At 38.6% G+C, this 72,089-nt stretch overlaps 3 protein-coding genes, 1 non-coding gene and 1 pseudogene across 4 annotated transcripts; 4 read left to right on the top strand and 1 right to left on the bottom strand.

The window, feature by feature from the left end:
* Positions 1-12,447: 12,447 nt before the first annotated feature.
* Positions 12,448-13,297, top strand: LOC148212844 (uncharacterized). Its single transcript, XM_088120393.1, has 2 exons — positions 12,448-12,976; positions 13,197-13,297. The coding sequence occupies exons 1-2, from the start codon at positions 12,448-12,450 to the stop codon at positions 13,295-13,297; spliced, it is 630 nt and encodes a 209-aa protein (XP_087976519.1).
* Positions 13,298-33,604: 20,307 nt separating this feature from the next.
* LOC111018888 (chitinase 1 pseudogene) lies at positions 33,605-35,885 on the top strand (annotated as a pseudogene).
* A 10,562-nt stretch (positions 35,886-46,447) lies between these two features.
* Positions 46,448-49,209, bottom strand: LOC111018901 (uncharacterized). Its single transcript, XM_088120392.1, has 8 exons — positions 48,616-49,209; positions 48,270-48,385; positions 48,077-48,171; positions 47,599-47,978; positions 47,438-47,481; positions 47,236-47,312; positions 46,876-47,133; positions 46,448-46,539 (listed from the first exon to the last, which is right to left on the bottom strand). The coding sequence occupies exons 1-8, from the start codon at positions 49,207-49,209 to the stop codon at positions 46,448-46,450; spliced, it is 1,656 nt and encodes a 551-aa protein (XP_087976518.1).
* Positions 49,210-50,347: 1,138 nt separating this feature from the next.
* Positions 50,348-50,454, top strand: LOC148212843 (small nucleolar RNA R71). Its single transcript, XR_015789573.1, has one exon. It is a non-coding gene; the product is annotated as a small nucleolar RNA R71 (small nucleolar RNA).
* A 7,333-nt stretch (positions 50,455-57,787) lies between these two features.
* Positions 57,788-58,664, top strand: LOC111018902 (uncharacterized). Its single transcript, XM_022295166.1, has 2 exons — positions 57,788-58,019; positions 58,096-58,664. Exons 1-2 carry the CDS (start codon positions 57,788-57,790, stop codon positions 58,662-58,664), a joined length of 801 nt encoding a protein of 266 aa, XP_022150858.1.
* The last annotated feature ends 13,425 nt before the right edge of the window (positions 58,665-72,089 follow it).

Here is a 72,089-nt window from a genome sequence, read left to right as displayed (position 1 = left end):
CAGCATAAGCAATTTCTTTACAGAATTTTTCTAAACTAACTTAACTAAATAGGAGGATGACTTTCAAACTCATGCCAGTATGCTAAACTTCACCTTCTACCAGAACGATCATTCAATCCTTCATCTGAAAAACATTTAGGAAAACAAAGATGAGTATAAAAATACTCAATAAGCAATTTCCATATCGAATTTCAAAATTCATTTTCCTTTCAAAACATTCGTAAAAAAAAGAAAAATACGAACAGATCAAAACTTTTAAAGTTCTTTAAATTATTTAATATAATTTTCATAACTTTCAAAACAAACAAAATTTTCAGAAACAAAGTCTTCAAATAAGGTAAAATTTTCAGTCAATCAAAACAAAGTTTCATTCTTTCAAAACAAACTTTCATTCATTCAAAACGAACTTTCATTTGATCAAACTCAAAATCCTTCAAAACAAACTTTCTTCCAATCAAAACTTTCAAAATTCCTTCTAAAACATTTGGTACAACTTTCAAACTTTCAAATAACTAAATCATTCAAACATTCAAAACAATCTTACATTCATTCATACTTTCAAAATCAGAGTGGAAGGTTGCATTATTTGGGTAGCCTACAGAACATATGTGGTTACCCGTCTGTAACACCAATCAATCAGAAGCTTCTATCAGAGTTGTCAAGTTAATATCGACCAGAATACAGTTGTCGAAATAATATCGACCAGAACAGAGTTACTTAAGTGTGAGGCCATGTGAGTGAATAACACACACATATGAATCTTCATTCCAAGGAATGCCAAACCACAAAAGTGCCTACCCACAAATAAGCCAGAAAAGAAATCCATCAATTCCAAATTATGCTACTACCCCAAATAAGCAAAACATTCCTCAAAACAAAATCATGGCATATCCGGATATCCGTATCAAATCAATCAAAATATCTTTCAAATAAAATGCAAAACAAATACTTACTTTAAATATTAAATTAATTCAAAACATTGAAATAATTTAAAACAAACTTTATCAATCCTCCAAAACATGATTTCAAATATTTCACAAATAAACAAAATATCAATTTCAAACCTTTAAATAAATTTAAACAAAACTTTATCAAATCATATAAGAATACTTCAAATACTTTGCAAATAAACATAATTTCAATTGTCAAATTAGTTTTCAAATCCATAATAAAACTTGAATTTCATATGCAAGATATCAATTTCAAATCGTAGTATCAAATCCAAAATACATTTTAGTTTTGGAAAAGATATGGTAAATCATTTACAATACTTTCCAAAAGATATGGAAAATTACTTACAACACTTTTCGAAGGGATATGACAAATTACTTACTATACTTTTTTTTCGAAGGGATATGACAAATTACTTACCTCTTTCAGAAATCCTACGAATCTAATTTACTTCTTCCTTGGTAGTTATCAACTTAGACGCCTAGAAACAACCAATATCCAAAATCAATTCTTAAATCGTATCCAAGGATTTAAAATTCAACCAATTACTAACTCAAATCTTATCTACCTAATTTTCCCATTCAAAACACTTTTTTATGTAAAATAATTAGGAAAGTATGGATTTGGGGATACAAAACCAGATCTGAAAACTAGGTTAAAAAGCCTCTAAATTCAACAATAACAAATTTTAAAATTAGAAGAATCGATATAAATCAATACGAACTAAAAATTTACAAAAAGTTTCTCAATAAAACAAGCTTAAAAACCTTCTAAACAATTGAAAATTTGGGGATTTTAAATTTGAAAAATTTTCCGTTTTATAAAATAAAACTTCCAAGAATTTTCCATAAAACAATTAACAATTTAATAATTTTTATAGAAAAATCAGATCTGAAAACCGTATATAAAACCTTTAAAACTTGGTAAAAACATATAATTTTTTTTATGTAAAAATCATAACAACAAACTATAATTTATAGGATACAAATAGGTAAACTTTTTATGCAAAAAGAGTCTCAAAATAGCCCAAAAACAATCTCATAAACAAAAAGATTCAAACCAAAAATTTTGAAAAATTTTTAGGGCAAAAGTCCTTAAAATCTTTTATTCTAAAAAACAAAGACCTCAAAACTTTTCCCAATAAACTGAATTAAAGAACTACAAATCAAGAAAAATAAAACTAAAACAATGAGAAGAAAATCTTACCGATCTTTGAGAGAAAATACCAAACTCTTATTCCTTTCTTTTCTTTTTCTCTTTTAGAGAAAACTAGGTCTAACAGTTTAAGAAAATAAAACCTAGGGTTTAAGGGCTTTTATAACAAACCCTAATGAATTCTTATTTTAAAAGGATAATAAAAAGATAAAGATTTAATAAAACTTTTTCTTTTTATTTTTTAAATTCTAAGAACAAATTATCTTTTAAACATAATTTCTAAAACTAAAAAGGTTTATCTTTGAGAAAATAAAAGAAAACAACTAAAAAAATAATAATTTAAATATATGTATATTTATATATTATTATTTTTTTTTTGGTTGTTACACAAGCATAATCAAACCAAAGAAGAATCGGTAACTTTTCATCCTCAATTACAAGTCAGCAGTGCAAAATCTTCTTATCAAAATCGATCGTACTCGAAGCAGAGGCAGCCCTGGCAGTTGCAGAAGCACTTGCAGACAACGTTACCGATGGCGTCCTTACGCAATTGGGACAATGTTGGCCTTTGCCCAACAAATGTCTTTAGCTTTGGTATCGAAAAATGTCAGACGTTAGTCACCATTGCCGGAGCCACTGTGTCTGCGATCCAGTACGCATGTATGGCTACTACGACCTGTTTTTTTTTCCATCTCATTGCTCTAGTTGCTTTCAGATTGTAGGAAATAAAATGAAAATTTAGATGAAGAACGATTATCTTGTTGTATCGTGGACGAAGCCACTACCCTGAAAGCAATTACGGCACGACCATGGTGCTACATCGTATATTTGCCGATCGCTCCCCAAGGTTAATACAACTTCGAATCCGTGCACTCGCCGGGTTCGAATGAAATCGATAAACATGCTTAGAAGAATTTTCTCTGTGTCTTTTGAAACAAAAACAAGTATTTATTTATATAGAAACAATATGCTATTTTTTGTGGTTTTTAAAAAATAGTAAAGTTAAAAATAGCATATTCTAATTTTATCAATATTAAAAATAGCTAGAAGACTAAGTTTTGTAAGGACATATTAGTCATTCCCAACACTTAAGAGCTCCATCTACCCCTATTCACTCACGTATAGAACAATCTCTTTCTATTATTCAAGAATTTCAACACCCAAATGAAAGTTGGTATATGGATTCTGGAGCTACTCATCATAGGACTCCAGACTTTTCAATTATTTGCAACCTTATACCATACTTAGGTGTTGAACAAGTCATGGTTGTAAATGGTAAGTAAATATTAGTTTTAAATGTTGGTACTTCTTTTCTTTCCACTTTTGATAGACCTCTTTTACTTCAAATTGTTCTTCATACTCCTTCTATATCAAATAAACTTGTTAATACATCTCGTCTCTGCAAGGATAATAAGGCTTTTGTTGAATTTCACTCTTCTTTTTTTCTTGTCAAGGATCTTCTATCCAAGAAGGTACTTCTTAAGGCAAGCTTGAAGTGATGGGATGTGAATCCCGGAGCATAATCGGATCTTTGTTCATGAGTTTTTGAGAAACAAAATCAAAGTTGTGCAAAAATGAAATATAGGAGAAACTTGTTTCTTTACCTTTGAAGAATCGTTCTTCAAGTTAACCACCACCCGAACACCACCACTAAATCTTCCGTGCTATCTTCTTGGATCTGAAGAATGCGCTTGTGGGAGCGTTTGTTTGGAACGAGATGAAGTATTGAGAGAGATTGAGCTGGTGAGATAATCGTGATCAATCGAAGTTCTGTTCTTGGCTTAGCAGTTTTCTGCAAAAAGCAAACCAAAAACCAATGACGTGGGGAGTTACCCCACGTCACTTAACTCCCCACTCCCCTGCATTTTTTCAGGGAAGTTATATATATTAATTATAATATTATTTATTAATATTATTAATAAATAATAATAAATAATATATATATATATATATATTTAATTAATTAATCATATTAATTAATAAATAACAATTAATTATTAATCTAATTAACAATTAATATATGCATATATAAATCAAATAAATAATTAACACTTAATTATTTCTTACAAAAATAGAATCATATTCTATAGCATTTCTCAATAACCTATAGTTGTAATGTACATCTTATGCATATTATTTTTAACCTATAGTTTTAATATGAATCATATTCATATTAATTTTATTTGAATCTCATTCAAATAATTTCTCTCATAATATATGGTTTTAATTTAGAATTAACTATATATTATAATGTATCAATATACATATATTCCCTTGTGCAATTTGAACAGTTCAAATTCTTCCAAAAACTTGATCCTTGTTTTACCTGTTATGAGCTAGCAAGGGGACTTAATGGACCTACAGATCAGAACCTCCAACGATACAAGATTAATCGATCAAACTCATTGACCAAGTTAATCAACATTCTTTAACTATGGGTCACTCCACTAAAGACCCGCAGTTGCACTCTTCTCACTACAGAATGTTTTCATGTCCATGGATATACGACCAATAATGACAAGTCAATCCTTCACGATTGTTTGTAACTCAAGCTGGGTCAAATTACCGTTTTACCCCTGGGTTACATCTTGCTCCTTAAATAGCACTGCTCCTCTAATGAACAACCCGGTTATGGTTCGACCAATAACCGGAAGTCCCTCTCAGGCTAGTGAGAGGGTGGGGCCCCTTGTTCAAGTCCTGGAGTCAGTAATTAAGAGAACACTCATCTACTTCCCTAAAGTCGGGAGGAGTGAATTCCATCTTGTGAAGTTATGTTCCCAGCTCCCCACTCGGTCTCGTCCCTAAAATGGTAGGAATATTGAGTCGGCAACTCGGGCCACTCTCACCCGTATAGATAAAAGGACGAGCCCTCACGGGCAGGAGTCCATAACTCACTCAGGATTGAGAATGAGTTGTCTGGTCATCGTATGAAATAGCAATCTGTTAGTCAACAGCGGTACATCTAAAGATTGGCTATTTCGCTGTCCGATCTTATACAAACTCATTATATAGGATACCCACACTCGCATATCTCCACACGAATGACCTGCATCTAGTCATTTGTAACATTTACAGAGTGCGTCGTATCCGTAGTGTTGCTAGGATAAGGTACCCAGTCTTATCCATATACTATAGACCCTTTAGGTTATTCACGAGACATTATCCACTTGTATATCAAGGGTATATCAAATATATACCTCGTATATCAGGGGTATATCAATTATATACCCAGTATATCAAATATATACCCAATATATACACTGTCCCGATTACATGATAATAACCTTGGATGTTTAGTTTATTGGATTTTAGACAATGTAATGCTATGAATTCAACAACAAATTTATTAAATAAAACTTTATTGAATATACATTTGTTTCTACATAAATACAAAGTACGAGTTTAGGACAACACACCCAACATGAAGATGGTCTACATAGTTTATTCTAGCTTGGACAAGACCCCTTCACATTCCATTTTGTCTTTTGCTACTGTTTTGCTTTCATGAGTTCGTGGTGCTCCCTTTTGGCATCTTCGTTTAGGTCATCCTGCTGCAGGTGTTGTGCAGCAAATTTTGAAAAATTATGTTGGGTCTAGTTTGTCTGTTCAAGTTACTGTTTTTTGTAAATCATGTCAATTGACTAAGAGCCATCGTTTACCTTTTCCTTTGTTTGTAACTAAAACTCGTGAACCTTTCCAATTAGTTCATTCGGGTGTATGGGGACCTTCTCCTCAAGTTTAAATAAATGGGGTAAGTTATTTTATTATGTTTATAGATGACTTTACTCATTTATCTTGGATCTATTTACTACAATATAAGGATGAGACATTCTCGTGCTTTCTCAATTTCAAAATTATTGTTGAAACTCAATTTGATAGAAAAGATTAAGAGTTTACAAACAGATTGGGGTGGTGAATTTTGTCGTGTTTCTTCCTGTTTAGCGTCTCATTGGATTACACATAACATTTCTTGTCCTTATACTCCTCCAAAAAATGGAAGAGTTGAAAGGAAAAATAGGCATGTGGTAGAAATGGGTATTTCTCGTCTTGCTCACTCCAACTTACCTTTGTCTTTTGGAGCTTTGCCTTTCAAATGACCATTTATTTAATCAATCGTCTTCTTACACCTATTCCTACCTCTAAATCGCCTTACCAAATGTTAGATAATAATCTTCTTGATTATCAATTGTTAAAGGTATTTGGTTGTGTTTGTTTTCCGTGTCGTAGGTCCTATAATTCTCATAAACTTCTGTTTCGCCAATCAAAATGTATCTTCATTGGTTATAGTTCTAATCACAAAGGTTATTTGTGTCTTGATCCCTTGTATGGTCTAGTCTATGTTTCTCGTCATGTAGTCTTCAATGAAGCTGAATTTCCTTGTTCAAAATCGAATTTTAGTTTTGGTACCATTAAAAACGTCGTCCAGATCTTCAGTTATTCTCTCCATCTTCGTTTCCCATTTTTATAAATAGTCCTATTGGTTGTCCGGCTCTATTTCCCACCTTTTCAAGTAGTCCAGCTGGCTTTCTAATAGTTGTTTATTCTTCTTCTTTCACTTCTTTACGCCAACGGTACCTCCTGGTTTCACTCCTCTTCCTCCTTCTGCTCCAATTTCTCTCCTTGACATTGTTCACCGCTCTCCTTTACAACCAAATAATGTGACAATATGCCCTTCAAATTCCTCCACTTCCCCATCTCCTTCTCCTTATGTTTCCCCATCTACTTCTCCTCTCTTTTTACCTCAATAGCAACCTTCCCATATGCCCATTACAAATGTTCATCCCATGATAACCCGTGCTAAAGCTAGTATTACAAAGTCCAAAATATAGTTATCAACTACCCCTTTTTCGTCTGGCACACTTGTTGAACCTACCACTTTTAAGGATGTTGTTAATTATGTTGAATGGAGAGATGTTATGGATAAAGAGTATTAGGCTTTAGTACAAAATGGTACTTGGTTATTAGTTCCACCTTCTCCCAAATACAAAGTTATTGGTTGTAAATGGGTCTATAAAATTAAGTTGAAACTGAGTGGTGAAATAGAACATTACAGAGCAAGGCTCGTAGCTCCTGGTTATGATCAAGCTCATGGTGTTGACTATTTTGAGAATTTTAGTCCAGTCATAAAACCAGCTACCATTCGTATTATTCTTTCTCTTGCTGTACAGTTTCAATGGTCCATAAAACAGTTTAATGTTCATAATGCATTTCTTAATGGTGAGCTTCATGAGGACGTTTTTATGTCTCAACCACCCAGTTTCATTGATAGAGATACACCCTCACATGTTTGTAAGTTGAAAAATGCTTTGTATGACTTAAAACAATGCCCTCGAGAGTGGTTCTTGAAACTTAGTTCTTGCCTTTTAAGTTGGCATTTTCATGCTGCAAAATCAGATGCTTCGATGTTTATTTACAACAAGAATTCAATTTTGGTGATTATTTTGATTTATGTTGATGATACTTTGGTTACTGGCAATAGTTTGTCATTCATTCAGCAATTTATTGGACCTTTGAACTCATTATTTGCTTTGAAAGATCTAGGAGACTTACCATACTTCTTGGGTATTCATGTAACTAGAGATACGAAACATCCATTCACCTATCCCAGCACAAGTATTTTTACGATCTTCTCAAGCATGCTGAAATGTTATGTTGTAAATCTATTTCTACTCCAATGGTTGCTGGAACATCACTATCCATTCATGATGGTGACCCATTGACTGATTCGACTATGTATGGGAGTATTGTTGGCTCTCTTCAATACTATACTCTACTTGACCGAATTTGAGTTTTTCAGTTAATAAAGTTTGTCAATTTCTTCATGCGCCTACTTCTACTCACTGTACAGTAGTGAAGCGTATTTTACGATACCTTAAATCTACATGTTCGTCTGGTATTACGTTGACTCGATCCTCTTCTTAGTCTTTGATGTATTATACTGATGCCGATTGGGCAAATTGTCTGGATGATCGAAGAAGTACCAGTGGTTTCTGTGTGTTTCTTGTAAATAATTTAATTTCTTCGTCTTCCTCAAAACATAAGGTTGTTTCATGTTCGAGTGCCAAATCAGAGTACAGGGGAATGTCCAATGCAACTGTCGAACTTATATGGGTACACTCTGTCCTCTCTGAAATTGGCATATTTCCTTCTTCCATTCCCTTATTATTATGCAATAATGTTGTTAGTGCTATTTACATGGCTGTCAATCTAAGTTTACATAATCGTTTAAACCACATTGAAATTGATCATCATTTTATTGGTGAGCGTGTTCATCGTAAGCAACTGCTGGTTCAGTTTGTTCCATTAAAGACCGGTTTGTAGATATAATGACTAAACCACTCCCGTCTCAATGTTTCTCCCATTTACGTACCAAGCTTACTGTCCATTGTAGTCCAGCTTCGCTTGCGGGGATGATAGAATGTTATTTCTCAAGTTTATTTTCTCGTATATTACTCTGTATATAATAGTTAGTTATCTTTGAACAAATAAGATGTTTACACGTGTTCTATTATGGGATTAGTAAATTGATGGGCTATTTAGAAATCATAATTACATAAAAAAGATTTAGAGGTATAGAATTTACACTTTTGTCATGAAACAATCCTATTTTGGTACCCATCATACAAATTACTATTATATCCTTTTGTAATATTAAATAATTTTTAAAATTCAAAATTGGTAAATTGGGAGGTTACAATTTAAATCCCTTAAAATTTGCTTAATTATACTTTCCAAAAGTAAAAAAATACCAAAATCCCAAAAATCCCAAAATCATTCATTTTTGAAAAATTCGAAACCCTTTCCTCTGACTTTTCTTCTTCCTCCGTTTTCCGTCTCTGGCCGATCGTCTCTACATTTCTTCGTCTCCGACCGCTGTCTAGTTGCCTTCTTCTCCAGCCGCCGTGTCTGTTCTTCTTATCCTATCGTGGTATCTATTCTTCTTATCCTGCCACCAACTCCGTTTTTCTTTATCGCCGAGCAGCCCGTAAACGATTATTCTTCCTCAGTCGTTCCATTTCCGTCCTTCGTTTGTCTCCGGTCCCGCCTCCGTTTTTCTCCATCGCTGGAGCAGTTCGTCTCCGTTTATCCCGATTGAAAGGTTTGTATTCCAATATATCCTAATAGTTTTCTCTTTCAGATTTGTACAATTTTCAAAACCTTTATTTTTTATTTTTTTATAATGTTAAACCCTTTCAATGTTCCTTCTATGCTCAAGTAGTCTCTAACAGTTGTTTTCGTTTTCTAATTTCGTGTGAACTATTGTATATATGGGGATATATTGAAGTTTATATGGAATGTAGTTTATATCCATCTGAGGGTTGACATTTATACCAAATTATTTTCTATAACTTTGAATAATACATAGTATTAGTATGTAAGTTATAATATTAATAGGTAAGAAATATATATATATATAAACTGTAATTTTTATATTCATTATAACCATGTTCCCTTTGATGTATAGATAAACTGTGTTTTCTTCTCCTTTCAATATTGGTGTCAATCAATACATGTTGCTCGTTACTTATCTTCTGTTAAAGGATAAATAACACAAAAAATATATATAAATCACCCATTTGAAAACCTACGGGGGCCATAAATGACCTCAAAAATGGTAGAAAGAATATCTTGCCAAATTTATACCTTGCAAAACGGTAGAAAGAAGATACTGCCAAACCAACTTAATCAACAGCTAAACCTCCAAAAATTGATTTCACTGAAACAAAACTTGCAGGCCAATGAAATAAGAAAGGGGAACAAGCACTCAAATAAGCCACAAAAACATCCACTCAAATAACAGTAAGGTTAGGGAACAAGTAGAGGTTAGTGAAGAGATGAACAAGGGGAAATCTGGCGGTGGAAAATTATAAAAGGGGAGACAATGATTTTGATATTTCTGTAATTAATAATATTCGTAAATCAAGAGAATAAATCTTTTTGAAGGAGTGAATTGAGGGATTAGAGTTGAAAATTTGTATGGGACCCACAATAATTAAACGATTACGATAACAATTTATGAAATTAAATCTTTTATATTTAGGGTAAAATCGATATTAAAATAAAATCCAACCTGCACAAATCTAAAAGTGTAAAATTGAAAAACTTTAGACATTTGTGTAAATCAGCTTCTAAAACAACCCTTGACATTATCTCTTCTATTATTCTTATTTATATTCAGTACTCAACCCCCTTTATTATTGAGCAAAGAATATAATTTTAGTGATACAGATTATCTCCTTTATTTTCTCTTCTTTACGTTTAGTTACCATTGATTTATTAGAGAAGTATATTACATTAATTAAAATATTACAAATTTAAAATTTAATCATTAATAAATATATTAGCATGAAATGAAAATCACAGCCATAATAGAAACTATATTTCAAATTGTTTTCAAATTTTACATATTTGGATCTTGAGATTTGAAATTTTTCATTAATTCCAAGATTGTGTTTAATTATTACTTTTGAAACAAATTTTACACATTTGGATTTTGAGATTTGAAATTAATTCCAAGATTATCTTTAATTATTACTTTTATTTGGATGAGATTTGTGAGTTTTTTTGAATATTTAGATTTGATTTTTATTCAATTTTTTTCCATATTTAGATGGTTTGTAATTAATATAATATGTTCAAAATTTTAAAAATCTCTCTCCTACCCAACCAAAAATGTCTCATATTTTTCTCTTAAAAAAATAAACATTTAAATCCTTCAATTTCTAGAGAACAAATTGTCCAATTTGAAATTATCACCCCTCGTTGGAAAATTGAACAAACCGTCATTCTCCTGTTTTTTTTCATTCTTCTTAAGCATATTATTTTTTCTGGCATCTTTTCTTTTTCCGGCGTCGTCTTATTTTTAATAGTATCATAAAAATATATTCCTGCAAAATATTCTTTCCATATTTTAATTATATTCTTCCCCTTATTTTTTTTTTCCAATTTCTTTTCTTTCAGGTGAATAGTATGATAAATATATCTTCATCCAAGAAGTTATATAATATATATTTTTTATTGGTATATATTAAACTATTGGAGTATATAATATATTCCAACAATAATTATATAATATATTATATATTTTTCTATCGAACTTACAATATGATAATAATATAACCCCAATGGGTTACATATACCCAACATATACTCTATAAGATATTCAACATATGCTTCATATACATGATTTAATTAAAAGAAACATATATCCAACATATACTGTATATACCTAAATATATACCCAACATATACTTTCTCTTAAAAAAAAAAAAAATTCTAGGGCTATCGTAGATCTGGACAGAAGGAAGAAATCGTCATGGGTTCGACAAGGCCATTGCAAATCTGATAGTCGTCGCTGGCTTGAGGTCGTCGGTCGCAGCTACTCGTGGAGATTGAAGGTCGTGTAGATATAACATTGTTACCGAATTTGGTTCACACACTATTGGTCGCTGGAGTTTGTGGAGAAGAAGGTTTGCATTCATGCATTGTCGGGCCGTCAGAAATCTATTGCGACACCGTTGGATCAGTTGACGCTTGATTTCGTGTGGTTGCCGTTGGGTTTTACCTTGCCGCCACTAATCTCGTGGACACCGAAGTTCATGAGAGATCGATCACATGAGTGGATGTCGCGTCACTGCCGTTCACTACCCTCGGGTCGCCAATCTAGGTTTCGTGGGCGAGTTTGAGAGAGAAAGATTTAGAATGAGAAGAAGATGTTAGGAATGTCAAAAGGAAAAATAATAATAACAATAATTTTTGTTACAAAATTATGTTTGATGGTCCATTGTTTGATCAACCCCACGGTCCAAAAACCATTTAGCATATCAGTGGCATTTCGGCCACTTTGATCCACCCACAGCAGGCCCATTAAAAATAAAAGATAGATTTGACTTAGTAAAACGGGTTGGATTTCGTGAACACTTTGATTTTGTAAACGTTTTTTCTCATTATGGCCGGTCATTTCGTGAATGCTTTTTAATGTTATTGGTGCGTTTTCACGTTTTATTATTATTTAAAATTAATGTGACGAAAAATTGTTTCCAACCAAGGCCTATATATACCCTCCTTGTTTTCATTTACATGACATGATTTTCTACAACATTCTTCTCTCTTTCTACTTCTCTCTCGATTTATCTTTCATTTTCTATTTTCAAGTTTGTTCTGAGCTATTTTTTTGGCGTGTGCACGCCTGAGTTCGAGTATTGTGTTAACTTTGGGAAGCAACCGACAATTAACGATTTAACATCATGGTCGTGTCTAATTTTGCTTTAAGACAGCGGGTTCCACGACACAACAACGTCTTCTTCCTCATATTTCTCAATAATTTAAAAGCAAAATTCTATGGCTTCAGTAAGATCCGACAAGGTACTTCCAGATCTGTCCAAACTCGAATCATTGGATGGATCTAATTACCATCACTGGTCTCTAAAGCTACTCATCTTCTTCGAGCAATTGGAGGTAGACTATGTCCTGACCACCGTAGCCACCGATGTCGTTGCCACCGTCGTAACTATAGCTGGAGTCGCCGGAAATGTTGTCGGAGCTGTCACCGAAGCTGCCGTCGGAGCCACTACCACCACCGCCGCTGCCGCTATCGCCAATAAATTCGAGAAGGATAACAAGACTATCCGTGGGCATCTCCTCAACCATATGAATGACTCGCTATTTGATCTTTTTGTTGCTAAAACATTTGCAAAGATTATTTGGGACACTCTGGAGTCAAGACATGGTGGAGATGATGATGAGAGAAATAAGTATGTGGTTGGCAAATGGCTGCAGTTTCAAATGGCAGATGACAAATTAATTATGGATCAAGTTCACGAGTACAAGAATTTGGTGGCTAATGTTTTATCCAAGGGCATGAAGATGTGTAAAATCCCCCAGACAAATGTACTGCTTAAAAAATTTTCGTCTTCCTAGAGAGATTATCGCAATCATCTGAAACACAAGAAGAAAGATCTTACCTCATAAGAATTGATTCGTCATATGGGGAGAGAAGAGGCTAATAAGCAAGAGGATAAGCTCTCTTCTCAACTTGTCAATTTAGTTAATGCTAACTTAATTGAATATTCTGGTGTGAATAAATACAGGTTCAAAAGTAAAGAAAAACAGGTTGCCGAGGAAAGAGTCTCAAAGAAGAAAGGGTTTCAATTCAAGAGTTCTGGTGGAAGAATTGAAATATCAAAGATAGTATGTTTCGTGTGCGGAAAACCTGGACACAGTCCTACCAGTGCAACCAAAGGAAATGAAAGCCATAAAAAAGCATGCTCCACAAGGCAACATTGCTGAGATGGACAACATCATTACTACTGTAGTTGAGGAAGCAAACTTAGTTGAAAACAAGTCCGGTTGGGTTCTAGACACTGGAGCTTCCCGACACTTCTGCTTAAACCGAAACCTCTTTCACGAGTTTTATGTTTTCGCTAACGGTGAATGTGTTTGCATGGGTAACTCAGCTACGCCTGGAGTCCTCGGAAAAGTGAAGATTCTTCTAAAACTTAGATCTGACAAAACTTTATCTTTAAGTGATGTTTTATATGTTTCTTCTCTACGTAGGAACTTCGTATCTGGAAGTTTACTGAACAGGGTGGGATTGTTTTTTAGGCCGACAAGGTTATCATCACAAAGAATGGTGATTTTGTTGGTAAGGGGTATCTGGTTGATGGCTTATTTGTCTTTTAACACTATGACATCTTCTGGTACAATGATTGAAAGTTTTTTACAGCAAATTCTGTGGGAGCCACGTGGCGTCTGGACGAGCAGTCCGGCGGTGGATCCACTGGACTTGAACCAAGGAACTCGACACTTGTACGGTGTCCCGCCTAATACACTCCCACACTCAAATTAGTGATCCGAGTAAGAGTAGGAATAAGACACTAGTGATTTCAGTGACAGGTTTTTCACTTATAGCCCTAAAGGGCCGTCAAGAAGGACGACCATTTGAGGTGGCAGGGACGTCGCGCACTGTACGGTTGGACAGAGAGGGGCACATTCCCGACAGTGCAGGGTAGTCTCGCTACCTGGGTCGCTTGGATATGTCGTCCAGGGCCGTTGGATGCGCCCCTCGTGCTGAGAACACGCGCTGCCAGCTGTGGCCATGTAAGAGGCGTAACCGTTCGTGGTACTTTGTCCCGTTGTGAGCAGATACGTCTTCTACTCGGTGACGTCTTCTCTGCGCAATTATTCTTAGTGTGCCCACGCTCGCAGAGGGGCGAACACATGTCCTATTCGAAAGCTACCCATAACAGTTAGCCCTCTTTTAGGGCCAGGCCATCGTGTCGTTTGGTGGGCTAGGCCCAAAAGCGTTAGAGGTCGAATAAGGCACGTGGGCGTCCCGCTTGTATCCCTACGAGTCGATCTATAGGGCCCACGAGTTAACGTGACTGTGCAGATTAGTCGTCAGTGCGTACCGCCGCTGTGTAGGGGGGAGGGACATGTGCCTGTGTTGTTTCACAGGCGATCGTGTCCCTGTCATGGTTTTTGAAGCGGCAGGATCGGCAGCCGCGATATCCAATGCCGTTGGGATCCGAAACGACGCTAAGAGATCTTTTTAAATCCATCTGCAGGTGGGGGGCCGATCACACCCTTTTTACGCCTATGCTTTTTTGCCTTCTCTCTTAATCGACGGTTTCCATGGCTCGCCACCCATTTGTCCACCACGTCCCATCGTTGGCTATCGAATAAGATGTTGGGACTTTCTCTACCTTCAAAAAGATTAGAGACTCATGCAAGCGCACACGATTACATGTAATACTCGGAAGTAATCCAAGGTTGAATCCTCAAAGACTTGTTGCTTTTCAAAACAGTTTTTAAGAAGTGAATGGTTCAAATATGCAATTGTATTTTATGAGGAAAATAGTGATCAAATGTTGTTGTTTCGGGTTTTAAATATCAAAAAATTTTATAAAATTCAACCTCTTTAGTTCCTACCTTAGTTTTGATGCAAAATATGGAAAACACACTTTGTTGGGAAAATGAACCAAGGGCAATTCTAGCTTTTCATGGGAATCTGAGTTTTACTCTTTCACTACCGCTTTTGGTTGATGCAGAGGCTAGGAGAACCTACAATTATATGTCTATGTGTGATTACAATCCTAGGGAATATTTATCAACTTATTCGCTTTATAAGTCAGAGGGCGTATGTCTAAGACCATATTTTATGCGCTTATGTCTAAGTCACATCTCATATTGGTTTCCTAATATTTTACCTAACTCACCCTTCGCAGGGTTGGGTTTTAGTGTATAAATCAAGTTCCTACTGGCCAAATGGAAAAAAGACGTAAAGAGAAGTTTTTAGAAATCAACCCAACAAAGTGCCAGATGCAATTCTGGGCAAATCCCGAGCATGTTGAAAATCAAATATGAGATGCACGAAAACAACCCAACAAAGTGCCACAAAGAGGTTGACAACTAATTTAGAACATTTTTAAAGGAAAGAAAATGCACGAAAACATAAAGAAACTATTTTTCATTGAATTAAAACGAATAAATGAGTCGTACAATGAGTTCTAGCTTGACCCTATTCTCTCTCGAGTGTGAGGGGAGTGTAAACAACTCTCTAAAGAACTTAAGAATAACAGAATAAACGAAGAACAAATGATAGAACATGAATTAAAAGCAATAAAGTACGAAAATACAAGCAACTAACAATTAAAACTTTTCTAGGATGAAGAACGAGTTATACAAATAAGAATATATGGTTCTTTTTGGCAAATAATGATGGCAAAGGGTCAAAAACGTGGTCAAACGGCCTACCGATACATGTTTCTGCAATAAAAAAATCAACTCTAACACAAGACCTTTCAGATCTCTGCAACAATTATCACATATCCGACTTCATCCTCATGCGCCTTCCGTCTGTGGATGAAAGGATATATTCCCCTCCTCGGGTCTGGGTGAGCTTATACCCCAGATGTTTTGGAACGTGGTCAGAGTTCCTCTTTCCCTTTTCGCCCAAGCGTTCTTGATTTTTACCGACGTGGCTCCAGCTCAACTTGCTCCCAACGCATGTGGCGCTCTGATGGTGCTGTCCAACCTGTGACCATAACTGGGAGGGGGCGAGGCGATGACCCTCTCACTGCTATCTACTATAACTATGATGAAGTCGATAAGAGGCTTCTCTGGGTTCTTTAGCCTGAATTCTCCCCGAGGGATGCTCTTCAATGCTCCAACTTCAAACAAGAACTAGAAGGATCACTAGTTCTTCGTCGACGGACAGTGGTTAGTTGGTGACAGTCTAGTGGTCGGACGTGTATTTAATTGCTTCAGGGAGCACGGTATGTTTTTTCCAAAAGTTTCTTCTTCCTCTCTGCTTTCTTTTCCGGCCGTGATGGCATTCTGAGTTTTCGATTTTCCTTGGTAGTATTCCCGGGTGGGATCCCTCTTGTCGCATCTCAGACGAATAACGTTATGAAGACAATCCTTGCAATCCCGTAGGCTGAAAGGGTCCCTACTCTTATTATAACGAATGAGAGGCTGGCCGAACACCGTCTGGTCAGAAATCCTGACGGCCCCACTAGAGGCAATGATGAGTGTCCCGCCTCTAAAGTGGCTTCAACGGGTAGGACATTGATCCTTCTCCTTTTAATGTTCAGCTATCGTTGTTTACTGGTTTCTTTTGTACATATCCTACGAAGCCACTATTTGTCTCGCCCACAAGACGTGGCCTCGTAATTCGACCTCTCTTTTAGATTGGCCAAGTTTCTCGAAACGGTATGGCCAGCATTAGAAGCGCGACTTCGACCAATTCCACGGCTCTTGTCTCTTCGGGCCCATCTATCAGGGCCGATTGAGGGAGCCCTTCTGTGGAAATAATCTGTTGACATGAGGATCAGGTCCCCCCACTCAGGCGACGTCGTCCGGTGAGGTTGGGTGACGCTTCTCCTTCATTTGACCCTCCTCCTACGGGGGAGCCAGTCTTTCAGATTTTGGAGATTGTCGAGCATAGTTCGAGTGACACAAATTCTCAAGAGCCTTCTACTGACAAGGAGTTGCCATTGGCGGTGAGGGATGTTCCAGGTTTGAGTAGAAGAGTGATGGATTCCGATGATGCAGTTCCGGACGGAGGCGGAACCTTTGATGATCTTACTTCTGAGAACCCTCGATTGGTGGTTCCTTCTCCTCGTCGTAAGGAGGACGTCACATGGGCTTGCTTCAATGCCCTGAATGAGGCCACCTCCTTGAATCCCTACCGGCTTGTGGGTGATATCAGAGTATCCGTTGAGGATATGGCTCGACGTTGCTTTAATGAAGGTCTCGTTCATGGTCCCTTCCACATTATGTGGGAGTGCTGAGATGGGGCTTTTGACGCAGACAAAGTGAGATATTCTTCTCTTCCTATTTTTTTTCTAAATATTCCTGTTCCTCAACTGATGCCTTCTCTGGGTTATTCTGCCAGTTGGTCAGTCGTTTTCACGCCCTATCCCTGGCACTGTGGGATGATTTAGTTGCTATGGGGGTCCAGGAGTAGGAGCACCAAGCGGAGGTGCAGTGCCTCCAAGCTTTATTGAGTGTGGCTGATTGGTCCACCTTTACTCCTATAGAGGCTGAAAAGATCTAGGAAGAAAAACGCATTGCTCGAGAGGATGCATCGCGGGCAAAGGAGAGAGCTACTCGTTAACGTATCGAGTTAGACCACGTCCAACACCGAGCAGCTTCTACTAAGGCTCGTATTGGTGAGTTGGAGGAGGATGTTTGGTCCCGCGTCGCCGAAACGATAGAGGTAAAGTCTCGTGCTCAGAAGGCTAAAGCAGCGGCAAGAAGATCGAGGAGGACCTTGAAATAGCACGTGCGGAAGCAGACCCTCGAGATAGTCGGATTCTGGACTTAGAGGGGCATCTTAGGGAGAATGAGGAAAAATTACTTAAAGCCAAAGAGGGGCAGGCACTGGTGGCGGCCGACTCGTCTTTGAGTAAAAAGGCCGAGAAGACTGCTCTAGATTCCTTGCATCGAGAATCTGCCAAGGTTGCTAGTCTCGAGGTCGCTCTAGCTGAAGCTAAGGCCATTCTAGACGATCCAAAGCTCCTAGAGTCCCATTTTTGTGGTACGGATGATTTCCGTGCTTTCGAGTAGGAAGTTCAGCATGTAGGGTTCGACTTTGCTTGACTTCGCTTACAAGGTCGATGACTTCGCTTCAAGCGGTTCTGGTTGATGCTTGGTAGTCACGAGTCCAAGGAGAATATTCAGCACCTTCTCTCTCTAGTGTACAGCTACCATTATGCTCTAGACGTAGCGACTCTCCAATTGCAGCTCCTCCTTTACCCTCTTAAGATTTCTTGTTTTCCTTGTGCTACTTTCATTTTCCTATTTTACACGGGGCCTTATGTTTGTTGCCATCTTTCGTTTCTAGCTTTTGCTTATTATTAGTGAAAGACGAGACCCTTTAATATTACTGTTATGATGTCTTCGACGGTTCCCTCTCCCCAGTGACTTTCCTATCACCTGTGAGAGGGGAGTCACTGTTTCCACTTGGAGACATGCTTAGCACGTCTGTTAGATTTTGACAAATATGTCCGAGTGGGGTCCTATTCAGCTTCTCCATTCGGGGACGTGCCTTGGAATATCAGTTCTCCAAAGGTCTGCTCTCAGCCGGATGGTGCCACGTGGGCTATCTAGATTCAGGGGTAGCCTTGGAACTTAGATTGATCTTGGAAAGGCAGGAATGTGTTCGAGCGGCAGCCCTGTTCGGTTGCTCCACTCGAGAAAATACCCTGGAACATCGATTCTTCAAAGCATTGCTCGTGGCTAAGTGGTGTCACGTGGGCTATCCGGACTCAGGGGCAGCCTTGAAACTTAGAATGTTCTTCAAAGGCAGGAATGCATCCGAGTATGAGCCTCATTCGACTGCTCCACTTGGGAAAATGCCTTGGAACATCTGTTCTCCAGAAGCTTGCTTGTGGCCGAGTGGTGCCACGTGGGCTATCCGAACTCGAGTGTAGCCTTGGAACTTAGAGTGTTCCTGGAACAGGAATCTGTCCGATGGAAGTCTTGTTCGGTTGCTCCACTAGAGAAAATGCCTTGGAACATCTATTCTCTAAAAGCTTGCTCGCAGCCGAGTAGTGTCACGTGGGGTATCCAGACTCGGAGGCAGCCTTGGAACTTAATGTGTTCCTGAAAAGGCATGAATGTGTCTGAGTGGGAGCCCTGTTCGACTGCTCGACTCGAGAAAGTGTCTTGGAACATCTGTTCTCTAGAGGCTTGCTCGTGACCGAGTGGTACCACGTAGGTTATCCGGACTCGGGGGTAGCTTTGGAACTTAGAATGTTCCTGAAAATGAAGGAATGCGTCCGAGTGGGTCCCCTGTTGGACTGCTCCACTCGAGTAAGTGCCTTGGAACATTTGTTCTCCAGAGGCTTGCTCGCGGTCGAGTGGTACCACGTGGGTTATCCGGACTCGGAGGTAGCTTTGGAAATCAGAGTATTCAAGGAAAGGAAGAAATGCGTCCGAGTGGGAGCCCTGCTCGGCTGCTCCACTTGAAAAAGTACCTTGGAACATCTGTTCTCCAAAGGTTTGCTCGTAGCCGAGTGGTGCCACGTGGGCTATTCAGACTCGGGGTAGCCTTGGAACTTAGAATGTTCCTAGAAAGGCAGAAATGCATCCGAGTGGGAGCCCTGTTCGGTTCCTCCACTTGAGAAAGTGCCTTGGAACATCTGTTCTCCAAAGGTTTGCTCGCGGCTGAGTGGTGCCACATGGGCTATCCGGACTCGGGGGTAGCCATGGAACTTAGAGTGTTCCTGGAAAGGCAGAAATGCATCCGAATGGGAGTCCTGTTCGGCTGCTCCACTTGGAAAAATGTCTTGGAACATCTGTTCTCTAGAGGCTTGCTCACGGCCGAGTGGTGCCACGTGGGCTATCTTGACTCGGGGGCAGCCTTGGAAGTTAGAGTGTTCATAGAAAGACAGGAATGCGTCCTAGTGGGAGCCCTACGGGGCGAACATCTTGGCCACCATCCTTTGGTAGGTCGTTCCGATGTTCTTAAACCCGAAAGGGCATGACCTTGTAGCAGAACAACCCTTGATCTGTGATGAAGGAGGTGTGCTTCTGATCCACCACATGCATCTTGATCTGCATGCATAGGCGTCCATAAACGTCAATAGCTCGTGCCACTGTGGCATCCACCAGCTGGTTGATCCGCAGCATGGGAAAGTTATCCTTCAGGCAAGCCTTTTTCAGATTGATGAAGTCTACACACATCCACCACTTCCCATTAGCCTTCTTGACCAAGACTACATTGGACAGCCAATTCAGATAGTGGACATCACGGATAAAGTCGGTCTTCAATAGTTTAGCTACCTCTTCTCCTGTGGCGGCATGTCGCGCAAGATCCATGGTTCGCTTTTTTTTGTCTCATCGACTTTGTGCTAGGGTCCACGTTGAGCCTATGCACGGCGATCGAAGGGTTTATGTCGGTCATGTCCTCATGGAACTAGGCGAATATGTTGGCGTTCTTTTTTAGAAAATCGACCAGGTGCTCCTTATCGCCACCCAATGGTACAGCTCCCACGTTGGTGGTCTTTCCTAGCCATAGGATAGTAATTACCTCCAACTTCTTAGCCGACAGGATGCCTTTTACTTGTTCTATGATCGAATCAGGGGCATCCGCTTTCGGGGCTTCCTTGGGAGCTGTCTTGGCTCCGGAGGGGGTGCATTTGAGTTCAGCTACCAAAGCGTGGATGACACCCACCATTTTTGGTTCCTTCAAAGTAGTGGCATAGCACTCTCGCGAGGCTCGCTGCTGTTCGTCCAGTGTCCCCAACCCATTGAGGCGGGATACTTCGTAGTTTGGTGATAAATGGATGGAACAGCCCTGAAATGGTATATCGTTGGTCTCCCAATGATGCTGTTGTAGGCTAGGGGACCATCAATCACCACTAACTCCTCGATTCTAATGACCGTCTCTTTTCCTTCCCTCAGGGTTAGAGGCAGCTCAATACTTCCTTCGAGGTGGATTCGTTCACTAGAGAAACCAACCAGCGGCGACGCGCACCTTTTGAGCTTAGTGGTATCCCACCCGAGCGTGCGCAGCACTGTTAGGGGTAGGACATTTGCCAAGATCCCTCTGCCTACGAGCACCCAATGTGTGGGTACGTGGTCGATCCCAACGACAATGATGAGGGCGTCGTTGTGCGGTTGGAGCTGGGAGCTCGCTTCCTCGTTAGTGAAGGTTACTGCTGGTCTCGAATCGGCTGGTTGCACAGTTAGGACTTCTGGTGCTCCAATTTTCCCCCGGGCCTGTCGAGTTAGGGTGTTCCGCTTATTGCTGGATTCTCCCCACACTGGTCCCCCCACAAACGGCGCCAACAGTTGAAGACGAATTCTGGCGAAGGGCCCCGTGGGGTCTGGACGAGCAGTCTGGCGGTGGATCCACTGAACTTGAAACCAAAGAACTCGACGCCGGTGTGGTGTCCCGCCTAATACACTCTGACGTTCTAGTCAGTGATCAGAGTAAGAGTAGGAATAAGACACTGGAGATTTCAGTGACATGTTTTTCACTTACTTGGTGTGGAGGATCGTCTTTCCTTTTATAGCCCTAGAAGACCAATTAAGAAGGACGACAGTTGGAGGTGGCAGGGGCGTCGCGCACTGTACGGTTGGACAAAGGGCGCGTTCCAGACAATGCAGGATAGTCCCGCTGCCTGCTTCGCCTGGACATGTCGCCCAGGGCCGTTGGATGCGCCCGTCGTGCCGATAACACGTACTGCCAGCTGTGCCATGTATGGGGCGTAACCGTTCATGGTGCTTCGTCCTGTCGTGAGCAGAAACGTCTTCTGCTCGGTGACATCTTCTCTGAGAAATTATTCTTAGTGGGCCCGCTCTCGCGAAAGGGCTAACGTTGTCCTATTGGGAAGCTACCTATAACAAAAGTAATTCTCGTTCGGCTTATATCATTGAATCCATTGATCTGTGGCATGGTAGACTAGGTCATGTGAATGTTACATCAATTCAAAGACTTAAAAGTTTAAATTTAATCAATGTTTATGAACCGCATGAAACTGGAAAATGTCCTATATGTGTAGAGGAAAAATTTGCTAAAAAACCGTTTAAGCCGGTCACTACTAGGAGTACTGAACTGTTATAATTAATCCATTTAGATTAGCTGACTTCAAGAGCATCACTGGTAGAGGCGATAAAAATACTACATTTCATTTGCTGATGATTTTTTTAGATGAACTAAAATTTATCTTCTAAAATCAAAAGATGAAGCAAGCAACATGTTTTTTAATTCAAAGCTGAGGTATAAAACCAAATGGATAGAAAGATAAAAAGGTTAAGATCTAATAGCGGTGGTGAATACAGTGACAACTCTTTTAAAGAATTTTGTGAATTGCATGGTATTGTATATGAAGTTACTCCTCCGTATTCATCTCAACATAATGGAATAGCTGAACGTAAGAATAGAACTCTAATAGAAATGATGAATGCTATGCTTTTGAGCTTTGGTTTATCTGATAATATGTGGGGGGAGCTGCTCTTTCTGCTTGTTTCATTCTTAACAGAGTTCCTCCCAAAAGGTTAGATAAGACACCATACGAGCTTTGGAAAGGATATCCATCTAACCTAAGCTACTTGAGAGTTGGGGGCGTCTGGCAAAAGTAGCATATCTAGAGTTCAAAAAACCCACGATAGGATCTAAAACCTTTGATTATTCATTGGTTATGCTCAAAATAGTTCTGCTTACAAATTCATGAACTTAAATGACTATTCAATTTATGAATATAGAGATGTTGTGTTCATTGAAAATATATTTTCCATGATAAAATCTGTTAGTGAATCTAATGGAGACTTAGAACTAGTGCCTATGTCTGTTCCTTATACCTGTGATTCTATGATAGAACCTAGGACTAATGTTGAGAATCCTTAACCTAGGAAAAGTAAAAGGCAGAGAACTAGCAAAAGTTTTGGACCTGATTTCTTAACTACCTTTTTGATTGAAAATTGTAGTAGGATAGATGATCATTTTGCTTGCATGTATCTAATAGATGAAGATCCTAAAACCTACCAAGAAGCAATCAATTCATTAGATTCTAGCTTATGGAAAGATACAATTAAAAAGGGAGTTAGATTCCATAGTTTTGAATCAAACTTGGGAATTGGTAGATCTACCGGTAGGAAATAAACCTATTAAAAGCAAATGGAACTTAAAAAATAAAATGAGACCAGATCGTTCAATAGACAAATACAAGGCTAGATTAGTGGTTGTAGGTTACACACAGAAATTTGGTATTGATTAGCCACTATTAGATCTCTAACTGTTTTTGCTGCTATTCCTGGCATGTTAATACACTAGATGGATGTAAAAAAAAACATTTCTTAAGGGAGATTTAAAAGAAGAGATCTATATGACTCAACTTGAAGGTCTTGTAGTGATTGGTCAAGAAAATAAAGTATGCAAGCTTAGAAAATCACTATATGGTATAAAACAAGCTCTAAAACAGTGGTATGAAAAATTTAATGATACTTTAGCAAACAATGGAGATAGTAAATGTTGGGTGTGTTGCCCTAAACTCGTAGTTTGTATTTTGTAAAAACAAATGTCTATTTAATAAAGTTTTATTCAATAAATTTGTTGTTGAATCATAGCTTTGCATTGTCCAAAATCCAATAAACTAAACATCCAAGGTTATTTTTGATGTAATCGGGACAGTATATATACTGGGTATATAGTTGATATACGGGGTATATATTTGATATACCCCTGATATATGAATGGATAATGTCCCATGAATAACCTAAAGGGTCTATAGTATATGGATAAGGCTGGGTACCTTGTCCTGGCAACACTATGGATACGACCCACTATGTAAAGGTTACAGACGACTCGATCCAGGTCGTTCGTGTGGAGACATGTGAGTGGGGGTATCCTATACAATGAGTTTGTATAAGACCGGACCACGAAATAGGCAATCTTTAGATGTAACACGATTAACTAATAGGTTGCCATTTCTTAGGATGACCAGGCAACTCTTTCTCAATCCTGAGTGAGTTATGGACTCCTGCCCGTGAGGGCTCGTTCTTTGATCTGTATGGGTGAGAGTGGCTCGAGTCGCCGACTCAACATTCCTACCATTTTGGGGACGAGACCGAGTGGGGAGCTGGGAACATAACTTCACAAGATGGAATTCACTCCTCCCCGACTTTAGGGGAGTAGATGAGTGTTCCCTTAAATGCTTACTCCGGGACTTGAACAAGGGGCCCCACCCTTTCATTGGCCGAGAGGGACTTCTGGTTATTGGTTGGACCATAACCGGGTTGTTCATTAGAGGAGCAGTGGTGTTTAAGAAGAAAGATGTAACTCAGGGGTAAAACGGTAATTTGACCCAACTTGAGTTACGAACACTCGTGAAGGATTGACTCGTCATTAATGGTCGTATATCCACGGACACGAAAAAATTCTGTAGTGAGAAGAGTGCAACTGCGGGTCTTTAGTGGAATGACCCGTAGTTAACGAATCTAGATTAACTCGGTCAATGAGTTTGACCGATTAATCTTGCATCGTTGGAGCTTCGGATCTGTAGGTCCATTAGGTCCCCTTGCTAGCTCATAACGGGTAAAACGAGGATTAAATTTTTGGAAGAATTTGAACTGTTCAAATTTCTTAATGGATTATATGTATATTGATACATTATAATATATAGTTAATTCTAAATTAAAACTATATATTATGAGAGAAATTATTTGAATGAGATTCAAATAAAATTAATGTGAATATGATTCATATTAAAACTATAGGTTAAAAATAATGTGCATAAGATGTACATTACAACTATAGGTTATGCGAGAGAAATGTTTTAGAATATGATTCTAATTTTATAATAAATAATTAAGTGTTAATTATTTATTTAATTTATATATATATATATATTTATTAATTGGATTAATAATTAATTATATTTATTAATTAATATGATTAATTAATAAATTAATATATATAATATTAAATATTATATATTAATTAATATATAATTAACTCCCCTGCAAAATTGCAGGGGAGTGGGCAGTTAAGTGACGTGGGGTAACTCCCCACGTCACTGCTTCTTCCTTTGCAGTTCTGCAAAACAAAAACTAGAACAGAACAGAAAAGAAGAGACTGCCAATTTCTCTCTCAAGCACACTCTCTCAAACTCTCCCTCTCATTCCAAACTAGGTGCTCCCACAAGCACGGTTCTCGAAGATATTTTGGTGGTGTTCGTTGGGAAAAGTTGAAAAAACATTCTTCAAAGGTAATGGTTTCCCGTGTATTTTTCCTTCTTTCTATTTCGATTTTGTGTCCCAAAAATCAGCAACGAAAATCCGCTTTCGCTCCGGGATTCACATCCCTTCAGTAAATTGTCTTGATACATGTGTTTATTCAAAGAGTTTTGGAGCTGAATGTATGATTATATGCTTATATGTTGATGACATGCTTCTTTTTTATACAAACTTAGATATCATTAATAATATCAAGTTATTGCTGTCTTCACATTTTGAAAAGAAAGACTTAGGAGAGGCTGATGTAATACTTGGTGTTAAAATAAAGAAAAATGATAAAGGTTTCTCCTTATGTTAATCACATTATATTGAGAAAATGCTAAAGAAATTTGACTGCTTTAATAAACCACGTATTAGAACACCCTATGATGCGAGCATAAGTCTTAAGAATAATAGAGATGAAAGTGTATCTCAATCTGAATACGAAAAGATCATAGGTAGTGTTATGTTTTTAATGAACTACTCTAAACCTGATATTGCATATGTTGTTAGTAGATTGAGTTGATATACACACAATCCTAGTAAGGAACATTGGAATGCTCTTCATCATTTATTAAGGTATTTAAGAGGGAAAATGGATTATAGTTTGCATTTTAACAAATTTCATGTTGTGTTAGAAGGATATTGTGATGCAAACTAGGTTACAGATAATGATGAGATAAGCTCCACTAGTGGATATGTGTTCATTTTGGGGGAAGGAGCTATAACGTGGAGGTCAGCAAAAAAGACCTGCATAGCACGTTCCACCATGGAGTCTAAGTTCATAACACTCGAACTAGCAGGGTAAGAGGCTGAATGGCTTAGAAGTCTTCTTGGAGACGTGCCATTATGGGGGGCATCTATGCCAGTGTCCCTACACTGTGACTCCCAAGCTGCCATAGGGATTGTTAAAAACAGTGTGTACAATCTGAGACATGGAGCTGTGAAACAATAGCTAAAGGGCGGGGTAATATCCTTGAAGTATGCAAGGTTCGAGAAGAACTTGGCAGATCCTCTTACGAAAGGCCTAACAAGCAGAGTAATTCTTGAGTCTTCAGCATGTATGGGACTGAAACCCCTGATACATCAATTGTGAATCTATGTCCTTTGTTGGATGGTTTATGTGTAGACTTGATGGATTATTGATGAGTAATGTAAATCCATAGTTCAGTCCTTGGGTGGTCTATTCATAGACTTGATGGATTAGTTACAAAGTCTTCATAGCTCAGTTTTGAGTGGTTTATCTTTGTGAAGATGAGGCCGCCTTCTATGAAAGAGTTTAGGGTCTCTTTCTAGAGCTTTCACGTGATCCAAGGTTCTATGTGCATGACCATTAAAAACACTTGTTGTATATCGTGGAATCGTAATGAAGGACTAAAATGTGTTGTGGGGGTCTCAATCATAATTATTGAAAGTTCAAAATTCAAATCGTAAAATATTAATGTTTAACTTTTATTCCTATATTTGCTCAGAATTTTATTTTATTATTTTATTATTATATTATATTTTCTCTTTCTGTCATGTGGGGGACTGTTAGGGATGTAAAAATGAATAATAATAATAATAATAATAATAATAATAATAATAATAATAATTTTTGTTACAAAATTATGTTTGATGATCCAATGTTTGATCCACCCCACGGCTCGGAAACCCTTTAGCATAGCAGTGGCATTTCGGCCACTTTGATCTACCCACAGCAGGCCCATTAAAAATCAAAGTCATATTCGACTTTGTAAAACGGGTTGGATTTCGTGAATGCTTTGATTTTATAAACGTTTTTTTACTCACTATGGTTGGTCATTTCGTGAACGGTTTTAACGTTATTGGTGCGTTTTTACGTTTTATTATTATTTAAAATTAATGTGAGGAAAAATGGTTTCCAACCAAATCTTCCCTCCTTTCATTTACAAGACACACAATTTTCTACAAAATTGTTCTCTCTTTTTGTAACGCCCCAAAACTTCCCACACACTTCTAGGTCACGTTAACTACCCACCTGTCTAAACTTAACTCCAAACACGAGATGACAACTCCCTGTGAAATAATTATATAAAATAAAGCTTCAACTCTCATCAATTTACCAATGAATCAACTCTATAGAATATCAATCAAACATCATCCGTGACAACCCCATGAGGCAACTTCATTATTCCAACTAGGCAAACTCAATGAATGGAAGAAAACTAAAATAAACACCTATTCCGCAATAAAGTAGACAACGAGTGGGAACCTCCCAATTATTCAAATAAGAACAAGTAGTTTATTGACCAAACCATAAAGTCTTAACCATCTAAACCTAAGCTAAGCAAAAGTAACTACGCAGCCTATGGTCCTCGCTCGTCATGTCTCCTCCGTTTCATCACCATGGTCGCCAACGAATCCTCCGCCTGAAACAATAATTGTAGAGGGGGTGAGTATATAAAATATACTCCGTAAGTAGCCCTCACTAACAACACACAAACATCATGCTCAAACAAAAATCATGAAACATTCATAGTTATGCTCTTCATCACATTATGCAATCAAAACATAGACACGGTCTATAAGATCCGGCGATAACCACAACCATGGACAATTTAGTTACCAACCTCGAGTCTCCCTAACATCTCAAGCACCTCTACGCTTATCACAGCTATCCTAGCTTTCCAAAACTAACTTTTTCGAGTAGAGTCGGCCCCTGAGCATTTTTACTCAGAGCCCCGACATTACTGCATCGACCCTCGACCATGTTTACCCAAGGCCCCGATGACTTCACCATCTATCGGCCCTTGACCATTTTTACCCAAGGCCCCAATAGTTTTTCTTCCAAAGGACTCCTCGCATCGACCCTCGACCATTTTTACCCGAGGCCTCGATACTCAATTAGTGACGTATCAGCCCCCGACCATTTATACCCGAGGCCCTGACACTCACCCATTCACTTTCCCCAAGAATCCAACGTTCCTTATCATAACCAACTCCACATCAGCCCCTAGCCTGCGAACAGGGTCCGAACATATGCTTCAATTACCCCCACATCTCATAAGAAAATAATATGACTCAGACCAGCACGCTCGCATCATAAATGAACATTTATATAAACTGTACAAGCACGTTCACATCATAAGAAAACATAATCACAACAATTCTATTATAACGTGCATCTTTTGTAAACACACATCATCCCACAACAATTCTCAGCAATTTAGCAAGGCAAAATTCCACCATTATCACCGACGAATATTCAACACTACACCAAGTACACAGATTAACACAAACGAGAGTTACCTAGCACAATAGCGTATCAAAATCAATATTAAACATCACAAAACAGCACATTAGAAACCAACTAGCACACATTAACGCACGCACACGCCCCTTGTCTACTTACACACAACCGCACCCCTAAGTTTTTGCGTCGATCTCACACCTAGGCACTAAAACAGAAAAAACAGCAAGTTACATATACGATTCAGCCTTCGAAATCAATTATAAGAGGGTTCAAATGACTCATTACAACAAAATCGACTTCGTAAAGGTGTGGGTAACTTAGATGTAGCTCGCCAAGGTGTGGGTAGCCTAAATCGGTCTTCGAACGGATGTGGGTAAGCCCGAATGCCACTGAAACGCTGCTGTCCACGAGTTGCAGCAGAGGAAAAATACTCCTGTTGAACGCTAAAACAACGTCTGGGTCATCCAAACCACGCTTCCACGGGTTGTGGGTTATCACTGAAACTCCGAGACGCCGCCAAAAACACCCAAACATAGCCGCCACACTCCAGTCCGCCGCTGCACCTGCTACGAATTTCGCAGCCGCTAGAACGTCGTGGGTCGCCGGCCGCCGCTGCTATGGGATCGTCGGGGATAGACGAACGCCGCCGACGATCGTCGGAGGGCTGCTGCAACACGGCGTTCACGGGTTTGCTCGAAGCCGCCGGAACGAGAAGACCTGCCGTCGAGCCTGCCGTCGCGTGTGGTCGAGTTGCCGCTGGTACCGCCGATCGCCGGAGGAAGAGAGGAAGATAAGGTGGTTAGCGGCTAGGGCAAGGGAAGGAAGAAAGAGATGGAAACCTAGTGTGTAACGACCCAGAATTTCCCACACACTTCTAGGTCACGTTAACTACCCAACTAATTAAACTTAACCCCAAATACGTCATGCCAACTGCCTATGCAAACAAATATATAAAATCAAGTTCCACTTCTCATCAATTCAACAATAAATCAATTTCATAGAATATCAATCAACAACATTCGTGGACCACCTCACGAGGCAATTTTTATTATTCAAACTAGGCAAAACTCAAGGAATGGAAGAAAACTAAAATAGGCATCTATCCCGAAATAAAATTAGCAACAAGTGGGAACCCCCCAATTATTCAAATACGAACAAATAGTTTATTGACCATAACATAAGGTCTTAACTAATAACTTAAGCTAAGCAAGAGTGACTAAGCAGCCTATGGTCCTCGCTCATCATGTCTCCTCCGTCTCATCACCATGGTCGCCAACGAGTCCTTCACCTGAAACAATAATTGTAGAGGGGGGTGAGTATATAAAATATACTCCGTAAGTAGCCCTCACCAACAACACATACACATCATGCTCAACAAAAATCATGAAACATTCATAGTTATGCTGTTCAACACATTAAGCATTCAAACGTAGGCACATTCTATAAAATCCGGTGACAACCACAACCAGAAACACATTAACTACCAACCTCTAGTCTCCCTAACATTTCAAGTACCTCTACGCTTATCACGGCTATCCTAGCCTTCCACAGTTAACTCATTCGTGTAGAGTTGGCCCCTGACCATTTTTACCCAGTGCCCCGACACTGCTGCATCGGCCCTCGACCATTTTTACCCGAGGCCCCGATGACTTCATCATCTATTGGCCCTTGACCATTTTTACCCAAGGCCCCAATAGCCTTCCTTCCAAAGGACTCCTCGTATCGACCCTCGACCGTTTTTACCCGAGGCCTCGATACTCAATTAGTGACGTATCAGCCCCCGACCATTTATACCCGAGGCCCTGACACTCACTCATTCATTCCCTCCAAGAATCCAACTCTCACCAGAGTCTTACTATATACTTTCTTAAGCCACTACCCCTGCATCTTTCAACTCACAAATACAATTCAGCATGCTTCCACAACATAAACAACTTTCTAATAATGAGTTAATAACCCAATCATGCTTAATATCCAACATCATTATTTAACAAGCATTACTAAGTATAATAACTCACAAAACACACCGAACAATTCATGCATATCCAGGCAACAAACATTACCACAGCAGTACTCAACAGTTTAGCAAAGCAGAAATCTCACCATTTTCACCGACAAATATCCCATACTAATCCAAGTATATCAACTAACACGACGAGAGTTATTTAGCGCAATGACGTATCAAAATTAATATTAAACGCCACAAAACCAGCACATTAGAGACCATTTAACACACATTAACACACGCGCACGCCCCATGTCTACTTACTCACAACCGCACCCTTAAGTTTTGCGTCGACCTCACACCTAAGCACTAAAACAGAAAAATACAGCAAGTTACGTACACCATTTAGCCTTCGAAATCAATTCTAAAAGGGTTCAAATGACTCATTACCACCAAAACCGACTTCGTATAGGTGTGGGTCACCTAGATCTAGCTCGCCAAGGTGTGGGTAGCCTAAATCGAGCTTCGAACGGATGTGGATCACCTCCAAACGTCCTAAACGCTGCTGTAATGCACAAATCCCGCCGCTGGAGTTGCTGTTCGTCGGATCGTAGCAGCAGGTCGTCGAGGTTCGCCGCGGATCTGGCCCGTCGCCGTGTGCCGCCGCGAGGAGGAGCGGTGCTGGTTCGTTGTAGGCCGTCGGGGGACGCGCCGCCGCTGCTGCAGATCGTCGGGACGTCGGGGAAGTCGCTCCGCCGCTGCGACTGCTACAGATGCCGCCCCCACTCGTGGTTGTCGTCGGCCGCCGCTGCTACGGGCTACTCACCGGATTTGTCGTCGTTCCGTTCGGAGTGGACTAGCAACACCGGTGCTGCGTGAAGGCGCCGGATGAGCTGCCGGAAACGAGAGGAGGGGGCGGCGGGGTTGGGAATGAAGAAGAAGTCGGGGGCGGCTAGGGTAAGAAGAAAGAAGGAGAAGAAAGAAAGAGAACTTGGGCTAGGGTTTCTTTTTGTTTTCTTTCTTTTTCCCTTTTCTTTTACTTTTCCTTTGTTCTAAAAAAAACCCAAACCAAACCAAAAAACCCAGCATAACCAAGCCCAAGAGCAAAAAAAGCCCATCCCAACTTAAGACAAAACCAACCACAAGGAGCCGATAAATATAAGTTTAATTAGAGTTTAGAGCCCGATAAATATAAATTTAATTAAGGTTTAAATTTAAAAAAAAAACATAAAAATCTCCTGATTCGAGATTAACTAACCTGAAGGACTCGGGGCGTTACAGTGTGTTTTTTTTTCTCTTTATTAATTTTCTTTTCCTTTGTTTTAAAACCAAACCAACCCAATAAAAGCCCAACATAACCAAGCCCAAGAGAAAAAGAAACCCATCCCAACTTAAGATAAAACCAATCACGCGGAACCCGATATATATATAAATTTAATTAAAGTTTAATTTAAAATTAAATGAAAATCTACTGATTCGAGACTAACTAACCTGAGGGACTCGGGCCATTACACTTCCTCTCAAAAAAAGAGAATAGAATGAGAAGATATCCTTTCCTGTAATCGAGGGATTTAAAATATTGAGTTTATTTAGTAATATTTGCGGTAAATGTCCCAAGATTTTGGTTTTGTAAATTTGATTTTTGATTCTTTATGTTTACTAAATATATATTTAAGAAGACAAATTTGTAAAGTTCTCAAACGACTCCATCCTATAGGTACTAATGTACCTATTTTATTTTTTGAATACAACATGAGGAGTGGGAGATCGAACTCACAACTACATTATTTTTTTAGTACAACATGAGGGGTGAGATATCGAACTCACAACTTCTGAAAATATATGTCAATTATCGCTAAGCTATGCTCGTTTTGGCTATCAGTGTATTTATTTTAAATTAAAATCTCATGATAAATGTATAGTAGGAGATGTATTTTGGGAACAAAAACACTTCTTCGAAATCTCTAAATCTATAATTGTAGATATTCCAAACAATAACATTTATGAAATATTGGTTGTGGAAGGATCTGGTAGAGAATTTATGTCATAATAATCAAATAAACTGACACTATTATGTCACCGTTTATTTCTTTAACCTTTTTTTTAACAAGCTCTAGATATACTTATGGAAAACATTTGGATTTCTTTTATCTCTTTTTTTTTCCGCATATAATGGATTTGCCTGGAAACTATCACTACAAAAAACAACTCGTACAACAATTCAACGCTTAGTCCACTCATCCACTAACTCATTCATCCTAACCCAATCGTCCAATATATCTCTCAACCATGTTGACGACTCATCGTATATGTATTTTACTAATGTACGACTGTAAGATAGAGTTAGCACTCCGACTCTCTAGTCAGTATACAATCCGATTAATATTCAGGAGAGACTATTGTTTTGCGCACCTAAAAAGTGAGGTAGTCGACTCTATTTATAGGTTTTAAGCTTCCGACAGCGGTTGAGGAACAGTTACGACGGTCCCATAAATCACGACATGTTAGTGAAAAGATGGTTGGGTGATTTTGTGATATAGCTCATCTTTGTTGCTCGAACTATATCCTTTTGGCAGAACTATGAATCAAGGATGAAGTAGTTTATGGCCGAGGTAGAGGTACCTCTCATGGTCGAGCTATTTCTTATGGTCGAGCTATCTCTTATAATTGAGGTAGCTTTTATTGGTCCACACGTGTCGCATCGATTTTTATCACCTAAACGTATTGATAATATTTTGCTTCTTTTCTTCTCAAATTGTCCTTCATCCAACTTACAAAAGTTATACTAAAATCAAATATGAAAACCGATTTTTGTCATTATGGAAATTGAAAAATAACATCATTTACAAAGCAAACACATAGAAAATAACACCAAAAAATACATATACATATATATATATGTAGAAAAGGAAAAAAAAAACATTGTTTGAAATGCAGCATTGACTTGGTAGATTTCAAAGACTGTTTCTTGTGTATTTTTCTTTTTGCCGGCTTCGATAAAAAATAACTTTGGCCGGCAACCCACCAATCTTTATATAAATTCTCACTTAAAAATTTGGTGTTCTTCCATCATATTATTCAACGGAAAAATGATGATCAGATTTCAGCGGCTTCAATTTTTCCTCTTCATCACTGCATCTTCACTTCTCTGCTTCCATAATTTCTGCAGTAAGTAATATTTACAGTTCCATCAATGATTTATTCAATATTTAAGAGCTTTTTTTTTTTTTTTATATATATGTATGTATATCCTTTGTTCCAATTTAGTATTTTTTTTATAATTTTGGAGAAAATTCAATTTTTACCTATGTACTTTTTGCAGTAAATAACTTTTAATTTTGTTAAATTGGACACCAAACTTGAATAGGTAGGGAATTGATTCTCAGTTAGTTAAGTTTTTTCTTTTTTGAAAATTTGTTATTAGGGATGAGCATTTTTTAAGAAGTCAGGTAATTTGGTCATTTTATTTTGAATTTCAGCGGTTTTTTCAATATGGTTGGGTTGGTGGTTTTTTCATAATTGGATTTTGACATTCTGACGACTTGAATGTTTTGTTGATTGAATTTTGATCATTTTTATGTAATTTTTTTAATTTAACTAATTTTGATAAGATATTGTCAAATCTAATATAGTTCAACAGTAATTAGTACTTATCTCTGGGACCTAGAGGTCATGGGTCTAAACCCACACCTCACATTTGTACTTAAAAAAGTTGAGGAGATATTAATTTCACTCCTTTACTCAAGTTTCATGTATAAATCAATCAAACTTCGACGTTTAATGTTAAAATCGACTTTAGGTTATAAGAATGAATTTCACTCCTATTATTAAACAAGAAAAAGAGTTACATGATGATACATGTAGGGTATGAAGATTTGAACCTCTAATCTGGAAGGGAATGAATACATATATTTTAACGGCTGAATTATGCTAATGTTAGCAGTTTGATGCGTTATTGGTCCTGTTTTTTTTTAGTACTAATTAATCTCTCACATTGTTAGGGATATAATTTTAGTTTTCACTACAAAATAAGTGGAAGTTCAACCTCTAAATTAAATAACTACATTGATTTTTCATTAATATTTTAATTAGATCATGAGCAATGAGGAGAAATCAAAATGTACTAAAACCTCGATAAAATTGTGTGGATCACAATGAAGAAAATAAAAGAAAAGCACATGTTTCCATCCATATGTTAATTAAACCTAGAAAACTATAAAGACTAGAATTCTAGTTTATATTTTATTATATCATCTATTGATCCTATTAATTATGATCAAAATTGTGTGGAGTTACCATTTAATCAAGATCGACGTTAAAATTGACCGTTTTTATCATAGATAATACTAAATAGAAATTAAATTACAATCCCAAATCTCAACTCTAACCGAAAAAAAATTGATCCATAAATAGTTTCGATTTTAAATTTCTACTAAGTTGATTTAGTTCATAATTAAGTTTTTTGATTTCTACTTGCATGCCAACTCTCATTCTTGGTTCTTTAAATCTTAGGTAACAATGACTATAAAAGTGACAAATATTTCTACTAATCTTTAGCCCCAAAATGCAGATGGGAAGAAGGTGATGATGGAGTACATCGGAGCGACGGGGATTCCAATCACCTTCGACTCAGTACCGATCTCAAACGACATCGATTTCCATTTCATCCTCAGTTTCGCCATCGACGCAGATCCCTCAGCTAATCCTCAAAATGGGAAATTCTCCCCATATTGGGAGCCCTCCTTGACTGCAGACTCGGTCGTCGCCATCAAAGCCGAACACCCAAATGTGAAAGCCCTAGCCAGCCTCTCCGGGTGGAGCCTTGACAACATTGTCCTCCGTTGGCGCAACCCTCCAAACCCTAATCTCTGGATCTCCAACGCCTTCTCCTCTCTCCAGGCCCTCGCCACCGAGTACCACCTCGACGGCATCGACATCGACTATGAAAACTTCCCAGAAGGCAGCTCGAGTTTCGCCTTCTGCATCGGCGAGCTCATAACCTTACTGAAGAACCAGAGTGTCATCTCGGTTGCAACCATTGCACCGTTCTACTCCACGGTTTCGCCTTACTTGGAGCTCTTCAAAAGGTATGGAGAGGTGATTGATTTCGTTAACTACCAGTTTTATACTGATAGAGTGACAAGTGCAGCTGCATATTTGAAGAGGTTTGACATTAGAACTGAGCAATTTGGTGGGGGGAAAGTGCTGCCAAGCTATGAAGTGAATGGGAGAGGGATTCAAGGGGATGCTTTTTTTGAAGCTTTGAGTTTGTTGAACAAAAATGGGTTTGATGTTAATGGAGTTATGATCTTCTCTGCTGATGCTTCATTGTCCAATGGCTTCCATTTTGAGAGGAAAGCTCAAGAGTTCTTGCTCAACTCCACTACTGCATGATTTTAATTTGGTGGTTAATATTATATATCAAGTGATTGAACAATGTGTTATGTGATTCTATTTCCATAATATATTTTTTTGTTTAACTAGTTATTGTATATTTCATCATCAAATTAAACATAACGCAAATATTTGACATCGTACTTTATTTATTAATATTTTTTTTAACAATTTTAGAGTTAAATTATAAGTCCAGGTCATCAACTTATAAGTCTTGTGTCTAACAAGTCTCTAAACTTTATAAAGTGAAGTTTGCTAGATTAAACTTTACCTTTCGTACCTAGTAGGTCTATGAACTTTAAGAGTGTTTAATAGGTTCTTAAACATTCAATTTTTTGTCTAATGGTCACTGACAATTTAACATTTTCTAAAATTAACTGATCAATACGACATAAAATTGAATCCTGTATTTAATAGGACCCTCAATTTCAATTTTGAGTCTAATAAGTCTGAATTTTATAGATGACAAAAAAAGTTCGTTGGTTCAGGTCCCACCCTGATTGGATGGAGGAACCCCTAATTTTGACTAGGTATGGGAGTAAAACTATGGGATTTCCACTAGATCCTAACTAGGGACGGAGCAAGAACGAGGAAAGGTATGCTCGCCCTCCTTCTTTTTATTATCATTTTTTAAATTTGTAATATAAGTTTCTAATACATATGTTTTATTTTGGAGCGCTTGCAAAATTAGTAAAACATTAATAGTAATTTGCAAAAGTAGCGACCACTTTTAAATTTAAAAAAAAAAAACCAAAATCTTAAGGTCAAACCCATGCCGAAGAAAGGAAAAGCCCAATATACCTTTAGTGAACATGAAGGCCAAACATTATATACCTTATATACCAATGATATACCATATATAAACCTGTGATTTGATGTATCTTTTAAGGTAATTCACTTCAATCCACTAGAAGGAGGAAAGTGGAAATGGTGCAACAGTTAATGGTGAACAGAATAATGCTGGCATCACCACAGCATAATGTGCAAAACAAAGTAATGCTTCAGCATCGCCACAGCAACAGATAGTAGAATAGGTGAATTTGAGACCACCACCTCCTTTTCTTCCACGTTTTCAGAAAAAAGGAACGAGATAAACAATTCGACAAGTTTTTTGACATTTTGAAGGGATTACATATTAATATTCCCCTTGTCGAGGCCTTGAAACAAATGCAACAAATGCTTAACTATGTAAAGTTCATGAAATATATATTGACCAAAAAAAACGGGAGAATTTGAAACAGTGGCTCTCACAAAAGATTGCAGTGCAATCCTACCAATCAAACTTTCTCCTAAATCGAAGGATCCTAGAATCTTCACTATCCCATTATCTATTGGTACAACCTGTTGTGGAAGGACTCTATTTGACTTGATGGCAACCACCAACTTGATGCTTTTGTATGTGTTTAAAAGGTTAGGAATTGGATAAGCAAGGCATATACTAGAGTTACTGTTCAGCTAGCAAATTGATTCGATACTCATTCTGAAGGAAAAATTGAAGATGTCTTGTTCAAGTGAATAAATTTTGATTAGCTAATTTCTAGCTACTTGGAGAACGTACTTTTCTTATTCTTTTTAGTACAACTAACAAATGTGGGGGTGGGGGATCGAACCCACAACCTCTTGATTGGAAATATATGTCAATTACCGTTGAACTATGCTCACTTTGACGAGAACGTCAGTTTATTAATGTAGATAAAGAGGAGCTTACCAAGTGAATGAATGATGAAAAGGTAACATTTAATGTATTCAATACAATGTGTTCCTTTGATAACGTAGAATAATGTTATGTTATTAGTGTTGTAATTTCAACTGGGATTGAACAAGTGAACAAAAATGTTGCAACAATGGCTCAAAAAATGCAATTTTAGCTAAGCATGTCAAGAAATAAAGTGAAGTTGAGGATGTTCCAAAACCTGGGGATGGGAAATAAACGGTCATTTACTAGCAAAGAAAGTAGTTTAATGAGCGGGAATTGCAATCTGAATCAAGTAATTTCGAGAACCTTCAACACCAAAACAACAAAATTTCATAAAAAGAAGAGGAAGAGAAAAAGAAAGAAACAGAAAAATGATGGAATAGAGCTTCAAGTTTTTTGAAACACCCATGAGCTTCTTAATTGAGCTATCCTTTCTTTCTTTATTATTTTTATTTCTTTGCTTATCATACTTTTGTGGAATCTTTTTGATGGGTCATTGTGGTGCCATGTTTGAACTTTGCTTTTGTTGGCTGCTTCAAGTTTTTTGAAAGACCCATGAGCTTCTTAATCAGATTGCTTTTTGCAGTGTTTCTTGTTATGAAGACACAGCATGTCTTATGTTGGAGGCAATAAAAGAAAGTTGGAGAAAACTTGGAAAGGAGAGAAAAACACTTCTTCGATTGAGTGGTACCCCGAATATCTCCACAATTGTATGATATTGTCCGTTTGGGCATAGCCCTCACGACTTTGCTTTTGGTTCCACCCAAAAGATCTCATACCAATGGAGATAATTGTTCTCTCTTATATACCCATGATCATTCCCTTTCCTAACCAATGTGGGACTTTGTTTGAAATCACCTTACAAACTCAACAGATCTTGCTTGTGGGAGCAAGTTGATTTGGAAGCCAAAAAAGGAAAATTCGAGACAACCATCTTGAGAGAGTTACTTGTGTGAAAGAAATGCAGAGAGAGTCACTTCAAAATTACAGAACTACTCTATAATTAACCCCATGTCCAATGCAACTGCCCACTCTCAGGCAAATTTCGAGTTTTATTTTTATTTTTTTCTTTGAATTAAATTAATATTAATATTAATTAATTAATAATTTATATATATATATATAAATATAATTAATTATTAATCTAATTAACAATTATATATATATATATATATATATACACACATTAATCAAATAAATAATTAACACTTAATTATTTATTACCAAAATAGAATCATATTCTAAAACATTTCTTTCGTATAACATATAGTTGTAGTGTACCTCTTATGCACATTATATTTAAACTATAGTTTTAATATGGATCACATTCCTATTAAATTTTATTTATTTGAATCTCATTCAAATAATTTCTCTCATAATATATAGGTTCAATTTAGAATTAACCATATATTATAATGTATCAATATACATACATATAATCCATTAAGCAATTTGAACATTTCAAGTTCTTCCAAAAACTTGATCCTCGTTTTACCCGTTGTGAGCTAGCAAGGGGACCTAATGGACCTGTAGATCAGAAGCTCCAACGATACAAGATTAATCGGTCAAACTCATTAACCGAGTTAATCAACATTCGTTAACTACGGGTCACTCCACTAAAGACCCGCAGTTGCACTCTTCTCATTGCATAATATTTTCTTGTCCACGGATATACAACCATTAATGACAAGTCAATCCTTCACGAATGCTCGTAACTCAAGTTAGGTCAAATTACCGTTTTACCCTTGAGTTTCATCTTACTACTTAAATACCACTACACCTCTAATGAACTACCCGATTATGGTCTGACCAATAACCGGAAGTCCCTCTCGGGCTAGTGAGAGGGTGGGGCCCCTTGTTCAAGTCCCGGAGTTAGCATTTAAGAGAACAGTCATCTACTCCCCGAAAGTCGGGGAGGAGTGAATTCCATCTCGTGAAGTTATGTTTCTAACTCTCCACTCGGTCTCGTCCCCAAAATAGTAGGAATGTTGAGTCGGTGACTCGGGTCACTCTCACCCATACAGATCAAAGGACGAGCCCTCACGAGCAGGAGTCCATAATTCAGTCAGGATTGAGAATGAGTTGTCTGGTCATCCTATGAAATAGCAATCTGTTAGTCAACGAAGTTACATCTAAAGATTGACTATTTCACGGTCCGATCGTATACAAACTCATTGTATAGGATATCCCCACCGCATGTCTCCACATGAACGACCTGAATCGGGTCGTCTGTAACATTTACAAAGTGGACCGTATCCATAGTGTTGCCAAGATAAGGTACCCAGCCTTATCCATATACTAGAGACCCTTTAGGTTATTCTTGGGACACTATCTACTTGTATATCAAGGGTATATCAAATATATACCGAGTATATATACTGTCCGATTACATGATAATAACCTTGGATGTTTAGTTTATTGGATTTGGACAACTAATTGCTATGAATTCAACAACAAATTGATTGAATAAAACTTTATTGAATATAAATTTGTTTTTACATCATTAAAAAACTATGAGTTTAGGGCAACACACCCAACAGTAACGGCTTGGGTGAACATATCTGTTGGTTGATCATTGGTCTTTATGAACTCCAAAAATTTTTCTTTCTTTGTGTTTGTCAAATCTTTGATATAGTGATGACGTAGCTTAATATGTAGCTTGGATTAAGCATAAAAGACAAGATTCTTGGTCATTGCAATTGTTAACATATTATCGCATAAGAGTTTTGTTGGTGCCATGTTGGGACTTTCTCTACCTTTAAAAAGATTAGAGACTCGTGCAAGTGCACACAGTCACAAGTAATACTCAGAAGTAATCCAAGGTCAAATCCTCAGGGACTTGTTGCTTTTCAAAACAGTTTAGGAAGAAAATAGTGGTGAAATGTTGTCGTTTGGGGTTTTAACTAACAAGCAATTTAATGAAACTCAACCTCCTTGTCTCCTACCTTAGTTTTGATGCAAAACATGGAAAACACACTATGTTGGGAAAAAGCACCAGACGCAATTCCTGGCTTTTCTTGGGATTTGAGTTCTACTCTTTCACGACCGCTTTTGGTTGCTACAGAGGCTAGGGTAACCTAAAATCATATTCCTATGTGTGATTACAATCCTAGAGAATGTCTACCAACTCATTTGCATTATGGGTCAGAGGGCCTATGCCTATGACATGTTTTATGGCCTTATTCCTAAGTCACGTCCCATATTGGTTTCCTATTATTTTACCTAACTCACATGTCCCAAGGTTGGACTTTGGTGAATAAATCAAGTTCCCACTGGCCAAATCGAAAAAAGACGTAAAGAGAAGTTTTTAGAAACCAACCCAAAAAAGTGCCAGGCGCAATCTGGCAAAAATCCCGAGCGTGTTGAAAATCAAATCATTTGACTAAGGCATTCCACAAGGAGGTTGATAACTAATTTAGAACATGATTAAATGAACGTAAATGCACGAAAACATAAAGAAAGTATTTTTCATTGAATTTAAATGACTAAATAAGTCGTACAAGGAGTTCTAGCTTGACCCTATTCTCTCTCGAGCGTGAGGGGAGTTGAAACTCGCTAAAGAACTTTAAAATAACAGAATGAACGAGGAACGAAAGTAAGAACTTGAATTATAGACAATACAAAAGGTAAAAGCATGAAAAACAAAGAAATGAACAACTAGAACAAAACATAAACCCTAAAAACGTGTTCTACAACTAGAAAGCATCTAAAAGAAGATGAAATGAAGTTTGGAAGGGATGATTTGTTGATGGAGGGATGACTTCCTTTTATAGCACCCTAGGTTGGTTGAAACTCCCCTCTATTTTAGGTAGAAAATGGTTGAGATTCACCTAACCACCTCACTTGGACTTGGACTCACGGTTTGAACATGTGGGCAATGTCCTCCTTGCCCTTCATTAATCAAAACTTGCATTTTTACATTTTGTCCTCCAAAAATGCGTCGCGTGCAATTATGCAAAAACAGAATTATGTTATTTTCTTTCAACTTTGACCGGATTTATCTCATATTTATCCTAAAGTACCATTGTTTAACTTTTATGCAGAAATAATCTATGCATGTTTGATTTATCTCAGAAATAATCTATCCTAAAATTCGAGACAACCTAAAGTACCCTAAAAAGGATATGTGGTCCTTTTTGGCAAATAATGATGGGAAAGGGGTAAAAAATGTGGTCAAACAAGACTACCGACACATGTTTCTGGAATAAAAAGTCAACTCTAACACACCCCCAAACTTAGCTAGTTGCTTGTCCTCAAGCAAAAACAACAACAAATCTAAAACAATCAACATGCTAGAAATATGAATGATCAACAATCCAAATGTTCTAAGTAAATGAGTCATATAAGTCTCAGGAAAGGCTCCACAAGCTAAACGTCCTAACTTTACTTTCAAGCCAACGAACCATAAATCATCCTTTGTTTTGAAAAGTAAAAACGATTCTAAATCTTCTTCTTTTCTAAAACACAAAACTCTTTTACAAAACCATGGAATATGCACACTTCTTTTTTGATTCAAAAATTTTAACATCAAGTGGACCGTCTACTAGCCCCTGAGGTTCTCAACAGACTAACATCGGTTTCAAACCACAACCACTTATAGAAACTTGTTAGGTAGCAACCCGGCATAAAATGATCTCGACAATGGTTTTCACGAAGTCACCTTAATACGTAGGCTACCACCCTCCAAGATGCTAACGCCACCCATTTAAAGAAAATGAATGTCTATAATGGGACTCGCGAAAATAAGTGCGTTTTCTTTCCTCTCATGTTTCTTACCACTCTTTTCTTACTCACTTTTTCTTTTGTTTCTCCCACTCTTATTTTCTCTCAAGACTCTTTTCCGACTTGCTTTTCTTCTTTTATGACTCTTTTTCATACTCTTTCTTTCAAAAAAAAAAAAAAATCTTGCATATGACTCTTTTTGCATAAGACTATTTTTTATTGCTTGCATTTTCTTGTTAACTCTTTTTTCAAAACATAAAATGCATTTTCTTTCTTAAAACAAAAAGACACACACCGTCCCCCCCAAACTTAAGGGAAACAATGTCCTCACTGGGTAAAGAAATTTTGAGAGATGCAAAATTTTGGCACAAAAAGGACAAGGACTTCCAAAGCAATGAAAAAGTTAAGGTTTCAAAACAAAAATAAGCATAACACAGTTTTATAACCAAAACAAAAAACATGGGAAATAACTCATGGCTTGATCATAAAACTAGGGAATCTAACCTATTCATGCCCTTAAGAATCCTCATCGACATGATACAAAAACAAAGAACAAAGGAAAACAATTCATGAAAAAGATGAACATGTTGAGAGGTTAGAAAAGATGCATTGAAGAAGCTAAAGACAAGCTAGTAGCTAGAACAAGGAAGCATGCAAGCTTGAACTTTAAACGTATGCAAAAACACAACATATATACCTTCTTAACAGCACAACATCCCAACAACTAACCTAAAACAAAAACTAAGCTTAAACAACCTATGATGCAAAATAAAAGAACAAAAACAACCTACACAAACTAATATGCAAACTAATCTAAACAATCTAAACTACACAACCTAACATACAAAATCAAGATCAAAATATCAAAACAAAGAGAGGGAGATACTCCCCTATTCATCATTGGAAGACTCATCGTCGATGGAATCCGTAGAAAGACTGGAAGAAGATGGTAAGTCGGCTGCAAGCTTATCGGGGAATGAAGGTGCTTCATCACCATATATCTTCTTGAGGAAAGCACAAGTGGTACATTGAGTAACCAAAAGAAGCTCGTACTTATGCTTAAGCTCATCATATTGCTCCCTAGTCACCACTCTTCGGGTCTCGGGCTTCGCAGCGGTAATGGGAGAATCTTCCTCTCGAACAAAGGAATACCCTCGAGCTCTTCTTAGGGATGTTACCGGCTTCTTGGGAGTCACTACATTCGCATCATCAGCCTCTACTCCCGCTTGCAAGCATAACTCAGTTATTAGTCCAAGAAAAACAAGAGGACCTACCATTTTCTCCGAACAACTCTGAATCTCGTTCCTTATGAGTTCCCCAAAGTTGAACTCAATGCCCTTCATGAGAATGTACACCATCATAGCCCTATTGCGCTTAATGGAGGAATCGTGAGAAGTGGGGATCAACTGATTCTTCACCACATATGTCCAAACCATCGTTTGCTCATTGATGTCGAGGGGCTTTATGGAAAGCTTCCCCGTGGTTGAGACGGTCCATGTCTTATGTGGTCTACAAATAAGCCTACGCGCCTCCTCCACTTGCTCGTTCGATGGATGCACCAAAATCTCATTACCTATGGCATTAAAGACATCCAACAAACCATAGTGAGTATTAATAATGGAAGGCGAGAATTTTACCACTTTACCCCGTACTCTCAATACATCCCCTCGGTTGGGATTGATGGCAGCATAAAACTCCTTGACTAAGGCCTCGAATACACTCGTAGTTGAGGCAAATAACGACTCCCAACCATTCTCCACAAGCCTTCTCCTAACATATTCCGGCATGGGCTCTTGTGCTTCATCAAAGCCCTCTCAAGTAGAATTTCACGTGCTGTGAAGTTTGGCCTCCCCACCTCCAATCTCACCTTTTTTACTCTTGATGGTGTTTGTTCGGTAGAATCAGGCTCCTCTTCATTGGCCTCCTCAAGTGGCTCTTCTGCCCCTCTTTGCACCCTAGCCCTATTGGCTTTTTTAGATGGAGCAGTCTCGGCTTCTTTTTGGACGACCAAACGTGCTAAGCGGCTTGGGTTCTAGGCCTAGAAATTGTGCCTTCTGCCACTTTTTTCTTCTTTTGTGTTTTCTTCACCACTTCGGTTAAGCTCACCTCCTCATCTGAAGTCTCTTCAGTAGCAACAAAGTTTGGGTAAGAAACATTCAAACTCGACAAAGAAGGGGTCTTACCTTGTGAAGAAGAGGAAGATGATTCCTCTATGGCCTCACTAGGGACATCCACAGGACTGGATGTTCCTTCTTGCTCTTGTGCAGGGGGCTCTTCATCATCTTGCTGAGATTCGTGCACTGGAGTTTATACTCTCACTTCATATTGTGAGATATCGTCATTTTCTACTTCCTCTTCAAACTCATCTCCATGCACTTCTTAAGGTAATTCTCCAAGATCTTCATCCTCTCCATCAACATTCAATTGTCCTTTCGCTGCCCCACTATTTCCATCATCCTCTAATGGATCCTCTCCCCTTACATCGTTCAACGCCACGAAAATTTTGGCAATTTTCGGCGTTGTCCTTTCCTGTTCTGAATCATAAAAAACTAGGGGCTTTTTAGTCAAGATAGGATCTGGAAAAGATGGAGACAAAATACCTTGTAGAGTGGCCGGTTGAGTCTCATCCATAATTGCGTCAGGCGCAATTTGGCACTAAATTTTGACCGTGGCTGAATCTGAATGCTCCAAGGGCTCCGGGTCGTGTCTTGAATCCCCACTAACCTGTTCTTGACCATCAACATGCACAGCAACAGTAGTGGAAAGGGGGAGGGATAGACAGTTCTAAAGACTCGGAAACAGAGTTATCTTGCGAAAGATTCATCCTACGACGTATACTAATGCTATTTAACTCAAGTTGAATCTTCTCACTCACTTTCTTTAAATTTTCCATGAATTCTTGTCATTTTATGTTTAATTCCTCAATTTTCGCATAAACTCTATCATTCTCTTTATCCCTAATTTCGTTATTTTTACTAAACATCTCCGCTCTCTCTTGAAGTCTAGTGATTTCCTCATCTAAGGCAGTGCCTTTTTCCTCTAAAGTTTGATTTTTCCGAAGATAGACTTTACTAACTCCTCCTAATTTCTTTTCACTATGACCCTCTTTATTAACCCTAGCACCATTAGATTCCATATTAATTTTTTCAGAATTTGTACCACCTATGGATAGATTTCTCCTAGGGTTCATTCTTATAGCTTCCTCATATTTTCTTATTTGTGCCCTAGGATCAAAAACTAATTTTTCATGAGAAATCCTAGGAGGTTCAAGAGGAATCATACCCGGTTTAGTTGGTGGAGGCAACAACACTATTTTCTTCTCCTTCTCTTTGTCGTGTGGCTTGGAGGAAGAAGAACCTTCCATGATTCTCGAGTTTGCTTCACGATCAACAACAAAAATCCCTCCAATAAACCCTAAAGGTGCCGAAAAGGAGAGGGATGAGAGAGACTTTGAGATTCTTTGAGATTTCTTGAGAGACGATTTGAAAACAAGTGAAAAAATCTTGGTGAAATCGTGAATGGGGTGTTTTGAAATCTTAGGGCTTTTTGTTTTATGTTTTAAAACATATTAACAACATAATTGGGTTTAAAATTGGGCCTCTTTTTTATTTAAAAACAACCCAAAGCCCATTTAAACATAACCCAAATAAAGCCCACGAAAACCCTAATCCATAACTCAAAAATCGAATTTTTTCTCTTAAATTGCGTATGGCGCAATGTTGACGAGGGTCGGATCTTGATCCTGCAAAGTTCAAATGCAAAAACAAAAATTAGATTTGGAATCTACACAAAAAAGCCTTAAAGAAAATGTAAGAATTTCGCAAAAATAAGACAAAAAATATTTTACATAAAAACACCCTCCAAACTGCCCGAGGGACTGTTTCCACTGTTTTCTCACGGGTCTTTCAGTAATACAGAGGTTTTACCTCTGTCAATATACTCACCATAATATTTCTTGACTCGATGCCCATTTACCTTAAAGATATTACCTTTGGAACCCTTTAAATTCATCGCTCCATGTGGATAAACATGTTCAACTACGAATGGGCCCGACCATCTAGACTTCAACTTACTTGGAAACAATTTTAATTAGCAAAACTAAGTCTCCAAGTTCTAAATTCTTGTCCATTATCTTTTTATCATGTCACTTCTTAGTTTGTTGTTTGTACATCTTGGCATTCTCATAAGAAAACTGAAACTCATCCAGCTCATATAACTGGAGCAATCTCACTTCACCTGCAGCAACATAATCAAAATTTAGTTTCCGCATAGCCCAATATGCTCTATTTTCTAACTCTAACGGAAGATGACATGCTTTACCAAAAACAATGCAATATGAGGACATGCCTAACAGAGTTTTATAAGTAGTTCTATACGCCCACAAAGCATCATCAAGTTTAATAGGCTAGTCCTTCCTATTTACATTCACAGACTTCTCTAAAATTGACTTTATTGCCCTATTTGATACCTCCTCTAGTCCATTAGTTTGAGGGTGATATGCAGTAGCAATCTTATGGTGAATGTTATACTTTTTAAGCAAATTACTTACTACCCTATTGAAAAAGTGCGTACCTTCATCACTAATCAAGCATCTAGGTGTACCATATCTAGTGAAGATAAACTTTTGCAAGAAGAGAGAAACCACCTCGGTATCATTAGTAGGGGTGGCCAAAGCCTCAACCCATTTCGAGACATAATCAACAGCCAAGAGAATGTAATTCTTACCGAATGAAGGTGGGAATGGACCCATGAAGTCGATGCCCCAAACATCAAAAAGTTTAACTTCCAATATTGGGTTTAAGGGTATCTCATGCTTCCTTGACAAGTTACCTGATCTTTGACAACAGTCACAACCTTGAGCAAATATGTGAGCATCTCAGAATAGGGACAGCCAGAAGAAACCACTTTGGAGGACTTTTGCTGCAGTCTTACGTCCAGCAAAATGCCCACCATATGGTGATTTGTGGCACACCTCTAGAATATCCTTTTGTTCATGCTCAGCAACACACCTGCGAAGAATATTGTCAGGTCCTAGTTTAAACAAGAAAGGTTCATCCTATCTATAAAACCTAACATCATGAAAGAACTTATTTATCTGGTGCTTACTCAAATCATTAGGAATTATTTTGCTAACCAAATAGTTCGCATAATCAGCATACCAAGGGACTTCAGAAATAGCTAAAAGATACTCATCCACAAAATGCTTTTAATCTCACAACTATCATGCTGCAAAGAAGACTCTAGCCTAGATAAATGATCCACTACTTGGTTTTCTGTTCCTTTTCTATTTTTTACCTCTAAGTCAAATTCTTGTAGCAACAAGATCCATATAATCAACCTAGGCTTAGCTTCTTTTTTAGCAAACAAGTATTTAAGTGCAGAATGATCAGTCAACACTATCACTTTAGCCCTAATCAAATATGAACGAAACTTATCAAATGTGAAAACAGCCAAAAGTTCTTTCTCAGTCACAGTATAGTTTAACTGACTACTGTTCAAGGTTTTACTTGCATAATAAATAGGAGGTAGCGGCAGCTTATAAAGATCGAACGACATCCTCCGAAATGCAAATGTCCCATAGGGACACGTGAACGCGGTCTTTTCTTGGTCCTCCGGAGCTATAGTAATCTGGTTGTAACCAGAATACCCATCGAGAAACCAATAGCATTCCTTCCCTGCAAGACAATCAAGCATTGGTCAATAAAGGGTAATGGAAAATGGTCTTTTCGAGTTACCTTGTTCAAGCGACGGTAGTCCATACACACTCTCCAACCAGTCACCGTCCTTGTTGGGATCAACTCGTTGTCATCGTTTGTAATCACCGTCATACCACCCTTCTTGGGAACGCATTGAACCGGGCTAACCCAGCTGCTATCCGAGATGGGGTAGATCACTCCAGCATCTAACCATTTTATGATTTCCTTTTTGACCACCTCTTTCATTTTGGGGTTAAGCCTCCTTGGCACTCGATAGAAATTGTGGCTCCTTCCTCCAGGATGATTTTGTGCATGCAAAATGTAGGGCTAATTCCTCTTATGTCCGCTATGGTCCATCCAATAGCCCTCTTGTACTTAGATAAAACCTGCAAAAGCAAAGATTCATGTTCATTAGACAACTATGAAGAAATGATATTGGGCAAAGTATCGTTTAAACCCAAATAAGCATATTTTAGATGAAAAGGTGGGGGTTTCTTCTCCAATTATGGAGGTTAAATGATGGAAGGTTGCAAGACCTTCAAATCAACTATTGTCGGCTGCAAAAACTCAAAAGCTCAAATTGGGGCAAAATTGCGGTGGATTCTTTTTCTGCGACCTCCAAATCTGCTTCTAAGTCTTCCACTATCATTTGCTGGAGTTCCTCCATGATTGCCCCTATTGTAGAGCACTCTTCGACATCATCCGGGAGACGCATCGCATCGAGGACATTGAAGGTTACCTGCTCATCATTGACCTTCATAGTGATCTCTCCTTTCCTAACATTGAATACAGTATATCCAGTTGCTAAAAATGGCCTCCCAAGAATGATAGGCACCTCAATGAAATCGGCGGGAAAAATAAACTTATCGACTTTAACAAGCACATCTTCTATTTTCCCTTCCGGTTTCTTTATAGACCTATTAGCTAGTTGTAAAGTGACAGTAATGGGACGAGCTTCTCTTATATTTAACTCTTTAAAGACAGAAAGAGTCATAAGATTAATGCTTGCTCCTAAGTCACACAATGCTCTTCCTAGGTTCTTACCTACTATTGAGCAAGGGATAGTGAAACTACCTGGGTCTTTACACTTAACAGGTAATGGATTCCCTAGAGCATCACTACTACACTTTGTTAAGGCTACCGTCTCATGCTCATCTAACTTCTTATGCCTAGATATGATGTCTTTCAAAAACTTAGTGTAGTTAGGCATTTGTTCTAAAGCATCCACGAGAGGTATATTTATATGCAACTGTTTTAGAATCTCAAAGAACTTCTTAAAATGACTATCCTGATTCTTTTTAACTAGCTTTTGGGGGAAAGGTGGAGGAATCTTAATATTACCTACCTGTGGAGTAGTGTTGGGCACTACTTGCTTACCTTTATCCGCCTTCTTACCTTTTTCTTCTAAACTTACGGGTTATGCTTTCTCTTCTTGTTGTGGATTGAAGGTGGATGCAAGAACAGGTGTAACTGCATCAGTTCCTTCACCTGGAAGTGAGGGTTTTTCATATCTTAGTCCGCTTCTCGTGATAACTGCCTTATAGTGCTCCTTTCCCTCACGATCTGCTTCAGGTTTTCTGTGCGTTTAGGCAATGTACCTTGGGGTCTAGATTTTCAGTTATTTGCTATCTGCCCCACTTGCATCTCCAAGCTTCTTATCGCAACATCAGTTCTTGTCATGAACTCTTTCATCATGGCCTCCAAACTTGTGTTGCTACCACTTTGCAGAGTAGTATCTTGACCTCTTTCCTAATTGTATTGTTCAGGCTGCGATGCCGGTTAAGTTGGAAAACTAGGAGGAGTGTAGTTTTGCTTGTATTGTTGAGCGGGTGCTTGAGCTGCTACTAGCTACTCCTTGGTTACTCCAGGAAAAGTTTGGATGGTGCCTCTATCCAGGGTTGTAAGTGTTTGAATACGGATTGAAGTTTCGCTGGGCACCTTGACTTACATAGAAAATAGATGCTGGATTAGCTGGACAGTTCTCATACAAATGGTTATCACCACAATAGACACAAGGTATATCTGAAATTTGTAAAACAGGAGAAGGTTCAGGTATTTCCGAAACAGCGGTTTTGGTTTCCTTCTCCATTGTCAACTGCTTTAACATCAGGTTCATAGCCACCATTTGGGCTTGAATTGAAGCTATTGTGTCAAACTCAAAGACTCCGGCTGATACTTGCTTCTTTGGCAATGACCTTCCTATTTCGCCTTGGTCATTAATGTTTGTCATCTTGTTTAAGATATCAACAATCTCATTAACCGACTTTCCATTGGCTGCGGTGTTCAACATCATCCTTGATGAAGGATCCAATCCTCTATAGAATTGTTCAATTTGCACACATTTGGGCAATCCATGGCTTGGGCATCTTCTAAGTAACTCCTTAAAACGCTCCCAAGCTTCTTGAACTGCTTCATTCTCCTTTTGTCTAAAAGACACAATGTCTTCTTGAAGGTCTGCGTTCCTGGTCAAAGTGTGATACTTTGCCAAAAATTTCTTCGTCAGTTCCGCCCATGTGTTGATAGAATTTGGTTCTAACACGTTTAGCCAAGACATTGTAACATCCCTGAGAGAAAAAGGAAACATTTTTAATCTTAGAGCATCCTCAGAGACACCAGGAAGTTGAAATGCATTAGCTATTTCAATAAAGGATTTGAGATGGGAGTAAGGGTCTTCGTGAGTCAGTCCTCCGAACTGGCCCATCGTCTGCAACATCTAGAACATGACTGGCTTGAGCTCGAACTGTGCGGCTTGGGGTAAAGGATTATTTATCCCTGAATTTAGGTTGTGGAATGCATGGATGACATAGTTCCGCATGGCTACATCTCGGTTATCTGCTAGAAGGATCGGACTAGGAATTTTTCTTGCTCGGTTTGCTGCTCCTTCACCTACCATATCTCCATTCACTGGTGGATTTTGTGGCGGTGGAGGATCTTGTGGATTTCTATTCATCTCGATGGTCTCTTCTTTAATTTCTACTTCTTTGTCTTCTTTATTTTCTCGATCTTTTCTCAACCTTTGCTCACGTCTTATCCTCTTAAGGGTTCTTTCAATCTCTGGATCAAAGGTCAACCAACCAGACCCTGTGCTCATACACAACTCCCTTAAAGGTTAAATAAAACAATTAAGTCCAATGACAGAGGTATGCAACAATCACTCATAAAACAATTCACTTGAAAAGAATATGATTTGAAAACTTAAGTCCTCGGCAACGGTGCCAAAAACTTGTTGGGACTTTATCTAGCTTTAAAAAGATTAGAGACTCATGCAAGTACACACGGTCACAAGTAATACTCGAAAGTAATCTAAGGTCGAATCCTCAGGGACTTGTTGCTTTTCAAAATAGTTTTTAAGAAGTGAACGGTTCAAATATGCAATTGTGATTTAGGAAGAAAATAGTGGTGAAATGTTGTCGTTTGGGGTTTTAACTAACAAGAAATTTAACGAAACTCAACCTCCTTGTCTCCTACCTTAGTTTTGATGCAAAACATGGAAAACACACTATGTTGGGAAAAAGCATTAGACGCAATTCCTGGCTTTTCTTGGGATTTGAGTTATACTCTTTCACTACCGCTTTTGGTGGCTGCAGAGGCTAGGGTAACTTACAATCATATTCCTATGTGTGATTACAATCCAAGAGAATGTCTACCAACTCATTTGCATTATGGGTCAGAGGGCCTATGCCAAGGACCATGTTTGATGCACTTATTCCTAAGTCACATCCCATATTGGTTTCCTATGATTTTACCTAACTCACATTTCCCAAGGTTGGACTTTGGTGTATAAATCAAGTTACCACTGGCCAAATGGAAAAAAGACATAAAGAGAAGTTTTTAGAAACCAGCCCAAAAAAGTACCAAGCGTAATCTGTGAAGGGATGTGAATCTCGGAGCGGAAGCGGATTTTCGTTGCTGATTTTAGGGATACAAAATCGAAATTGAAAGAGGGAAAATACAGGGGAAACCATTACCTTTGAAGAACTTTTCTTCTACGGTTTCCCACAAACACCACCACTACGTCTTCCTCGCTATCCTCTTGGGTTTCGAGATCGTGCTTGTAGTAGCACCTTGATAGAAGAGAGGGAGAGATTGAGAGAATTTCGAGAGCAATTCTGGGAGTTTTCCTGTTCTGTATCTCACTTCTTCTTCTGCTTCTCCAACACTTGGAGAGGAAGAAGAAGGGTGACGTGGGGTAACTCCCCACGTCACAACTTCTCCCACTCCCCTGCAATTTTTGCAGGGGAGTTAATATTAATAATAATATTATTAATATTAATAATAATATATATATATAGTATATATAATAATAATTAATATATATATAATAATTAATATATATATATATATAATTAATTAATCAAATTAATTAATATAATTAATTATTAATCCAATTAATAATTAATAAATATATATACACATAAATAATTAACACTTAATTATTTATAAAATTAGAATCATATTCTAAAACATTTCTCTCGTATAACCTATAGTTCTAATGTACATCTTATGCACATTATTTTTAACCTATAGTTTTAATATGAATCTTATTCATAATAATTTTATTTGAATCTCATTCAAATAATTTCTCTCATAATATATAGTTTTAATTTATAATTAACTATATATTATAATGTATCAATATACATATAATCCCTTAAGTAATTTGAACAATTCAAATTCTTCCAAAAACTTGATCCTCGTTTTACCCGTTATGAGCTAGCAAGGGGACCTAATGGACCTACAGATCCGAATCTCCAACGATGCAAGATTAATCGGTCAAACTCATTGACCGAGTTAATCTAGATTCGTTAACTACGGGCCATTCCACTAAAGACCCGCAGTTGCACTCTTCTCACTGCAGAATGTTTCCGTGTCCATGGATATACGACCATTAATGACGAGTCAATCATTCACGAGTGTTCGTAACTCAAGTTGGGTCAAATTACCGTTTTACCTCTAAGTTACATCTTACTCCTTAAACACCATTGCTCCTCTAATGAACAACCCGGTTATGGTCCAACCAATAATCGGAAGTCCCTCTTGGCCAATGAGAGGGTGGGGCCCCTTGTTCAAGTCCCAGAGTCAGCATTTAAGGGAATACTCATCTACTCCCCTAAAGTCGGGGAGGAGTGAATTCCATCTTGTGAAGTTATGTTCCCAGCTCCCCACTCGGTCTCGTCCCCAAAATGGTAAAAATGTTGAGTCGGCGACTCAGGCCACTCTTACCCATACAGATCAAAGAACGAGCCCTCACGGGCAGGAGTTCGTAACTCACACAGGATTGAGAATGAGTTGCCTGGTCATCCTGAGAAATGGCAATATATTAGTTAACGGTGTTACAACTAAAGATTGCCTATTTCGCGGTCCGGTCTTATACAAACTCATTGTATAGGATACCCCCACTCGCATGTCTCCACACGAACGACCAGGATCGAGTCGTTTGTAACCTTTATAGAGCGGGCCATATCCATAGTGTTGCCAGGATAAGGTACCCAGCCTTATCCATATACTATAGACCCTTTAGGTTATTCACGGGACATTATCCATTCATATATCAGGGGTATATCAAATATATACCCCGTATATCAACTATATACCCAGTATATATACTGTCCCAATTACATCACAAATAACCTTGGATGTTTAGTTTATTGGATTTTGGATAATGCAAAGCTATGATTCAACAACAAATTTATTGAATAAAACTTCATTAAATAGACATTTGTTTTTACAAAATACAAACTACGAGTTTAGGGCAACACACCCAACAATCTGGCCAAATTCCCGAGCGTGTTGAAAATCAAATCATTTGACTAAGCATTCCACAAGGAGGTTGATAACTAATTTAGAACATTATTAAATGAACGTAAATGAACGAAAACATAAAGAAAGTATTTTTCATTGAATTTAAATGAATAAATAAGTCGTACAAGGAGTTCTAGCTTGACCTTCTTCTCTCACGAGCGTGAGGGGAGTTGAAACTCGCTAAAGAACTTTAAAATAAAAGAATGAACGAAGAATGGAAGGTAAGAACTTGAATTAAAGGCAATACGAAAGGTAAAAGCGTGAAAAACAAAGAAATGAACAACTAGAACATAAACATAAACCCTAAAAATGTGTTCTACAACTAGGGAGCATCTAAAAGAAGATGAAATGAAGCTTGGAAGGTATAATTTGTTGATGGAGAGATGACTTCCTTTTATAGCACCCTACGTTGGTTGAAACTCTCCTCCATTTTGGGTGGAAAAGGGTTGAGATTCACCTAACCACCTCACTTGGACTTGGACTCACGGTTTTGAACATGTGGGAAATGTCCTCCTTGCCCTTCATTAATCAAAACGTGCGTTTTGACATTTTGTCCTCCAAAAATGCACCGGGCGCAATTATGCAAAAACAGAATTCTGTTATTTTCTTCCAACTTTGACTGCATTTATCTCATATTTATCCTAAAATACCATAGTTTGAATTTTATGCAGAAATAATCTCTGCATGTTCTACTTTTAACGATATGTGGTCCTTTTTGGCAAATAATGATTTGGAATGGGTAAAAAACGTGGTCAAACAGGGCTACCGACACATGTTTCTGCAGTAAAAAGTCAACCCTAACATGCCACCTGCTCCATTTGAATAGCTTTGAGGATTATCAGCAAAACGACTTCAGTTGTAGTTGTATATTCTTCGTCGACGAAAGACGAAGCTACAATTTGTTGTTTTTTTCGAACTCCAAGATATTGCATTAAGACCCAAACAAAACACATTTCTTGAAGTACTCTTTCAATGATAAAGGGAACCTGGCCCAATCATTCTCAGTGTAGCCAACGAGCTTACATTCTTTCACCCTTACATCCTTCAGCCCGTGCTTCTTGGTACCCTACAAATATCTCAAAACTCTTTTTGCAGCACCATAATGATATTTAATTGGATCATTCATGTATCTCAAAATGATGCTGACATAATGCATAATATCTGGCCTAGTATTAGTAAGATAAATCAATGAACCAACAAGACTTCAACAAGTCTTCGAATCTGCTTTACTAGATTTATCTTCACCACATAACTTATCATTTAATGTCACAGGAGTTGCAATTAGGCTTGTAGTTGATCATGTGAATTTTTTTGAGTAACTGATCGATATATATATTTTTCTTAAGAAAGAAAAATATCACCTACTGCTTTACTTGATTTTCAAGAAAATATTTCACTAGACCCAAAGAGTCTGTAGACCCTAAATTTGTTCGGTATTCCATTTCATCATTTTTTAAATTTTATTTGTAGTAATTTTCTTGTAGAATTTTTTTTTATATTTTATGGTAAATATTTTCCATTGGGTGTGTTTTGTCCAAAGAAAAAAAAAGTATTCGATTTAAATATTGAATTCCTTATTTTTTTTTCAAAATCAAATATTTTTAAATAAAATCAAAAAGATTTTTTTTTGAATAAATGTTCTAAAGAAAATTCAATAAAAATAATAAAATCTTATTCATCTCAAAAAGTGATTTGACAAATTTGGTAAAACAATCAAATATTTTAATCAATAATATATCTTATTTTCATTCCTTTTAAGATTGAGTAATTAATAATTTTTCTTTTTCTTGTTCTCTATTATTTTGTTTAATTGTTTGATATTTTCTTTAAAAAATGGTTTTGAATTCACTGTAAATAGGTGGTAGTAGTTTAGGTATCACGAAGGAACACATCACGAAAAACTACAATTTCTCTCCCAATTTTGTTTACTTGTTGTCTCCAGCTCTCACGGTCTCTCTCTCTTTTTCTTCTTTAAATATTTTTTTCCTTCTTTTTTTTCTTTCCTCCTCGTTACTCTCTTTGTTCTTAGTTTTTTCCTTCACAAAAAATACAACTACATTTTCTCTCCATCGTTTTCTTTTTTCGTGCGATCTCTCTTCGAGGCTCTCTCATTCTTTCATTTTGTTTTGTTCTTTCTTCTTTCAACATATATTTTTTTTTCGTTTTCTTTTCTCTCTATTGCTCTCTTCTTCTTTGTTTATTTTTATTTTTATTTTTCTTATTTAAAAGTTTTGTTCTCTTATGTTACACAAAGGACAAACGAGAAAGCAACGGGAAGAGAATCAAAGAGGCTACCAGACGAACCGAACCGAGCTGAGCACGGCTTGGTCTCGATCCGGGCTCGACCCATGGCCAAGCCCGACACTCGCCCTTTTAAATGTGCCCTAATTCATTGTGCCCTACAACAATGAATTAGGGCACATTTAAAAGGATCTGGAACCTTCCGTGCGACTATAAGTAGGCCATATAGCCTAACCTTAAGGTAAGTCAAATTCTACACTTGAGTTCCATTGCTCAACTACTCTCCTTGCTAACTTAGGCATCGGAGCCCGTGTGACAAAAGTCACATCGGTCAAGCTGTATTCGATTTTGTTGGTCTTCGACTCCCAGATAATCGAGTTTGGTAGGAGCCACGAAAGGAACCGGGTGAGCATATTCCACGCATCAACAATTGGCCCGTCTGTGGGAAACAAAACAAGTCGTACGGTCGAACAGCATGACGCCGAAAATAAGTCCACGATGCTCTGACGATGACTACCATGCAAGGAGGAAGTTAAATTTGGATGACCCCCGATAGGAGGATCCGAGGGCGAGACGGGACTGAGTTGACAAAACCCGGAGTGCTAAGAACGGTCGCCCCAGGTACCTACAACAACAGCCCCTGAACAACTCTAAAGTCAATTTGCTGCCCTGGAAAAAAAGGTAGAGGACATGTTTCAATGCATGACTGAGCTACTTCAACAACTAGAACAATGAGAGGCCAGCGAGGTACCCTTCGTCAGAGACCCCCGAAAGGGAAAGGCCCAGTAGAGAGTGAGACTGAAGAATCAACGAACAGTGTAGGGAGCAAGTTGAGGCTAGGGGGAATATCAAACAGTGAACTCAGATTTTCAACTCCTGAAGCCAGTAAAAAGGCAAAAAGCAATAGAAATACCCTGTACCAGATGGGAGCAAGAGCAACCAAGATAAACAAAACGCGGAGCCCATAGGTCTCGACAAAGACAAGTTGGTAGATCGGCCCGAGTTGTCTAAAAAGCAACAAAGTCAAAAGGAGAAGGGTTCGATCTCGAAGAGCTACTGGATCAAGCCAACTCGCCATTTACAGAAGAAATCAAGGGGGAGAAGGTCCCTCCAAAATTCAAGCTACTAACAGTGAAACAGTTCGACTGGTCTGCCGACCTAGTGGACCAACTTAACACCTACCGAGAATGGATGGATATCACGAGGTGGTGGAGGCGACCATGTGTCTGGTGTTCTCGACAACTTTGAGTGGGTCGGCCAGGGTATGGTTTCGATAGCTGAAGGGAGGTTCGATCTCGAGCTTCAAGAACCTGGCCAGGGCATTTGTGACCTAGTTCGTGGGAGGACGAAGCCGAAGCCGACTCGTGGCTTATCTTCTGACTATCAAACAGAGGGCAACAAAGAGCCTTCACGACTATATGGCTCGATTCAATGAGGAGAAATTACAGGTTGAGGGTGTCACGGATGCAGTATCTCTACTAGCTTTCATGTCCGGCATCAAGGACGAACACCTTTCATTCTTCTTTGGGAAAAAGACGCCAAACGTCTTCTCGGAGGCACTCAGCCGAGCTCAGATGTACATGAGCGCCAGAGAGTTCTTCCACTCAAAGAAATAGTCAGAGGGAAAATGGTTCGACCAGAAGAGAGAGAGATTTGGGGATAAGCCACAGTCATCGAGATGAGAGAAAAGATATCGGACCAGCCAGAAGGATCCACCCTGGAAGTTTGAGAAGTATACCCCAACTATGGTCCCACTCGAACAGGTATTCGTGGAGATCAAAGACCAAAGGTTGCTCAAATGGCCAGAAAGGATGAAAGCACCTCCAAGTAAAAGAGGCAAAGGGCGATATTGCCCTTTCCATCTAGACCACAGTCATGCTACTCAGGATTGCTTCGATCTCAAAGAAGAAGTGGAAGGGCTCATCCAGAGAGGATATCTCAAAGAGTATGTGAAGGATCCTAAAGCGACTCAAAACAGTGAGAACAACTGTAAATCACCCGCTTGAGGAATCCGAAAAATAATGGAAGGTCCGGTAGAGAGAAAATCTTGCAGAAAGAGAAAGGCAAGCGTACAAGATCTACCATGCATTTGTTGAAGAACAACCGACAAAAATCGAGTTCTTAGAGGATGAGGTGACTCACATCTTCCACCCACATAACGATGCACTAGTCATCAATCTGAAAATAGCCAATGCAAAGGTACACTGGATCTTGGTAGATGGGGGTAGCTCGCCAGATATCATCTCCTTGACAGCTTACAAAACCATGGATCTAGGAGAAAGAGGGCTTAAAAGTAGCCCGGCACCACTAGTAGGGTTTGGAGGAGAATGGGTCATTCCTGAAGGGAGAATAGAATTGCCGGTGACATTCGGAAGCGGGCCAAAAAGCATCACTAAAATGGTAGACTTTTTGGTCGTCGACTATGCATCTTCCTGTAATGCGATATTAGGAAGACCAACAATGCACATGCTCAAAGCAATACCATCCAGATACCACCAGTCTATTAAATTCCCAACACCTGGTGGAATAGGTGAGATCAAAGGAGAGCAACGGGTATCACGTGAGTGCTACTATGCTTCTATGAAGGGCAACGACAAGGCTTCTACTGCGGGTGACCATTGATTTCTTCACTCAACCAACAAGTATAAGATAGGTTTAAGTTTCTTTGTTTCACTATCATTTTATTTTTCAAGATTATTGGTTTTTACGTTATCAATAAAAGTGTCCATTGTCTACATACTTGAGTGCTCCCTATCAACTTTATTGTGTACTCCTCAAGTAGGGCGCATAGTAGTACATCAATCTACATCAATCGACAAGAATTGGAAAGAACAATTCAAGAAGTGGGTCACTTGACCTAGCACGGTTAAAACGCAAGATGGAGAAAAATCAAAAGTCAAACGACAGCAACTAAAGGTACAAAACCATTGGCCACGGCCAAGAGGTTAGAAACCTATGAGAAGTAAAGGCAATGAAAATCAGCTCCATCTGAGTTAGAGCCGTAAGGCAATAATTTCTGGTAATAGAGAATTTATTGATAATTCCAAAGATAGCTACAAATAAAGGCAAGGCAACAACATAACAACAGCTAGTTCATAAAAGCGATCAACGCAGATAAAATGGCTCTCCACCCTCCTACTCATCGTCATCATCATCCATGTCGTCGGGGGCATCACGCTCGACTCTAAAGCGCTCTTGGAGAAAGGAGTAGTCAATGATTGGATGCTCAGTAGAAACTTGGCAAAGAGACTAGGAGATGCCACACTCCATGGCAGCATTCTGTAAATCAACATACTTCTACATTTTCCTGAATTCCCTGACCAAGAATTCATAGTTGGAGAGCTGAGTGTTGGCCTCATCAAGCCTCATTTCTAGGTTGGCAAGCTCCTCATCTCGGAATTTTCTCTTCTCGGTTTCCAACTCACGCTGAGCGCCCTCCAGGAGGCTATTGGACTGATCCAAGGAGAAGAGAGCCTGATCCAACTCCTCCCGAGAGGCATAATTACAGCAAAGGTGGTTGATCTCATCGGCAACTCGACCTGAGAACACCACCAGACGATTAAAAACTTGCCTAAGTCAGAAACCAAACGCTACGGCAGGTACTTAAAATTACAAATGTTCACCTGGTGGAGATCGCTTAGGCATGCATTGATGCTGTGCTGAGGATTCGACAAGTCAAAATACGACCCACTCGACAATTCTCTGAACCCTCACCAAAGGCTAAACGCCCTCTCCAGGTAGACTGCCCCATCGACATCAGCGTTGTACGGACTAGAGAAAGGGAAAATTGAAGCATGAGAGGAGCTCCCTGGGTGACCACGAAAGGTAGAGGGGGTTGGCGTCCCTTGAATCCGAGCACAACGTCGGGGTGCTGCGAAGGGCATTGAGGCCCAGCCTGTCGAGATGGGGGGTCTTCCTCTGTCAAATTGGTCATCTCGATGTCTGAGGCTCGGTTGGAGTATGCCCCTGAGTTTTGAGCATTCCAGCGGCGCTCTTTTTCAAATAGAGAGGCACTCCGTCTCGACATTTCTACAAAAAGGGATAAAGGTGAAAATCGACTGTCACGCACAATTTAGAATAGTTCTTAGTGGTTACCTGGGAGTGATGAGGGGGAGCCAAGCCAAAGTCTACTAGGTTCTGTTTCTTAACTAGATTTGGACCCCAATGTTTGGCATCTGACAACTGGAGGACGGTGTGGTAGAAGTCAAACCTTCGGCAGTGAGCTGACAATTTCGAGGAACTGTCAACAAAGGAAGAAAAATATCAGAATAAAATCTACGAAAAGTCCCGATAGAGCTCGGAAATCTACTTACCTAACTCCCTACACTCAGTCGGGATGGGAAAATACAATCCTCTCTCGTCACGATGTAGCCAGTCACCACCGACAAGAAAGCACTCGTCCTTCCAATGATTCACTGAGGAAGGACCTATAACAAGAACCTGATTCCGAGAGCTAACGTAAAAATGAAAATTATCCTTACAGCCATGTTTGAGGAAATATAGCGACATAAAATTGGCCGCGGTTAGAGGTTGTTCACCACAGAGGTAGAACCACAAAATGACAAAATAAAGCAACTAATCAGGGTAGACCACCCGTTGGGAACAATTTGAGGAGCTACTTGGTTGAAAGCTAAAAAATTTTGAAGAAATAGAGGCAATGGTAAACGGGCACCGAATTGGAACATGGCTACGTAAAATACAACATCTCCAGGGAAAGACGCGTCAATACTTTCTCCCAGATCCGAAAGATGAAGGCTAATCGAATCAGGAATGCGGTATTTCGAACGCAGACGACATAGGTCCCTCGTTATAAGAGTGGAATTATCTACCCAAGAGGGACGGTAGGGTCGAGACCCAGAAGAAGGGTTTGATGATGACCCGTCTTCAGAGGAGGTCCACTCGAAGTTAAGATCAGATTCCATGGTGGTAAGGAAACACAACAAAAGCAAAGTAAAGAGAAATGTACCTTAGTTGAAGGGATGATTGACATTAGAAGAGTTGAATAAGGTTTAAATAGCCCTCAACATAGAAGCATAGCTCTCGATCTGATGGTCTTTGGCCATCGGTCCGAAGCCTGCTCTGCTTGGTAAGCGGGAACCCGTGATCTTCTCGGTCACGGGTCTTACAGTGAGGGGGAAATTCAACCCATGACCTTCTCGGGTCTCACGATGATGGGATAACTTGTCTAGCCTGAATTGAAAGACTTCGACAATAAGATTGAGGCTTGCTAGGCTCAACATCGGAAAAGCCCGTGACTTCCCCAGTCACGAGACTGACATAGCATGGCAAGTCACGATAACTATAGGGGCACAACAGCAGAGAAGGTCCTTCCTTTATGACATCTAACAAAGTTGTGAAAGGTTAAGTACGATATGACTACCCTTGATAAAACTCATTGTTTGTGCACCCCAGCATTCCTATCAACATACTCCCAAAGAGATGGGGACAAATCCATCGCCTCTAGAGTAGGGGGGAATTGTTATACAAAGGAAAAATGACAAAGCAACAGGAAGAGAATCAAAGAGACTACCACGTCTCGGCTCATTGTTTGAGCCGAGCACGTCTCGGTCCCGACCTGGGCTCAGCTTATGGCCAAGCCCTGCACTCGCCCTCTTCTGATCTCACGCACCTTAGGCCTGCAGCAATGAATTAGAGCACATTTAGAAGGATCTGGAACCTTCCGTGCGACTGTAAGTAGGCCATGTAGCCTAACCCTAAGGTATGTCAAATTCTACACTTGAGTTCCATTGCTCAACTACTCTCCTTGCTAACTTAGGCATTAGAGCCCGTGTGACAAAAGTCACACAGGTTTAGCTGTGTTTGGCTTTGTAGGTCTTCGACTCCCAGATAATTGAGTTTGGTGTGAGCCGTGGAAGGAATCGAGAGAGCATATTGAACGCATCAACATCGTATATTTCTCTTCGTTCTCTCCTTCAAATATCTTTCTTAATCATTTTTTTCTCTTCAACCGACCATATATAATTTCCTTCATCACCTTCTTTCTTTTTCTTCACTTTATTTTATTTTATTTTTCTTTTTTTTTCTCCTCCTTAATTTCTTTCCCCAAATTTTTGGTTATAGGGTTATTTTCACTACAATTTTCTACTTCAACATTTGACAGGCACCACAAGTGAATAGGAGGTAAAAATCAGACACTCATCACAATTCTTTTGGGAAATACGCAACTAAGCCCGTAGAGGATTACAATCGTCACCCCACCAATTCGAGAGGGTGGGTATCTGACACGACCCGCCCTAAACACCTACTAACTATAGGACAAGTCGTGCCGACCACAGACCCCCAACCATCTACCAAGTCTATAGTCAACTTCTTTTTAAATTTCTAAAACCAATTTAGATTATTCTTCAACATATAAAACATAAAGTGTAACATAATTCACTTCAAAAATAACTATTCGGACACAACTTCTAAACATGTTGTACAACCACAAAAGGTACAACTATTCCAGTATAAGTCATTCTAGATGTACATACAAAATGATATGCAAATTCTGAGACGGTGAGTGGCAGAAACTGATCGGCTATCTCTATGAAACTCAGGTGCAACCTGGTGGAGAAAAACAATGATAAACAATGAGCTTGGAAGCTCAGTGAGTGGTATTTTATTAAGAAAATAATTTCGTAAAACTTATTCCATAAAAACAACTGAAATTTCAATTCTTAAGACGAGCTTCATAAAGCTGAAATAATAAACATTCTCGTTAAAACTTCAAATAACTTGATCAACTAAAATTCAGTAATTTTCTGAGCATAACTTATAACAACATATACTTTCTAAAAACACTTTCTAAATACGTATCAAATATCTTCTTTCAAATCTAAAACAGGTTAAGAAAACTCACCACCACATATGTACCCACATTCTATTCTGGTCTACTGGCATAGAATAATCTCAATACGTATAGCAAAATAATTCTATTTCTGGTCTACTGGCATAGAGTAATCTCAATATACACAGCATAATATTTCTCTCAACGCGCGAAGTAAAATGGTCCCAAAGACCTTCTATTTCTGGGTATACTATAGAAATACATTCACATAGCTACGAGTAATCACTTAGATACAACAAAATGGTGGTTTGAAAACTTATTTCTGCATAAAATTCTCAATCTTATAAACAGTTCTAAAATTCTTCTTTTTCTTCTTTCTAAGAACATTTTTTTCTCAAATCACTTCTAAACATATTTCTTTCTAATCATATTCAATAAACACAACTGTTTCTCATTAAATCATAAAACATTTCTATGTTCTCAGAAGCATTCATAAGTTCTCAGCAAACTCAATTTCTCAACAGAAATAATCAAACATACGTAATAAATACTTTCTTAAAGTTCTATAATAGATATCTTAAAATATTTAGTTAAATAACCACTCACAAATCCTATGAACGAGGTGAATTGGGTTGGTACGCTGCTACAATTTCCGATCGTCCTGAAATAATAATCAATGAAATTTCAATTCACACTCAATTTCCAATCTAAACTTTACAATTCTTCAAATTAAACCATAAATTTAATCAACAACCTCATTCTCTCTCTACCATCCAATTACACCTTTTCCTCTCTCATCTTCCTTACAAGTGGGACCCACCTCCCACAATCATATCCTTTTAACCCATTTCAATTTCTTACACGTGAATAGCCTCAATTCCCAACCATTTTTTTCCTTCAATTTTCTTTTATTTTTAATTTTAACCCACTCATTATTTCTCCTCTACTATTCACCTTGTTCCTCCCTCAACCACAACCAACGGAACCCTCCATTTCTTCCTCTCCATTTTCTTCTCTTCTTATTCTTTTACTTCACAGATTCCTCCGACCTACAACAATTAAATCACGCACAGAGGCCGAAACCATCACAAGAGTTCAAGAAATCTCTTAGGCAAACAACAAACCCATAGACCATTTCATTCCAATCTCAAATAAACTTATGATTCACAAACCCACAAAGCAAGGGAGTCCATATCCTAGAAATTCAGGGTTTAAAATTGTAAAACTTACCAAAGTCAAGTTCCCAACCCCAAACCCGTTTTAGAATCAACTTCAATTTCATCCTCCTTCCTCTGTTTCGTTTACATTTCTTTCGTTTCTTTTTTTCCTTCTCTTCTTTTTCTTTCGTTTTCTTCTCTGTTTCTTTTTTTCTTTCTTTTGTTTTTCAGCTCCACGTGGCTTCCTCCACAACACACACATCTCACTTTCCCACTTCTCTTTTCTTTTTTTCTTCTTGTTTTCTTTTATTTTTCTTCTTTAAAAAAAACTCAAAATTACAAAAACACCCTTACAGTATCTCTCCCTACAACCTTCCTTACACAGAAATCTCGATAACTCTCCTCCTTACTGACCACGAGATATTTCTACCCAGTGACTACCCTGTCGTACAGCCACAGGCCCAACTTTCTCTCTCTTGGCTGTTATACTCTCACTCCCCTATTATTCCCCCTTTCCCGATACAATTATCTTCCCGCCCCTTATAGAATATGTGTTAGTTATTAGGGATCTAACATATTTCCCCTATTCAGAACCACCTTGTCCCCAAGGTGGAAATAAAAGAATTGTCATTCCATGTCATGGATAGATTCCCATGTGGGTTCTTCCAGAGGTATGCCCTTCTAGCTAATGAGAGCTTATTCTTCTCCCGTGGTACCATTAACGCTTGTGGCAAAGACTTCTACAGGCACAGCTATCCACTCCAGTTCCTCAGTCAAATGTGTGGGAAAGTGTTGCACTTTCAGATTGGGACCTTTAGCCGGTTTCAATGCGATACAAGGAAAACGAGTTGGATGGTGGTATAGTCAAGAAGTGCTAGTCGATAGACCACCTTGCCTATGCGTTGAGTTATTTCATACGGCCCAAAGAATTTGGCACCAGCTTCTCATTGCTTTTCTTGGCCACCAAATTCTGCCTATATGGGCGAATTTTCAGAAGTACTTCATCCGTCCTTGTGCTCGTATCAAATTCTTCTTGAGAAGTGCTATGACATGATATCTATTGTGCAATTGTCGATCAAGGGTGTCATTAGCGGTTTTCGAAGGGCCATAGCTAAGCAATGGGGGAGGTGCCCTCCCATAGACCGCCTGGAATGGGGTAGTTCCCAAAGAAGCATGGAAGGTAGTGTTGTACCAATACTCTGCCCATGGTAAACATTGTCCCCATGTCCGCGGAGACTCACTACAGAAACATCTCATATAGGTCTCCATGCATTTGTTAACGATTTCCATTTGCCCATCCATTTGAGGATGATAGGCTATGCTTCTTTTCAATTTAGTTCCTTTATTTCTGAACAATTCCATCCAAAAATCGCTAAGGAAAATCTTATCTCTATCTGAAATAATGGATTAAGGGAATCCATGGAGTCTTACCACTTCCTTAATGAATGTCGTTGTCACTGTTTTGGCAGTAAAAGGGGAGGCACAGAGGAATGAAATTAGTGTATTTGCTCAAACGATCTACTACCATGAAGATAGTATCATTCTCGAGAGACTTAGGAAGACCTTCAATGAAATCCATGGTGATATCCTCCCATATGTAGTCTGGCATAGGCAACGATTGCTATAACCCAGCCGGTGACGTAGCCATAGTTTTATTTCTTTGGCATACACAACATTCCTCAACGAACCTCTTCATGTCACCGTTCATGCCTTGTGATAACTTTCTAAAAGAGAGTTATTTGGGTAAGAATTTCACATAACTTAGCTAAGGATAGTCTTATTTGCACCCAATTTACACTAAGTCTGCGCATGAAATGTTATAATTTTATTTCCCTCCTTAACTTTGCTAACATTATTAGAAGATCTAAGTTTGAGTATTTTGTTGCACCATCAACACTATGCTACAACATTGGAATAAAAAAAGAGCAGAAAGCGACAAGCTGATAGTGACAGAACTTTACAATGGGAGTTACCATAGTAATTCATGGAATCACGTGGAAGTGAGAGCTAAGGCCCATGGGATTTATTTGTTGCCCTAAAAACAGGAGGGGGTATTAAAGCTCAAATTTCAGGAAGCCTTCATGCCTCACTTCACACATCACCTCACGCTCACTTCAAGACAACCTCCCAAAAATAGTTTCGAAGAAGTCAGGAGGAAGAGAAGAGCGCCTCCTGAAGCAGCACGACCTGCTTGGAGTTGAAACCTTCAACTCCATCTCTTCATCCTTGATTCTATTTTGTATTATATTTCTTCTTGTTATTTTCTTGCTTTCTTTTATAGTTATGCGTACCTAAGCCCATTTGTAAGGGGGAAATGTTGTGAACTCTTTTCTTGGGCTGTAAACAGTGCTATTAGTGTTAATGATGATGAATATTGAGTTGAAGTTATTTTCAGCATGTTTGATCACCATTGTTGTAATATCTCCTTGTTAACTCTTGGAAAATTGTAATAGGGAGTGATAAACTTCAATTCATGCTAAAATATGCTTGAGTTAGATAATGGGTACTTAGGAATAGGGCTCACCTAGCACGATTAAAAACTGTTACTATATGCTGTGGAGTTTGTCTAGAAACCCTAATAGCACCAAATATAGGACGTCTGGGAAGACTCCATGTCTGTTTGGCTAATAACATTGTTTGTGTAGCCCAAAAAAGGTCACATTAAACTTCTCACCTTGCCCTGTTGAAAGTAAGTGGTTAACCTTTAATTTCATAATTTTACCCTTAAAATTACGAGAAGTTGATTTAAGTCCAGATTAATTGAATTTGGTGAACACCATAGCATTTATTTCTTTTATGGCCCTTTTTTCTGTTGTTCATAAATTGCATTTAAATATTAGCTTTCTTGAGCCATTATTGAAGTGTTTAGTGAGCAGCCCTGTGGATTCGAACTTTTTATTACTTGCTACGACGATAGTGTATACTTGCACATAAGGGACATATATTCGCTCAACATCTTGCCAATATCGATCCCCACATAGTCTTTTATAGGTGCGAAGAAACCCATAATGTCCTCCCAAAACCGAATTATGATAGAGGTGCAATATGGCCGGTAGAAGAGAGGATGATTTAAATAACACCATCTGGTTCTTATACCTCAGCTCCCCTTGTCTCAAACTAAATTTGGGATGGCTGTCAGAATCCATAAGTAGGGTCTCAATGATCTTGGCCATATGCAGATCAACTAAAACTTCAGTTTTGATTAACTCAACATCCAACAGAGTAGGTGCTGTCATGACAACTAGGTATGGCCCCGAGGACATTCGTGACAGGGGTAAGGAACACATTGTGCCCTTTTGAGCCTGTTGTTGGGACTTTCTCTACCTTCAAAAGATAAGAGACACGTGCAAGTATACACGGTCACAAGTAATACTTGGGAGTAATCCAAGGTCGAATCCTCAGGAACATGTGCTTTTCAAAACAGATTTAAAGAAGTGAATGGTTCAAAGTGCAACTGTGGTCTATGAAGAAAATAGTGATGAAATATTCTTGTTTGGGGTTTCAAATATCAAGAAATTTAATAAAACACAATCTCTCTGTTTCCTACCTTAGTTTTGATGAAAAATATGGAAGTTACACACTTTGGAAAAAATGCACCAGCCACTATTTGGCTAAATCTTGGGAATATGAGTTCAACCCTTTCACGAACCTCTTTTGGTTGCTGCAGAGGCTAGGGTAACCTACCATCATATTTCTATGTGTGATTACAATCCTATAAAGTATTTATCAACTCATTTTCATTTATGGTTCAGAAGGCCTATGTCTAGGACCGTATTTTATGCGCTTATGTCTAAGTCATATCCCATATTGGTTTCCTATTATTTTACCAAACCCACCCTTCTCGGAGTTGGGCTTTAGTGCATAAATCAAATTCCCAGTGGCCAAATGGAAAAAAAAAACGTAAAGATAATTTTTTAAAAACCAACCCAAGATTGCGCCTGGTGCAATCTGGTCAAATCCGGAGCATGTTCGAAAATAAAATCATTTGACTAAGTCATTCCACAGAGAGGCCGATAAATAACTTAGTGCATAATTATGGTAAAGAAAAAGCACATAAACATAAAAGAAAGAATTTCCATTGAATTCAAATTAATAAAAACGACGTACAAAGCGTTCTAGCTCTTCCCTTGTCTCTTTCGAGTGTGAGAGGAGGGTAAACTCGCTTAAGAACGTTAAAAGAATAAAATAAATAAAGAACGGAAGTACAAACTCGAATTAAAGGCAATACGATAAGTAAAAGAGTGAAAATACAATATACGAACAACTAAAATGTAACTCTAAACCATATGAACAAATTCTCTAGCTAAGAACAGAAGAAAAGAAGATGAAAACGAGATGAGAATGGATGCTTTGCTGTTGGGGAAGTGGCTCCCTTTTATAGGCCCTCAAGTTGGTTGAACTTCCCACCATTTTAGGTGAAAATGGGTTGAGATTCTCTCAACAACTCTTCTTTGACTTGGACTTACGATTTTGGCTTCATTCAAATATGTTGGAAATGACCTTTATGCCCATTATTAAGTGAAACGCAAGTTTTGAAGAAATGTTGACCAAAAAAGCACCAGGCTCTATTTCCCTGAAAACAGAATTCTGTTATTTTCTTCTAACTTTGACCGCATTTTTCTCATATTTTTTCTAAAGTACCATATATTGCAAATTATCCAGAAATGTTCTACGCATGTTCTACTTTAAGAATATGTAAACCTTTTTAGCTAATACTAATGGGAAATGGTTCATTTTATGGTCAAACAAGCCTACCGACACACATTTCTGCAGTCAAAAATTAACCCTAACACCTGTCAAAAACCAACGTAGCATGCTCATTCCATTCGAAGGAATCTTTCTTTAGTAGCTGGGTGAGGAGGGCAACCAACACACCATAGTGTATCACAAATTTGTTGTAATATCCTGTCAATCCAAAGAACCCCCTCAATTATTGAACATTAGTATGGATGGGACACTATAGCATAGCTTCGATTTTTGCCTGATCTGCTTCAACGCCTTCTGCCGAGATCCAATGCCCCAAATATTCGATCTTCGATTGGGCAAAGTGCACATCTTAAGATTAGCATATAGGGAATTATCTCGCAAAACATTAAAAACAATAGTGAGGTGAGTTACATGTGAATCCAAATTTGGATTGTACACCAGGATTTCATAAAAAAAAGTACGAACTTATGTAGGAAGGACCGAAATATGTGATTCATGGAGGACTTAATAGTGGGAGGGGCATTGGTGAATCCAAACAGCATAACAAAAAATTCGTAATGGCCCTCGTGAGTATGGAATGCAATCTTTGGGGCATTTTCAGGCGCCATTATCATATGATGATAGCCAGATTTCAGGTCAATTTTGGAGTAGACTTGCAATCCATGCAATTCATCTAGTAGTTCTTTTTTTTTCTTTTTGATAACCTAGGAGTCGGCGGCCCTTTGGCATTTATGCCCCTATACCTGTTACATACGCAATGGGTCATTGCTTGGTGGAATTGCATTCTATGTGACTTGAACCCAAGACCTCAAGGATATTTCTTAAGGTCCCAAACCACCCAAGCTATCCCTTGGGGACTTAATTCATCTAGTAGTTCTTCAATGACAGGGATAGGAAACTTATACGGAATTGTTGCCTGGTTCAATGCTCTGTAATCCACATAAAACCTCCAACTGCCATCTTCTTTTTTACAAGGATTACTAGGCTTGAATAAGGGCTAACACTTGGTTGAATAATCCCCTTTTGGAGCATTTCGGTGATCATGTTCTCAATTTCCGCCTTCTGGACATGAGCGTATCTGTATGGCCTTACATTGACAAGTTGTTCCTCTTCTTTCAACTGGATCTTATGGTCGATCACTCGTGGTGGTGGCAATTCATCCGTACTCTAGAACACTTCTCGTACTTTTTTAGAGGTTTCCCAGTTTTAGCGGGCCTTTCCCTTATGAGTTCTCCTTGTTCACTGCCCTGAGGATCATTCTGGGTCGTCAGTGCCCGAAGTTCTACTAAGAATCCCTGATCAATAGTTTTCCATGCTTGTGTCATTCGTTTAAGGGAAACCTCCATACGGGTAAGCGAGAGATCCCCCTTAAGAACGATTCGCTTACCCCCTGTGTAAAGGTCATGGTGAACACCGACCAATCCATCTTATTTTTCTCCATCACCTGCAACCATTCAATTTCCAAGATAACATCCAAGTTCAATTGGGAGGAAGTCTTCGACTACCGTGACTTCGAGTAACTCCATCTTCACTCTGCAGCATATACCCTCCCCCTTGACAACCACTTCCATTCCAGCTATGATCATAAAGTTAAAAGTCTCAGACTGTGGAATGTGGAGTTCATCGACCAACCTATGCGAAATAAAATTGTGGGTGCTCTAAAGTTTGGAAGGACCATCACTTCTTTGCATTGCACTACAAGAATTTATTGTTTTCCCAATGAAATTATTTCCAACGTTGATAAAGTCATCTCGAGAAGTCATTTTCTCTCGACGAAAATAAAATCATAGGGACAATTATAAGTTTTGCCGACATTTCTATAGAAACGTTGGGAAAAAGTCTATATTTGCCAACATTTTCTACAGAATGTCGGCAAATATTTGATTTCTTCTGACGTTTTACAAAAAACGTTAGAAATATGGGCGAATAAATTCAAACACACTAAAGTTACATACTAAATATTCTGAAATTTTAATAAAAACGTTGGGGCAAAGATCCCTTCTCCCGATTTTTTTTGGTCTTTTCCCAACGTTTTATAGCGTTGGAAAAAATTAAAATGCTTGTAGTGTTGCAACACTCCCTTTATTTTGATCATTCCCAAAGTAGTCAGCCCTGCCACCATGTTCAGACGGCACATAACCACCTCCTGTCTCTTCAAACGTCTCTCCAACCTTATCTATTTCATCTTCTTCCTCTAACATCATCAACTCTTCGTTATAACCATGAATACCCGTAACTGTTGATTGCTACACGTTACATCTATGTCCCATGGTGTACTTCTCTTCACATCTGAAGTAGAGTCCCTTCTCATTCCGTTTTTGGTATTCTTCCGCAGTCAATCACTTATAGGACGTCTCTCTCCTCGCTGCTGGTGTCACATTCGGGAGGACCACCATCCCTCACTTGCTAGCCAAGGTTGTTTTTCGAGTGGGATTTGTGTATGGCGTTTTCACCGCCGCTTTACCCCCTATGGCACTGACCTTTGTATTGTGGTTGATTGCCCCTCACCCGCTTCTTGGACCGTTATTGCTATGTCCTCAATCAACTAGATTCTCCGCATTATTTGGTCCAATCCTTTCAGCTCTATAGCAAACACCTCTACCTGTACAGGATCCAGCCCACTTAGGAATGTACATTCAAGAACCTCATCAGGAAGTTGAGGCAAGGAAGCAGACAAGGCTTCAAACACCTCCTAATACTCCTCAACACTTCCCTCGCCAACAATCGTGAATATTGTCGGCCTCTTTCGACTTTTGGAATTAATTTTGAAGCTGAGTTTGCAGATTCTCCCAATGGGTGAATCGGTCCCTATTCTCATGCAATCGGTACCAAGCCAACGCTACTCCATGAAAACTTATCACCAAGACAACCAATTTCTCTTCATCGGTGAGTTTGTGAATATATTAATAATGTTCAGCACAAAATAACCAAGACTCACGATCCTTACCTATGATGATAGGCATATCCACCTTCTTAAATTTGTTTTGATCATATCTTTGGTCATTGATCTGAATAATTCTCATCATCTCTTCCGTCTACTTATTCTTCTGACCAACGATTCACCAAGTTATGCGAGTGACAACGTCTTGCCGCCGATGATCTCTGACATGAATCCTTCTAGCATCGACTGGATTCGTTCGCTCATCGCTCGTTGTTCCTCCACCTTCCCGCAGAAGGTTATGATTGCTCCCTTAATGTCAGAAATCTCTTTTTCCGTCGCCTCGCACCTCGCCTCTACCTCCTTCACCGTCATCGTCAATCAAATTTCCAGGTCCAAACTGCTCTGATACAAATTTGTGAGGTAGCTCCACATAATTCTTTTGGGAATTAAGCAACTAAGCCCGTTGGTGATTACAATCGTAAGGGTGGGTATCTCTCCCTACAACCTTCCTT

The sequence above is a fragment of the Momordica charantia genome (assembly GCF_013281855.1).
Source record: "Momordica charantia cultivar OHB3-1 chromosome 2 unlocalized genomic scaffold, Mcharantia_2.0 BLBB01000002.1, whole genome shotgun sequence".
NCBI classification, from domain to species: domain Eukaryota; kingdom Viridiplantae; phylum Streptophyta; class Magnoliopsida; order Cucurbitales; family Cucurbitaceae; genus Momordica; species Momordica charantia.
The sequence above is the reverse complement of the archived record's forward strand: the minus strand, read 5'-3'. Positions and strand labels throughout refer to the sequence as shown.

What these genes read in the sequence shown, in the direction of transcription:
- LOC148212844 (XM_088120393.1), top strand. Translation starts at nt 12,448, where the DNA reads ATGGCTTCAGTAAGATCCGACAAGGTACTTCCAGATCTGTCCAAACTC. An exon ending in ATCCAAGGGCATGAAGATGT is followed by an intron (nt 12,977 to 13,196) that starts GTAAAATCCCCC and finishes GAATAAATACAG; the next exon opens with GTTCAAAAGTAAAGAAAAAC.
- LOC111018901 (XM_088120392.1), bottom strand. Translation starts at nt 49,209, where the DNA reads ATGCCTAACTACACTAAGTTTTTGAAAGACATCATATCTAGGCATAAG. An exon ending in CCCAACAAGGACGGTGACTG is followed by an intron (nt 47,979 to 48,076) that starts GTTGGAGAGTGT and finishes ATTGTCTTGCAG; the next exon opens with GGAAGGAATGCTATTGGTTT. An exon ending in TACAAGAATTTGACTTAGAG is followed by an intron (nt 47,482 to 47,598) that starts GTAAAAAATAGA and finishes AGTATCTTTTAG; the next exon opens with CTATTTCTGAAGTCCCTTGG.
- LOC111018902 (XM_022295166.1), top strand. Translation starts at nt 57,788, where the DNA reads ATGGTCCCACTCGAACAGGTATTCGTGGAGATCAAAGACCAAAGGTTG. An exon ending in TCCTAAAGCGACTCAAAACA is followed by an intron (nt 58,020 to 58,095) that starts GTGAGAACAACT and finishes AAAATCTTGCAG; the next exon opens with AAAGAGAAAGGCAAGCGTAC.